Below are 72089 nucleotides of genomic sequence, written 5' to 3'. Positions count from 1 at the left end.
TAAAAAGATTTTATGTTATCGTTTAATACAAGGAAAGAAAAAAAAACTCTAAAAAATCAAAGAAAAAAAATCATAAAAACACTCTTGTCAAAAGAATAATTCATAAAAATAAGATAGATAATTTAATTTTTATACAGTGAGAATTATATTAAGAGATTGATTATCTCATACTTATATATGGATTTGAGTGATTTATTTTGTTATATTTTAAATGTCATAGTTCATTCATATAATGAGATGTGCAAAGAAGAATCAGAAAAGAAAAAAAAATCCTTGCAAGAAAAAAAATTATTCAATTTTTTGTTATATTTTAGTTCATTAGTATGTTTCTTTATTGGTTAACTAAAAACACCAACAAAATATACATATTTATTTTTAATTAGAAAATAAAAAATGTTGCTAAAATACAATCACTATGTGGTCAATTTCCACTCAAGGAAGATTCGGGGATGATAAATAAATACACATGAATAAATGGATATTATATTTTATTTTAGTTTTAATATATTTCATATTTTTAACACATTAATTACTATTTAAACTAATGTATACATGATCTTAGGTTTGAACTTTATTATTTTTATTGTAGATATAAAAAAATAAAATAAAAAACATATTGGTTATGCCTCGAAACATATTAAAATAGAGATTTTTTTTATTGAATTTTCATTATTTGGTTTATTAGGTTAACAATTATTATATTTCGATATATTTAATGTCCTTCTATAAAAAAAAATTATTGAATTTCTGATCCTGATATTCCAATATAAAAGAGACGAGTCCAAAGATAGCAGCAATATGACCTCAAAATGAATGTAAAATCATGGTTTTTTTTTTTTAATCTTTGATATTTCATTTAATATAATATTAATCATCACTTGTGTTGTGAAACAACATTTTGAGATATTTATTTCTTGTTGCGAGAAATATGTAGTTCAAACTATTTAACATAATGGACAACATTAAGCAAGAAAAAGGATGAGAAAAGTCTTACAAACTGAGTCCTTCTCTTTAACCAGCCAAGAGATCCCTTTCTCCTCTTTCGCTTCTGTTTTTTTTCTTTTCCGATCTATGTTATGAGTATTTATAGGCCCTTTTCACCACTAGGATATTCTATTTTTCTAATGGATATGGTTGCCAAGGTATTATAAAATTATAATTAAAAACTAATTTATATTTATAAAATATGATTTTTAATGATGAAACATTACTTTAACATTAATAAAAATCATTTTAGAAGTATTAAGTCGACTGAGACAAACCTTATACCTACCAAAACAAAATATTGACTTTATATTTATATATATATGCATGTTCTATTTAATTCACAGGACAGCTTGTCTTAGATGGGTTTAATCGAAGTGAACTATAATTTCAAACAGGCTGCAAGGCCAAGCTTTGATTATTGCACTGATGAATTAATTTATTTTGGTTTAAATATTGCAAAGCAGCCATTTGTTCCGCATCTGCATGCATGATGCATCACCCCAAATTCTAAAATCAAAGAAAGAACAAACAATGTTTCTGGGACTTGCATGTTACCTAGTGACTAGATTCTCCCATGTTTGAAGGCATGATGCAAACCTGCATGTGTACTATGTTTATTTCAATTCAAGGACCCTAATTCATGACTAGAATTGCGCAGCTGCTGGTGGAAACTAATAAGTAGTAATTAACTTCAGTTGTCCTTAAGATATATATGCTTAATTTCCTTGATTATGTTAGGTCGTAATAACTGCAAAGTTGTTTCGGTTTAAATTTGTTCTATATAGTGTTTGTTTAAGAACCGGTTTGCTACGTTATGAACGAGATTTCACACTTTTTCAAACACAAAATGGAGAAATAACATTGAATAATGTTAACTTTTTTCTATAAACCAAACGCACTAATACTATTATATGACTTAAGTTGTCCTATTTATATCTCTCAACTTAATTTGCTATCATTTTTCAATGCGTTCAACCAAATACTGATTTATTCATTTAGTTAGTTTACCAGCAAAAAGTTAAATAGAAACAATTGATTTCACCGGTTCAAATGGATGAAAAATTATAATCCTAAGATATACAAAATTATAATATATATTATTCAACCTATACTTATTATAAAAGAAAGAGTTAATCATCTATACATTGTCAGTGTAAAGTTTTTTTATACTGACAACCAATCAGATATACTAATAGTGCATTTTTTATTTTAATTTAATTAAATGAGCAAATGACATGACACTATTAACATATCTGATTGGTTGCTAATGTAAAAAAATTTTACACTGACAGTGTATAGGTGATTAATTCTAAAAGAAATTCTGCTTTTAATTTCTATTTTTATATGTATCGTTCTATCTCTTATTTGTTTTTAACTTTTAAACTCACCTTCTTAGCACTTCTTTATCTTTTCTGTTAATTTTTATTTATTATTCTAAAGTTACTTATGAGTATTTGCTTATAAAAATAATATCCTTTTCTTTTAATATATAATAATATTTTTAAAATCGGATCAGTCATCGAATCAATCAAGACACTCATTTAAAGTTTAATGATTTAATTATGGATGAATCAATATTAATAAAATAATAATATTTAAATAATACATAAAATAATATTACATAAATATAATATCATAATTTTATAAAATTAAAATAAAACATCATTTTATATATTTTTATTTTTTAAAATACATATAAAAGTCTAAATATAATATTTAAGTTTAAAATTTAATAAAATATATAATGATATATATATATATATATATTAACAATTGTATATTTAGAGTTGAAAAATCTTAAATTAATATAATATGAAATATAAAATATCATGATTTAAAAATTATGAATTAATATAAATGACTAAATTTTATCTTAATAAAACAAATTATTAAAAATAAAAAATAAAAACATAATTTATTTTAATTTATAATTTTTATTAAATATTTTATTTATTTATCATAAAAAAATATTTTTAAAATATTTAGAAAAAACATTTGTTAAAAAATACATGTTTAATTTGATTTTCTAGACTAATTTTTAAATTGGTTCATCTGATTTTTTTACAGATTCTTTCATACACCAATTTTATAATTCTTTCATATTAGTAAACTAACTAATTCTTGATTTAATTAGTCAAATTGATCAATTCTCGGTTCGACTAGTCAAACTGACCAATTCAATCTAATTTTAACAACACAATTTAATATAATGTAGACATGAGTGTATTTGTCCTACTAAAAAATATAAAAAGGATGAGAGAATATAATTTGTGCATCTTGTATATAAAAAAAATGGTTCATTTTATTCTTCATGCGATCCAAATAAATTATATACAAGTGTTTAGTACCGAAAAATGAATTCGGAGGCACTCGAAATATAGAGGTGCTTTAAATCCTAGGTGATCGGAAAATGGCAAAGAAGTTTATGAGGAAAGACACGAAGATACTTTTCGTGAAACTCTTGAAATCATTGTACCAGGAAGGACACGAAGACACTTTTCGAGAAACTCTCGAAATTATTGAACTAGGAAGGACGCTGCTCAAGAGAAAGGCTCACAGCCTCGCAACCTCTCAAAGTACAAGAAAAATCAGGAAACACTCGAGTATATTTTTCGTTGGTTACTCGAAATCCCAAGAATCCGGACATACACGAACACACTTCGCAACCTCTCGGAATGAAGAGCTTAAAGGAGACACGATTTAAGAGCGGTTGAAGTAAATCATGGGATAAGTGTCAAAGGCTGCAAAACGGTTTGGGGAAGTTAATGAGCAGTTCCAAGAGTTATCCAAAGACGTGCCCGGGAATAAGCCACGACGTGGAAGTTTAGAACGGTTATGCGCTTCCGGGGCACGTCAGAAACAGTTACCTTTCCCAGATTTTTGTCTATAAATTAAAACGAGCCATGCTCGTAGCACAGGTCGAAAATCTAATTCCCACAATACCTCACATGCACTCCGCAGCCTGTGCATAAGGCATACTGTGCGTACGAGACAGCTTTGGGTACGATTTCTCGACCACCTTTCTTTTTCCTTTTTTAGGAGTAGCATAGCATAGGGTAGCATAGCATAATCTAGTCTAGTGTAGTGTAGTCATTCTAAACACGTTTCGTTACCCTTACGAATTGTAATTCTGTTACCATTTAATGAAAACTCTATTTCTTACTTGTACGATTTTATTTTTTCACTGAAAGTCTTCAATTCTGTCATGTCACGAACACGCATAAATTGAAACGTGAAATTGTGCTAGTTCGAATAAAAAGGATCCATAAAACGAAATCCACCGTAAATAAATTGGCACGCACAGTGGGACCCATTTGATGAACTTCATTGAACTAATTGAACTAATTTTGTGTGTGCTTCTATTTTTATGAGACTTAGAAGTGAGAGAACTATGTCTACATCCAGCAGAAGAGATGCGCTTAATGAAGAACAGGGTAATGGAGAAAATCGGAATACAAATCAAGAAAATGTGCCAAATGAGGCCAGGGGGGCAATGTCTCCACCTCCTGTAAATATTCCGAACTCCGCGGGATTTCTGAATGCATCACAAGAAATGGTGAACGCTACCCGCGAATACCCATGGGGGATGCCTCCGAATTGGAGAAGTACCCAGCCCATGAGCGTAGAAATGCCAATACCATATTCTGGGCACAATTCTCAAATGCAAATATCATCATATGGGTATAATGCAGTCCCAAATGGGATGGGCTTTATCATGCATGATCCTCACCAGCATGTTGGCACAAGCCAAGAAGGGTCATTGGTTCGACAAAGTAATTATATACCCACGGGTATAAGCAATGAAGCCATGATAGCCCTTCGACAACAAATGGATCATAGTAACCACGATATGGTAAATTTGTTGTCTATACAAATGCACAACATACTCACACCCCTATACGAGCTGATAGCAAAATAGGAGATAAAATTAATGATAATCGACTCTCGAGAGATACGAGTGTAAATTTGAACGGCCTCGAAAATCCAACCATCAATGAGATGAATATTCGAGAAATTAGAAATCGTATCAATCTCAATCAAGGGGGACCTTTGAGAAATGTAGAGGAAAATTTGGATCATATATAGTCGAGAAGGTACTGAATAGGCACAAATTTGAAACGGGGCGAAATGAGCACCCTTACTTTGTATCTGCCTTTCCTGACTATATTACCCAATCTGAGCTACCCAGGGGGATGAAAGTCCCGAAATTCTCAAAATTCGCAGGAGAGTTAGGTGAATCCACCGTAGAACACATAGCCAGATATCTAGTCGAGTGTGGAGACCTAGTGGGTAATGAATATTTGAAAATGAAATATTTTCTGAGTTCACTAACCAAACATGCTTTTACGTGGTTTACGACTTTGCCATCTAATTCGATTATTACTTGGGCACAATTGGAAAGGAGTTTCCACGAAAACTTTTTTCGAGAGGAAATCAAGGTGAGCATAGTTGATTTGATGAACATGAAGAGGCAACATCATGAGACATTGGACGAATATTTGAATAGATTTAGGAAACTAAAGTCTCGATGTTACACGAATATTCCTGAGCATGAGTTGGTAAAAATTGCCGCCACTGGGTTAGATTTTTCGATTCGAAAGAAACTTATAAATGAACAATTGAGATATATGACTCAACTAGCAGAGAAAGTGAGACGAATTGAACGAATTCGAGCAGAGAAAGAAAGGTTGAGAAAATTGACAAGTTTGTTCGAAGAGAAAAAGTAGCATATTTAGACAATATGGACGTTAACGATGATAATTTTGAATCTCTAAATGAAGAAATGGAAGTGAACTTAGCCGAATTGCAACCTGGGCCAACCTATCAATGCCAATTATTAAAACCTGGGGAAAATGATATAGAGGTCGGATCAAATAGAAAATATAGTTTCGATATAACAAGTCGATAGAATATTCGATATTTCCCTGAAAGATAAGCAAATCATACTTCCAGAAAATCATAAAATTCCTCCTTTTTAACAAAAAAAAAATTTGTATCACAACACAACATGTATGGTCATTGGACTAACAATTGTGTACGTTTCAGGGATATGGTCGAGAAAGCGATTACTGATGGTCGCTTGGCTTTCGAGGAGAAGAAAATGAAAATTGATACTGATCCATTCGCTGCACAAGCAGGATATGTGGAACCTCTCTATGGGGATCAATGTAATGTGCTTGAAATCGATATGGATGACTTGGGTGCGAACGAAGAGGAAGTTGTCGAACCTATTACGGATGAAAAACTGGAAGAGCTCTTTCGAGGTGTCTGAAATTATGAAAAATTATAGAGTTGAGAAGGCTTGAGGAAAATCGAAAATCAACAAAACATACCTCAGGACGTTCAAGAGAAGTTGATTCACGAATTTCGATAACATCCCGAGAAAATGGAGTAGCAGGTACGAAAAGGAAAAATTCATAATTAAAAGATGTCAGGGGCATTTAATTCTCATGAAGAGTACAACGCTCTAGGGTCTTATCAGAGAAAGAGAGTTGAGGCGTTGAAAAACATTCTTTCTCAGTTACTTCAAAACAAATGTTTTCCGGGGGGCATTTGTTTAGTACCGAAAAATGAATTCGGAGGCACTCGAAATACAGAGGTGCTTTAAATCCTAGGTGATCGGAAAATGGCAAAGAAGTTTATGAGGAAAGACACGAAGATACTTTTCGTGAAACTCTCGAAATCATTGTACCAGGAAGGACACGAAGACACTTTTCGAGAAACTCTCGAAATTATTGAACTAGGAAGGACGCTGCTCAAGAGAAAGGCTCACAGCCTCGCAACCTCTCAAAGTACAAGAAAAATCAGGAAACACTCGAGTATATTTTTCGTTGGTTACTCGAAATCCCAAGAATCCGGACATACACGAACACACTTCGCAACCTCTCGGAATGAAGAGCTTAAAGGAGACACGATTTAAGAGCGGTTGAAGTAAATCATGGGATAAGTGTCAAAGGCTGCAAAACGGTTTGGGAAAGTTAATGAGCAGTTCCAAGAGTTATCCAAAGACGTGCCCGGGAATAAGCCACGACGTGGAAGTTTAGAACGGTTATGCGCTTCCGGGGCACGTCAGAAACAGTTACCTTTCCCAGATTTTTGTCTATAAATTAAAACGAGCCATGCTCGTAGCACAGGTCGAAAATCTAATTCCCACAATACCTCACATGCACTCCGCAGCCTGTGCATAAGGCATACTGTGCGTACGAGACAGCTTTGGGTACGATTTCTCGACCACCTTTCTTTTTCCTTTTTTAGGAGTAGCATAGCATAGCGTAGCATAGCATAATCTAGTCTAGTGTAGTGTAGTCATTCTAAACACGTTTCGTTACCCTTACAAATTGTAATTCTGTTACCATTTAATGAAAACTCTATTTCTTACTTGTGCGATTTTATTTTTTCACTGAAAGTCTTCAATTCTGTCATGTCACGAACACGCATAAATTGAAACGTGAAATCGTGCTAGTTCGAATAAAAAGGATCCATAAAACGAAATCTACCGTAAACAACAAGACAATTTGAATGAAAAAATACTAACCTCAATCATTGACTCAACAAACAAGGTATTAATCATTTAATGAAATAACAATTAAATAATTAATCATATGAGAGTAAAAACCTCTCTCATTAGATATTAATTGAATTAATTATGATAATGAATTAGATACCAAGAATATAATGTATAAGAAAAAAAAATATTATTAAATTAATATAAATACATTATTCCTAAAATGGTTAAAGCATCTAAAATACCATTAAAAAAATACACGACTAAAAATAATATGTTTTCAAAACTCACCTCCCAAAACATCAAAACTTAATTAACTAAATCATGAGTCGCAATATTCCAATAAATTTCAATAGTTAAATCTTTCATCAGCGGGTCAATAATATATTCTTTTAATGTCATGTTCATTTGAGTCTCAAAAATTATAAATGTCAAATAACATAATTTATATGCATCTAATATAATTCCTCATAATAGCAGTCTACTAACAAATGTTGTAATTACATATAAACTAGATCAACAAATGTTCCACATTTTTTTTACTTGTTACAATAATAGGAAGGAAAAAAAAAACAAATATTACTTATTTTCACCAAAATGGTTGTGTTTATAAGATAAATAAAAGGTAATGGTATGAAATTAACAAATTAATCAATTTTAGAAATAATATATATATATATATATATAATTGTTATATTTTATAAAATAATCCATGAACGAATAATAAGAGGAGAAAAATAACAAAAAACTGGAGATGCGGGGTATCGATCCCCGTACCTCTCGCATGCTAAGCGAGCGCTCTACCATCTGAGCTACATCCCCACTTTGAGTGGTGAACTGAAAATTATTTTAAAGCTTGTTTTATACAAAATGTAAAAGTTATTAATCGCGAGCTTTAGTAGAAAAGTTCGTGTTTGACTTTGAGTTTGTTGTTGACAATTTTATTTTAATAATAAATATTTCACTTTCACTGTGTATAGTTTTCTACCGAACCTCTAAATTAACAATACATTTTCTCTTCCCCATAAGATAACATTGTTAATGTGAGACCCCGTTCTCATTTTCTTTTTCTCAACAAAAACCTCCTATTCTCACTTTCCTTTCCCCTCTCTTTGTTCAAGTGGAGATTCTCATTTCCTTTTCTTCCTTGGCTAATAACTAGGTGGTGGTGCTGAGTAGAGGGTGATTGTTAGCCCTGAGCGCGGAGCTTTCTTTTCTTCTCTTCTTCCATTCTTCTCTTTTCGGAGTTCGGAACTTTCTCCACCGAGGTAAGGGAAGCTAGATTGTTGCTGGTTGTTTGAAATTGAGTTTAGAAACTCATGTGCTGGTTTCTTTTAGAAGATTGATGGTTTGATTGATGAAAATGTGGAGTTTTGGGCAGATTACATGTGTATGGATGGCTTGTTTTTGCAGGTTTTGGTGGAAATTTTCGAAGTTGGAGAGTTGCTGCTTGGTGTGAGACTCTACTTTCCTTTTTCATTTTTCTATCCCCGCACACCCTCTCTCACTCACTTTCATTCCCACTCTTTCACTCTCCTTGCCTCCTTACTTGATTTCTCCTTGCTGTCTCAAGGTGCTGATCCTTGAAGGGTTGATTTGCTGTGGCTGCGAACCATTCTTTCCTCCTCCTTCCCGTTCAAATTCACTTCATCTTCTTCACGTTTCTCCTTTTCCGGGAGCAAGGATTTCTTGTCTTGAGGTAAGGGAAGTTAGTCATCTTTGCTTGTTTTTGGCTGGAAAAGGGGAGTTTAGAAACTCATTTGGCTACTGGTGTTAGATTGTTCTTGGCTGAGTTGCTGAAATTGGGGTTTTGGGTTTTTGGGGTTATGAGTCAGAAATTTGGGATTTTCTTTGATTTGTTGTTGCATGCACATAAAGCTGGTACTTTCGAATTCCTTGATGAAAATGTGACACTTTGAACCGTTTGCATGTGGATTTTCTATTAAGTTTTGCAGGTTTTGGAAATTTTTCGAACTTGGGGAGCGTTACTGATGAGTTCGCGCTGGGCGCAAGACCACCAGGAGACTCTGTTTAGGCAAGCCCGCGGGGCACAAAGCTGTGTGCGCCGGACGAGCTTGCAAATGGGAGTCTCTGGTTGGCCCGCGCTGGGCGTGACTTGGGCTGCGCCGGGCGGGCGCGATATCAATGGTGACATGTTTTGGGTACTCCGGTGCCGCGATAGGCGCGCGTTTGGATTCGCTGGGCACGGAGGCTCCTTGGGAGTCTTTGCCAAGAGGCGCTGGGCGCAATGCGAATTGCGCCGGGCGCGAGACCTTGGTAGGTCTCTGCCTTCCCCACGCTGGGCGCGGGTTAGGCCACGCTGAGCGCACGAGACTCCTTAGAGTCTCTACCTGGCAGGCGCTGGGCGCAATTAGAATTGCGTCAGGCGCGTGAGGACCTTAGGCTCTCGGGTTGAGTCTCGCCGGGCGCGAGTACTCTTGCGCTGGGCGCGATGGCCCCTGGTGCTCCCGGGTTGAGCTGCGCTTGGCGCGACCTCGAGTGCGCCGGGTGCGAAAGGAGATATTGAAATATATGATGTTGGCTGTTGAATTGTGCTGAGATTGTTAATTAATGTTGTTATATGCTGAACTAAGTTGTATTTGATGAATATGTTGTGATGACTAGGTGATAATGTTGAGAAAATAATGTGAGGCTGTATTAGAGGTATATTGTTGAGCTGGAATCGATGAATTAAAATGTAAAATTTTATAGTATAGTGGAACTATAGAGGGTTGGGCTGAATTGTGAAAAATAAGTGTGTTGAATTGCTGTGCTGTGCTGTTCTGTGTTGTGCTGTGCTGAGTTGTGTGATATTATAGCCGCTAAGTCGATGCTGTTATTAGCCACATATGTGGTGCTGTTATAGCCGCTAAGTCGGTGTTGTTGTTGCCGCTTTGCGGTGCTGTTATAGCCACTTGAGTGGTGTTGTTATTGCTGTTAAGCAGTGCTGATATTGCCGCACTGCGGTGCTGATATTGTTGAGTGGTATAAGCTGTACAGGTGTGCTGATAACTGTAGCTGTTGTTTATCATATTGCCATATATCTGTATGTTGATTTTTAAATTACACTAGCTTACCCTTTGTTGTTTCCATGATGTTTGGACTGCAATGATCATACTATGTATGGGAGCAGAGCAGGGATAGGTGAGGGACTAGTGGTGAGTCTTCAACGGACCGGCAGAGCTGATTTTCTTTTGTGACTGTTTTGTTGTTGAGCTACTTGGGATAGTAGTATTGGATTGAAATTTTAGTACACTTTAACTTTGTTCAGATTTGACCATGTATATGTATATTCTAGACTCTTTATGTATACAATTGTTCTTTTCTGTGCGGTGTTTCTAGTGTGTTGTGCCATGTGTAGTTACCAGTCAGGTCGTTACACTTGGTAGGGCGCCGGGAGTAGTTCTTGACACCGGGCGGGTGACCATCAGAGGGTTTTATTGGGCAAGCCCGCCGGGCGCAAGGTTGTGCGCGTCGGACGAGCTTGAGAATGGAAGCCCCTGGATGGCTCACGCTGGGCGTGGTTGGACCGCGCTGGGCGCGATTGACCTAGCATTTTGGGGTTCTAGTATAGCGTCGGGCGCGACTATGTCTCGCCAGGCGTGGAGACTCCCTGGGAGTCTCTGCAAAGGGTGGCGCCGGCGCAATTTGGTGAATATGTCATTACTTTAGATGGGGAATATTTCTTTTTAATATTATTATTATAAAAAAAATATTATTTTTAATTAAATCATATATCTATTATATGTTATACACGTCTATAGTTTAAAATATTTTTATATTAGAACTTATATCAACAAATTATTAATTTAAATAGTAGTGAACTTGAGCCATCCAGCTTCTAGCATATTTTAGTTTGAGAATAATTCTCATCCAAAATTTATTCTTAGAGATATACATATTAAATCATTTATGAAATTCACAATTATAAAAAGAGATAATTTTTTTTAAATGAGCAATTTTTATAAAATAAGTAATTAGAAATAATCTATATATGAAAAAAAAACTATATAATTTATACTGTCTATATATCTATATTTATAAAGGGATTATCTATTTAATATATACATTTTTTAAACAATCTTATCATTAAATTTTAAAATAATAAAAATAATATTTAAAATTAATTATTTTTATAAAAATAAGACTTGAAATCAAGACATTTAGATTTAAAAATCAAATACAATATCAATTAATTTATCAAACATCAATTTTTTAAAGACGTTTATTAAATGAAATATGTGAACACAAAATATCTCGACTCTACTAATCTATTATAAAGGAAATAAGTTTTGTCAACTATCTTTTTAATTTTCACTTTTTCAATGGACACCCCCAAAATTTATACGGCACACTTTAATAATCATATTCTCTTAAAATCTCTTCGATGATAAATATATAGAAGTGCGAAGTATTTTTTTTTTTCTTCTACCAATTAATAAATAAAGGAGATACATTTACAATAACTACATTTGACCTTCATAATTATTGAACTATTATATCCTTATTAAGAAAAATAAAACAAAAAAAAAGAATTAATTTTATTTTTACTGCTATAATTAATGTTTTACATACTCCATTATCTTTTATTTTTTTAAAATAAATATTAAAAATGACAAAGTGAAGTTTGGTTGTAGTGATTCTTTTTCCTTGTGAACTTAACTTCTTTCAAATGATTCAAAGTTGATTGTACAACACATTCACCACCATCTACATACTACTATCAAGAAGATTCAAACATTTTAGGATTTGGATTGAGAGATTATATTTCAGCGTATGTATAAAGAAAGAGACTAGTATATTAGGGAGTGATCAAACCAATGATTATAAAAAAAAAAAACTATAATCATAATTAACCGGTTTAATAATAATTAATTATTTAAAAATATTATAAATATTAACTATACCTTAAATGGTTATTAATTATAACTATTTTTTTTATAATTGGTTTTAATTTATCATAACCGGTGATTTAATAAGTTATCACCAAAACTAATTTTAAAATTTTTAAATAAATTAACTTTTAAAACTAATGAACATGATAAACTTTTATTTCATGTAGTTAAAATTTTAATAAATAATTTTTAATATACAAATAATATCAATTGAAAATAATATAAATAAATATTTTTATATTATTATAGAAATTATTTTAATTATTGATAATTTATTTAAAAATATTAAAATTTAATATAGAGATAAAAAAATAAAAAATTAAAAATTTTATAGTTTTAAAAGAAAATTCTAAAAGGTCCTTATTAAAAAAATAGTTAAAAACTTTCTTGTTAACAAATAATTTTTAAAAACCCTCTCATTTAAAATAATTATTTTAATCTGCACTAATGAATAAGGACGATACATTTTTTATATACATATTTTATTTACTACTTTTATCCTTAACTTTTAAAATACTATTTTTTCTTCCATATTTTTTTTATTTCTTATTTATTTTTTTCACTTCTTCATAATTTTATTTTTTAAACATTTCACACCCTTTAAATAACCAATTAAAATCACTCACATTTTCTAATTATTCATGACTCACACATATTTAACATCAATTAATTTTATTATTTATTATACTTTTTTATATTTTACATAAATATAAAAAGATATGAAATACCATTTTACGATCATTTATATAACAAAGATTGCTAAAATATACAAAATTACTGTAAAAATGCATTCATGAGGACCCTAGTGTATAGATGGGCTAGCAAAAGAGGCTTTCTCTTTCGGTTTTTTTCTTCTTCTTCTATTCATAAAAAATATAATACGTTTTTTTTTTATCTGGACTTGTTTCAAAATGAATCAAATCAATATGTTTCGGCAACTTATATTCATTTTTTAAAATTAAAAACATTATTTGGTGATTTATATTTATTTTCGACTTAAATATGTTTTTAGTCCCTTAAATTTAAAGTAAATTTATTTTTGGTCTCTCAAATTTAAAATTATTATTTTTAGTCCCTGAAATTTTTAAAAATCTTGTTTTAGTCCCTTAAATCATTAATAACATATTTGAAAGTGACTAATTAAGATAGTTATACGATATTAACTAGATTTATTGTGATATTTTCACTAATAGAGATACCGATAAGTAGATTTTATACAATAATGTTTAATAAATTTTTTAACAAAATTTGAATATAAAGACTAAAATAAGGTTTTTTGAAATTACAATGACTAAAAATAACAATTTTAAATTTAAGAGACCAAAAATAGATTTATCCTTAAATTTAAAGGACTAAAAATATATTTAAGCTTTTATTTTCTAAAATTAAACATTATTTGAATAAACAAAATTGGAGATGCGGGGTATCGATCCCCGTACCTCTCGCATGCTAAGCGAGCGCTCTACCATCTGAGCTACATCCCCTTTTCCTTCTCTGTTTATTGAAGCTTTTATTCAAAACTATATCAATTAATACCCAAAATTCAAATAAATAAATAAAGCTATTAAAGCGAGGAGCATGAGCAGGCATGGACGCCATGTATTTGACTCAGTTTCTGGTTGCCAATTTTATTTTAATAAATATTTCAATATCTCTACTTTTCTACTTACATTAACATAACTTCTTATACCGGGCTAGATACCGGGCTAGAGGGAGGGGGGACATGGGTAGGAATGACAAATATATCTTTACTTGTAAATAGTATTCGAACCCGTCCCAACTTTGACGGAAAATACTCGATTTGATTGGCTATGGATAAAATCTGATATGTTAAATCGGGTACGGATAAAACTCGATATATTAAATCGAGTATGGGTAAGAATATATACTTATCTTGCCCGTACCTGTACCCGTTCTCATTCTTAATTAATACTCACTTTTAATTTAATTATGTTAAAGAATTTTAATATTTTATTATGTGTGATTATTTATTATAATATATGATACAGAAATAATCTAATTATAATTATAATATAATAGACAAATAATTTAAATTTTTTTTTTTTACAAAAAATTAAAAATAAAAAATTAACGGGTACGGGTATACCCGATACCCAACGGGAATGAGGATGAAAATGAAAATTACATACTTGACGAGTACGAGTACGGGACGGCTTTGACTCGGGGGACAGAGATGGGTATCATGAAACCTATACCTAACCCGCCCTGTTGCCATCCCTAGACATAGGAGATATGGTTCCGTGTTTTTTTTTATAAATATATTTAAATTATTACAAAAATATTTTTATGGTTCTCTTAAAATTTATTAAAAAAATTAAAAACTGATAAATAAAAATTATCATCTTAATTAGTCCTTAAGAAGAAAAAAAAATACAGATATGATTCATATATATATATAGTGTGATATAAAGAATAATTTTTTATATAAAGAATAATTGAAAAATTATAAACACCAATGAAATTGAGGCACTTCATAGTTTTATAATTATTTATTACCATAATTTTTATAACTCTTTGCAGTTATCTATAATCATTAACACTAGATGGAATATGGCTATTTTGACTCTTTAATTAAAATAAAATAAAATTTATCCTCTAGTAATAATAAAAAATATATATATGTAAACTAAAATCGACTATTAACTTTATTTATTGTTATAAAATAATAGAATATATATATATATATATATATATATATATATATATATATATGATAGTGAAATAAAAAAACTGTGTTACTGTGTTTAAGTTTTGTTTCGTTATTTTTTTAAAAAGAAAATTAAGGAGAGTTCTTTAAGTTAGATGTACTCATAAACGGATCATTGAATCCAATAGAAACTGAAAAGCAAATAAACAAAAAATGAACAAATTAACCGGAAATTCTGAAACATTTTATTGAACATGGATGAAATTTTGAATTTTGAAAATTGATGTAATATATAATCTAACTCAATCTAAATGGAACTTAAACGTGTATATATTTCAGTTTATAATTTTATCTTCCCCTACTCATGTTCCTATTTAACTTTTTTATTTCTTACACATTTGAAGAATTACCAATCGAATTCAGAGCTTTAAATTAAATATGAATTTTAAACAAATCAAAATGAAATAAAACAATTTATCTCTTCCCAACTGAATCTACGAACAGTCGAAGTTTGAGCGACGAAGCAAGAACTGAATTAATAAAGTGTGTGTGTGTGTGTAATAAGCAGTAAAAGGTGGATGAGATGAGAGATAATTATGTAACCTTAAAGATGGAAAAGCTGAGTAAGTTTTTGAAACGAGTAAAAGTAAGTAGAGCAAAGGGGTTACAAGAAAGAGCATGAAGCAGCAAGGAAATTATTGGGAAAGGCAAATATGTATATGTGTGATTTGAAATAGTATGATGTGGATTATGGAAACATAAAAGAAAAGTAGGATTAGGCAAACATGTCTCGGAGGGTGGGGAGCTTGATCTCACCCTTTTGAGAAAGGGGAATGGTGAAGTTGCCAATGACAGGAAGGTCGATGACGAGACCAAGATCCAATTGATAATCGATGTCCCAATCTGCACCAATGTCCTTTGCCAGACTCAGCAACACGCTGTGAGGGACCTTCACTGGAACATCCAACATGGTTGTGTCCTTTGCCTTCAACGACCCTGGGTCAGGTATTGTCCCCGATGCAATCTCCCTTTCACAACCCAACACACAAATATTATGATTATTCTGATCACATGCATTAAATTAAATTAAAATAAAAATTAAAAATAAAATGATTTTGGATTTTGATTGAATAACCTGCCAGCACTCTTGAGGGAGTATTTGATCTCGCAAATGGGGAGGGGAGTGGAGTAAGGGTTGGAAACAGAGACCTTGGCCAAGTACTGGACGCCGTCGCGCCCCACGCGCGTGAAATCCACGTCGTTCACAGTCGCCTCCGGCTTCGGCATGTTCGTGACTTTCTCCGAAACATAGTTTTTGGCTTTGTCCAACAACTGCGACATCTTAGGCGCTGCCAATATGAGACTCACACCGATGACACCCAACGATACCTTGGCACCCAAACTCAAACGCATACTTTTATAAGCGCAAAGGGCAAAAAGGCCAAACGCGGTGCCCACACGCCACGACGTGTCGTTTCACGTGGCCCCTCTCTGTTCGCGGATCTCGACTTTTGAGGCACAAAGGAATCCAATTAGATCCGATGATGATGATGATGATGATCACGACGCCCAGTATGGCCTAATGCTTCTCAATTCTCTTTTTATTATGCCGCGTCGCTCAACTCTCAACTCTGCGCACCAACCATTTCGCCATTTTTTTTTTTTACCAAAATTAAATTATTTTTTATTTTTATCAAATCAAAATATTCTTTTCTTATGATTTTATTCTTTATTTATAAAAACTCTCACATTAATTTATTTCATTTCCATAAACTCTATAAAAGTATATTTCAAAACACCTTGTAAAACGATAACCTTTTTTTTTTTTTTCATTTATTTTCTATAAATTGGTAAAACAAAACCAACACGTCCTTCCTATCAGAATTGATTTCGTCAAGTTTTGAAATTGAATTTTGTAAATAAAAAGCTATAATTAGGAAGAGAGATTCCTTTAAAGGGATTAGTCAAATTTTAGATAAAAATTAATTATCGATGAAACAGAATCTTAAAATTAAAATACAATTTTAAAGTTGTAAAGAATAGAAATGCATGAAATAAGATTTTTTTTTTCAATTTTAAATTACATATGTTTGGGTAGTATTATATATGTTCAAATCTAAAATCAAATTAATATCATCTTATTTACAATTTTAAAATTTAAATCAAACAAAAGATTTATGAGTTCTTGAAATGCACTATTTAATAGGTCAATAACTAAAATAGTCGATCAACAATCAATATAAAGAATTAAAAAATTTAACATGTGGTTAAATTTTAACTCTGCCATTAAACGTCTCTAGATTCCTAAAAGGTTTATGAAGCTATCAAGCTTCAAATAAAAATAATTAAGTATCCAATTCTCATTCCTTTTCATTGTTGTCATGTGAAAATGTTTAATCAAAGTTGATGTTTTGATTCTTGTGTTGCAGATTGAACCTCAATTTGATTATTAGGGATGTTTCATTGCAGGTTCTATCGATATTGTTGAATCAGGCAAAGAATCATTTAAATTGATCAAGAATTTCACAAAATTTGGCTAACATCAATGATGATTGTGGTTTTTCTCTAGTCGATGTTATAACGACTTGTCATGGTCTCTACACTTAGTGGAATCACACTACTACTAGTGAACTAAGAGAAATATTAAGTTGGATAACTCATACATACAAGTATAGATAAGAATAAAAATAACTAAGTTTCTTAATTACAAAATAAAACGCCATATATGTACAGTCATCCAAAAATAATATCCCTAGTGCCGGTCAAGCACAGACAAAATCGTTACCCAAAATGGTAACTCTAACACGAGGATCAAACTCTCCGTCTCGCAACGGTCACCTCAACTCCAAGCTATCCCTGACCTGCTCCCATACAAGGTATGATCATTGCAGTCCATCCACATGGAAATAGAAGGGTAAGTTAGAGTTCAAAATTCAATCATACAAGTATAGAACAATAATCTATACTACACAATCATCCAACTGTCAATTATATTCATAGAGTCACACCATACACTCTATCCAATACTACTCATGCATAAAATACAATCCATCAATCATGAAGTCAAACACCATACTTCATCATATTAATAATCATGCAATAAATGCATCTCATGACAGATATCAATACATATCAATCATCTAATGCGTCGTCACGCATACACCTAGGAGATCTCCATAACAATAGAGTTGTATAAGTGACACTCCATCCTATCGAAACCACCCCAACCGTTTTCACGCCCAATGCGCCCGCTCGGTCATAGCTAAACAGGATATAATCTTCACTCGGGTTTACTCGGATGATGTCACTTACACAATTGGAAGTCCAGATCCACCGTCAGGTATAGCACAGCTGGGTACGGGCTTACCATGACCTTGACATGCATAACCAAGTCAATCGTGGAGTTCGCCCATCGACTATCCGCAAGGATCCACGCACCTTCCCAAGTACTTGGTTAAGGGAATAACCCTCGACCTCATACCCCGCTCCAACACTAGCTAAGGACTTAGAGGAGACTCACCCAACCCAGTGGCCTACCTGAGCACCACTCTCCCAAATCCAGTGGCTTACCTAAGCACCACTCTCATATATCAGTGGCCTATCAAAGCACCACCCTCAAGAGATTTTATGTGAGCTCTTCTAGTTCGAAAATATTTTTCCTCTCCTCAAGTCCTAGGCTAGACTCATGCCATAAGGCATCACATGCAATCATGCATCATACATCATACATGGTCTGCCCACCATCATGATCAACAATCATATACATGTCATAAGATATCACATGCTATAATGCATCACACATCATACATGGTATACCCACCATTATGATCAATAATCATACACATATGAACATATACTCATGCCATATCATATTTAAACATTCATATATATCATCACTATGCATACATATGAATCACACCTCAGCATACATCATATATCATACATACATGATCCAAAACTTCAACTTAACATGCATTAGCATCATTTTATTCATAAACATGTTCACGCCCGGCGCAACCTGAGCTCGCCCATCCTAATCCCAACCTGAGAGTCCTAAAACTCATCCACACCCGGTGCGTTCAACTCACGCTTGGTGTCCTTGAGACAGAGACTCCTAAGAGTCTCCACGCCTGACGTAACCAAATCACGCCTGGCCCAACATCCAACCCGAGAGTCCTAAGCTCTTCCACGCCTGGCGCACTCAACCTGCGCCTAGCCTAAACCCAGTCAGAGAGTTTCAAAACTCTCATCCAAATCAACAAATCCAGCCACATGCAAACACAAAACACAATGCATAGGCTCCATGCAACTCAAAATAAACTTAAATCTCACATGCATCCAACCTATGCATCAAAATCATCAAACTCCTCCTTTTTTTCTCAAAACCCCAAAAATGAGATTTTCTTCAATCCATCTATGGATACTCAACATTCATGCATCAATTGAGTTTCGAAGCTCACATGCAACCTAAACAACAAACATTCTAGCTTCCTTCACCTGAAGATTGGCTCAAAATAGCCAATAACTGAGAAAAAGTAGAATTCTCTTCCGAAGCTCAACCTGGAACTTCAATCCTCCCAAAACAAGCTTCCTAATCTGAATTTCAAGAAAAGACAGAAGATATTAGTGATCTAGAGGAGAAAAGGAATCATACAGTGAAATTTGGAAGAGAAAGGAGCTCACAGACCCAGAGTTTTTCTCTCTAAAACTTCTTTCTTAAAAAACTTCACTTTCTCCTCAACCACAACCCCTATTTATAGAAGTTCTGGAGTGGCCAGAACGCCCTGTTCCGAATCCGGAACGGCCCGTTTTGCACCACTTCATCACGTACAAAAATCACATGCAGAACGGCCCGTTTTGAAATCAGAACGGCCCGTTCTGGGACTCATCCAGAACGGCCCATACTCCCTCTAGAACGACCTGTTCTCCAACCAGAACGACCCGTTCTAGAGTTTGGAACGCCCCGTTCTCAACTACATTTTATAGGTCAATTCAGTAGTTTGGAACGGCCCGTTCCAGTTTGGGAACGACCCGTTCTGGGCTACTGAATCACCCATACTAGGCTTTTGGGCCTTCTGAAACAGCTTACTACGTTACAGATGTTCATAGTGTCATCTTGAAATAGAGTAATCAACATGAAATTTATTGTGTAATGATGGTTGTATTGATAAAGTCCTTTAGGATATTATGTTATATGTAGTTACTAGAGGATTGCGATGGGTTACGAGAGATGTGTGTCATGAATATACACAAAAGGCAGTTGTTCTGTTGTTAATGGACCTTTGTTATGTTAGGTCCGCTTGCATGACAAGTCAAAAAAACATTAATAAAATTCATTTGTTTTTGTTTGGGGGAGGGATGGTTTTAGGTGTTTATTCTTTTAATTTATTTTTTCCATGATTCTCTCTCCTCCTCCTCTTGTGTTGTGTTTTCGATTACTCTTTCTCTTTCTCTTTCTTTTTTCTTTTCTCTACATTATAAATTATTTTATATTATTATACTACGTTCTACGTATAATTGGTTATTGTTTCATAAATCCAATCAATTAAACGATAAACGATTGACAACTCGATAAGATACATGGTAGTCAATACACACTTTAATTTATTTTAATTGCGTTATCTGTCTCATAATTTCATAATTTATAGTAATTAACATGATTTTTTTTTGTAGTGTCATTTTGGTAGTTAAAATAAAAGACAATCAATACAATTACAATTAATTCATTGTTACATGTATGTTCATGGTATGATTTTATGATTTCGTTTAACAAATAATGTGGTTTATATTTTTATGATTAGAAAAGAATTCAAAGTCTCTTTCAATTAAATAACTCGTTCAAAATTATAATTAAAATATAATAATTAAGTTTGCTACTAATTGAGTGGAACGACCATTACCAAATTGATAATATAAACAATGCAATAAATTATGTGTCATTGTTTTGTTCTAATTATTGAAAATAGCATGTCATGTGATTTTGTTAAAATTAATTACTCTTTTAATTTTTCCATAATAGAATATCAGACATTACTTTATTATTATGAAATATAATAACAATTGAAGAATGTTTAGGATTGACTGAATGTGTGAAAATGTTCTAAGATTTTCATCGATATGCACTCTTGATGTGAATAGTATTTTAAAGCTAATATAAAAAAAATATTTAGTGTGAAAAGCGTTTTAAGATTTTTTTTTGCGTGAACAGCGTTTTAAGGTCGACATAAGAGAAAAACTTATTGACATGAAAAACGTTTTAAGGTTGACAACTACAAATAAAAATCTTTGATATGAAGAGCGTTTTAAGATCAACGACTACAAATATGAAGTCCTTAATGTGAAAAATATTTTAAGGTCAACAATTATAAATAAAAATATCATTGGTGGGAAGAGTGTTTTAAAATCAGCAATTATAAATAAAAAAATCATTAACATGAAGAGTGTTTTAAGGACGGCTCCGAAAGTTATTCTCGACCGGCTTATCAGGTTTCGCCGCCACTTCCGCCCGGGCTTGGTTACAGAACTCGGCTAATTCTTCCATTTGCATGTATTTGTCGGCTCGCCGACGCAAGTCATCCATATCGGTGGGAGGTTTCTTACAAATGCTATTGGCAAAGGGTCCTGGTTTCAAGGCAGTGGTGAGGTGGTGCAGAGCTACAACAGGGTTCAAATCTCAGATTTCGAGTGCCGCTTTATTAAACCGGCTCACGAATGCACGAAGGGATTCCTTTTTCTCTTGACAGATACTGACTAACGCCAAAGAGGTCAACTGGTGGGGTCGGCTCGTATCAAATTGAATGGTGAATTGGGAAGCTAACATGTTGAACGAGTCGATCGAGTTAGCAGGAAGCCGAGTAAACCAGCTCAGCGCTCGTCCTTTCAAGGACGTTGGGAAGATTCGGCACAATGCGGCGTCATCAGTAGTACTCAAAGTAACCTGAGTTAAGAACACATCCACGTGCTCGTCTGGGTCAGTTGTGCCATTGTACTTGTCGAGTGGCAGGGAATTCCAATGGTCAAGAAGTGAAGACTGCATGATGTTTGGGGTGAAGGGGTGTCGGTGTGTTCCGGCCGGCACTGGGTGTATCGGCTGGCCGACCGAAGCATGGACGCCTGGGGCGGCAATAGAAGTGTGAGGGATAGAGGTGTGATGGTCGAGCGAGTGAAACGACCCCTGAGTGTGGGTCGTCTCAGAGGGTTTCCACGTGGGATCCCGGTACTGGTTTTTGAGGGCGACATTCTCTTCTCGCAACGCAGCCATCTCGTCAGTATCTTTCTCCCGTTGCTGCTTCATGGCGGCCATTTCTTCTTTCATTTTGCGTACCATATCAGTCAAGTTTGTCTCCTCTACCGTCTCGGCATTGTCTGCCCCGGACCGGTGCTCATCTTCGGACTGGTGGTCTCCAACGTTAGTTCTTCTTGTCTTTGCCATAATGATTCTTCAAAAGTTTCTTCACAGCTATCGGTTCGGCCCCACGGTGGGCGCCAAAATATACCTACCTTAGGACACACTCGTAATCTTCAGGGAGGTGAAGGGCCGAACGAGAACTCCAGATGGATACTTCAGAGGGGGGAGGTACCTGCAAAAGGCACTCCGACGCTCAAGTCAGGACAAGCACGATTTTCTAGGTAATAATTGAACAGTGACGTACCTCGATATAAGTGACCTATTTATACTACCTTTAATGGGCCCTGTCAATGGTGGGCCTTTTCTGAAGCTTACCAAATTAGGTAATACGACTCTAATCAGCTGATTACATCTTAATCGTGCATTTGTCCTTGTTAATCGTGATCATAGCCATAATCCTTGTTTTATCCCTCGACTCATTGCCGAGCCGACAGGTAAAGGCTTGGGGTGTTGGATGTCTTCGACCTTTGGCCAGGCCGACAGGTATTGTTGCTATCCTACCGGGTCAGCATTAGGCCGAGCCAATATGTAGGGCATATGGGGACATGGTACTTGTTACCGGTCTTCAACCGAACCGAGGTTGCTTGTGGATTCTTCTCGGCCCTCGGTCGTATGCCGAGCCGATGTTAGAGTTAAGGTTGATGTATGGTCGTGGTTGCCTTTAGTCCGCGTGGGTGTCTAACGGAATGACACGTGTTGGTTCACGTGACCGATAGGATCCCTCCGATACATTCTTGATTGAATGATTATAAAATCTGTGACATAAGATACAAAAGTTAATGGTATGTTCAAGTTTGATTTTCTTTTATGTTAAAATAATATTTAATTAACAAAAATCATATCTTTCCAATATAAATTAGTTATTGATTGATTGATGAATATGTTTGAAAAAAAAATATAGAAAACATGGAATAAGGAGGAATATAAGTAAGAAGGAAAAAAGTGTGTATGTGAAAGAATATTTTGGTGAGAAAAGTGACCTCCATTATTAATGATGATGTGATGACGTTAATTATTGAGTGGAAAGATGAAAGTGAATATTGTAAATGAAGGTACAATGTGAATGAAATGCGAAGCTTAACGTGCCAGTCCTTGTAATAAGGGTTACCATACTCTTTCAAATCTCTCTTTCTTTGGGAATATTAAACTCAAATTAAGGAGCTACATATGAATTAATAATAAAAAAGGCAATTTTAAAAAGATTTAATTATATTATAGGTGACTCTTCACTTTCAAGTTGAAGTGTTCCATTGGCAAAAATATATGAACTTTAAAATTCTTTTAAAACGCAGATTCTGGCTTTGTTTTCGGATAAATATGCTGTGCTGCAATAATTGATGAAAGCAGATTCTTCATTCTTTGGCATTATCTGGCTGAATAGCTTCAAAACTTGTGATCGTGTTTCAATCACTCATAGATAACATCACTATAATAATATAACTATTTAAATCATAATATGACTTTCTAGATAAAATAAATAAAATAATTTCTTTTAAGTTAAACAAGTTAATTTGGAGAAACTTTCTTTTATTAGATTTTCTAATTGTTTGAAATTTTGAATAAACTTATCGAAAAACATTTATAAAAGAAAAAACAGAGAAAAAAATTTGAAAATAAGATTTTGAAAAACTAATTAATAACAACTTTTATAAATTAATTTTTACATAAACTAATTTTAACTTATGAAAAAATTTATTTTATTTTTTCTTTACATTTTTCTCTTCTAAAAATATTTTACCTAAACAGATCATATTATTAACCAGGGACGGATTCATTCACACCACAGTGGGGGCAGTGGCCCCCACTAAAATTTTACAGTTTTTATTTATTTATATATATATATATAATATTTTAATTTATTGTAAAAAAAAATTATTAAGTAATGATTATAATGACATACATCTTATAAAGATATGATATTTATTATTAAAAACTATTTTTGTATATACTATAAATACAATATATGTTGATATATTATTAAAAGAAAGTGTAAATATAGACTAGAGTGAAACTTTCTATATGTGATTATATGTAACATTTTTTTACGATGATTGTTTTTGTATCTAATATTTTAAAATATATTAATATTTCATTTATATTTTATTCTATCGTGTAATTTTTTTTACTGACCGAAAATTTTATTACTTCTTATTCATTAAAGATGTCATAATTTAGTTTATAAATATAAGTTAGTTTTTTAATTTTTATTTTAGTTTTTAACTCTTTTAATCTTGTATATGTATATTATGTGTTAGTGGGAGAGGATCCAAATTAAGAGGAATGAGAGTAATTGTCACACAAAGTTTTTTATTTATTTTTTACTTAAACATATTTAATAAAAATAAATAAATTTACTCTTATAAAAAAAATAGGTGTTGTTCTCATAAAATATTTTTGTTTTAAATGAACGAAGAAATTTAGAAGAGATACAAAAGAAAATAAATAGTAATTATATTATCTTTATCTTAATAATTTATATCATTTTATTTCTTTAAAATTAAATAAGTCATTAAAAATTACAACATCATACTTAAATATAATATCTGACAGAAAAATAAAAAGAAGAGAAATTGTCACTTTATTTATGACAATTTTAATTTGTAAAAAATAGGTATATTAAATTTTTTATCACAAAAATATACTTTTAAAAAATTTATTATATTTTAATAAAAAATATTTTATTGCCCCACTTAACAACTTTTCTAGATCCATCACTGTTATTAACGGCGATTAATTTTATAGCTTTTGGTATATGTTTGAGTCTAAGGTTTTTATGTGGAAAAAGAAACAAATATTTTTAATTTGAAAAAAATCTGTTATATATTTGTAATATTTTTTATGCTTCTATATGTTTGTAATATATAGAATTTTTTTTACAGTATAAAAGTTTTAGAATGTAAAAAATTAGAACTACTATAAGATTCGGTGAATTCAAATCCTGGTGTCGTCTCGATGAATAAAAAGAATTTGTAATATTAAAAAGCACGAAATTTTAATAGAGTAGTGTTTTATATTAATCGGGTACAATTTTAATTAAATTTGTTGGTTGTCGGTGTGGTAATAGTAACAGTGTTTGGTCAGATAAAAGTAATTTAGTTTTAAGTTTATTCTCTAAATTTTAATTAAATTTCTAAATCTCTAAAAAAATTAAATTTCTAAATTAAAAAAAACTATAATTAAATATTTTATTATTATTTTTATTTTATAATTTTGTAATTTAATTCATGAGATTATGAAGTCATTTAAACTTTGTAAAATTTTATAAAATATTTTTTATATTATATTATGACAATCACATTATATTATCATTCTACTGGTATTCGGAACAAACCATAACTGAACAACCCAACAATGATAGTCCAATTTTCTTGCGATGGAATGGAACAAATCAAGTATCAAATCATTTTTAGAATGCAATCGGTCAGAAAATCGAAATCATTAAATCAGAAGAAAAAAACTAACAAAGAGGAAAGAAGGAAATAATAACTTTATTTATATGATCCTTATTGAACATTGAAATGATAAATTGCCGCCAAAAATAATAATGGCCAAATAATTAAGAGTGGAAAACGATGTAATTATGTGAAAAAAAAAATGAAGGTACTGCTTGGAGGAGGAAAACGAAAATTCCTCTAAATTAAAAGCTCGTTCTGGTGTAGTGTAGTGTCATTTTTGTATATGTTTCGAAAAAGATGGTGAAATTTAGAAAGAAAAAGTGATAAAAGTAGTACCAATTCACTCTTATAACTTTCTACCTCCATTTAGAAAAAATTATCTTACGAAGGCAACATCTAATTTTTTATGGGGGTAAACAAATTATTTAATATCATTAAGTAAAAAATTATTTTGGCTCACATACCACTGTACATGCATCCCAACAACAATGAGATTTTGATATTTAATAATAATAGTTGTAATAATAATATAATTATAATAATGTTGATGATAATTGTGATAATAATAATAATGGTAACAATGATAATTATATTTATAATTTTAGATAAAATATTTAATTTTAATTATTTATTTTAATTTAAGAGTTGGGATTAACTTTTTACATATAATATATTCTCTATATAAAAATATATATTTTAAGAATTTTTTATAAGAGAATAAAAATTGATCACATAAGAAGGTCATTAACTATTATATAATATATCCCCTATATAGGGACATATCTTTTATTTTTTATTTTATACGATATATATATATATGGACATATCTTGTTTGAATAACTTTCCTATATGAATAATAGAAATCAGTAATCTCACCTCTTAATTCAAATAGAAGGTTAAAATTAAATGATGGTGGTAGCCCCCTAATAATAACAATGATAATGATAACGATGATGATGTTTTAAAGTTTAAACAAATTAAGTCAAGTCAATCTTTTAAAGTTTGAATTTAACTTATGAAAAGAATTGATTGCTCAAATTAAATTCATGTATTTAATCGAGACATAATTAAAAATAGTTGTCCCCAACAATAACAATAATAATGATAATGATGATGATATTCTGAAGTTTAAACAAATTGAGTCAAAAAATCTTTTAAAGTTTGAATTTAACTTATGAAAAGAATTGATGACTCAAATTTAATTCATGTATTTAATCAAGGCACAATTAAAAATAGTTATCCCCAACAATAACAATGATAATGATAACGATAATGATGTTTTGAAGTTTAAACAAATTGAGTCAAGTCAATCCTTTAAAATTTGAATTTAACTTTTGAAAATAATTAATTGCTCAAATTTAATTCATGTATTTAATTGAGACACAATTAAAAATAGTTATCCCCAACAATAACAATGATAATGATAATGATATGATGTTTTGAAGTTTAAACAAATTGAGTCAAGTCAATATTTTAAAGTTTGAATTTAACTTATGAAAAGAATTGATGATTCAAATTTAATTCATGTATTTAATCGAGACACAATTAAAAATAGTTGTCCATAACAATATCAATGATAATGATAATGATGTTTTGAAGTTTAAACAAATTGAGTCAAGTCAATCTTTTAAAGTTTGAATTTAACTTATGAAAATAATTTATTGCTCAAATTTAATTCATGTATTTAATTAAAAATTTGAGCTTAATTCTTTTAAAAAATAAGTTTGAGTTTGACTTGTTTAACTTATTTATAACTTTATTTTTATTTTTATAATTTTTTAAAAATTATTTCTTAACTTTATTATCAATATTAGATAATTATCTACTAACATAAAAATATTCTTAACATGTGATATGTGGAATTAAACAATTCTAGACAATTAATTTTTGATAATTTAGTAAATAGAAAAGGCATAACTTATTATTGTTACAACAATGAAACTTTTAAATTAATTTAACATTTTTTAATAGGTGACAACGTTTTTATTTATTTATTTATTTTTAATTTTGGGAAGACACATTGAATTTATCAGTGCAATAAGTGAAGGAATTGATGCACCTAAGATTGAATCTGAAAGTGACGTAGAACAGCGGTCCACTTGTCCAGTAGATAGTACTCTATTGTTTTTATTATTATAAGTAACAAAAATATATACATTTTTTTAAGTATAAACAATTTTTTTTTACTATTTTTATCTCATTTAATAATATTTTTCTTAAAATAATTCTCTTTTAATGTATAACATTTTAATTGCATTATTTTTTTTAGCATTTATATTAAAGATAATTTAAGAAGAATATTATGAGATTCATAAAATTAAATATATATAATTAATTTATTTAATATATGTGAAATACTTTTTTCTTATAATATATAATATAGTGAGAGTAGAGCTTTTTAAAGTAGAATTTTAATTTGGAATAAAAGTTTTAAAAGTGGAAAACTTAATTGATTTGGGAAAGCATCCAGAATCTAATTAACAGGGATGAAAATCATGTGTCTTATTTTCTGTCCTACTAATGATATTTTGACACATCAATTAAAATGCACATGATGTTCATCCCTCTTTTGCCCCCCTCCTCCACACCACATAAATTAAACAAGGAACATGGCCAGGTCACGACATGTTCAGTGCTGCAACTCAACGCTGTCTTCCCTTCTCATTGCAAATGTGTATAATAGTCTCACTAAAGCACCGTAACACCACTCTTTTAAGTAACCACAAAATAAGCAAATGCAAAGCTTACACAATCAGGTCAAGAAATTCAAAGAAAAACTAAGGTTGAAAAGTAAAATTTATATAGACACAATCATAAACAAAATGAAGTTCACAATCAAACCAGTAATTGACTCTAATTAAGAGTATATGTAGTGCACACATATATATATATATAGCGACATTAATTAGAAATTAAGCCAAAGGAGAGCATATATATAAATAAGTTAACTTGATATATGTGTACGTGCATGCATGTAGAGTTCCAACTTCCAAGTTCGACGTTACAAGGTAGCAAGAAACTGTATTTGCTTGAGAAGAGGGGTTAGAGTTTCCATGAGCTTCTCGCATGGGTGGTTGTGAATTCCCTCGTAAGTCGTCACCACAATGCTTGTGTCTTTCGATAGCCTTTGCACTTGTTTCTTCACATTGCACGTGTGATGCGTGCACCGGTAGTAGCTTCTTTATTTATCCCCCATTTTCCCAATGCAAAATGAAAATCATCAACCACAAAATTCATTAACCATTAATTCAGTCATCTCATCACTAAAATTATCCAACATGCAGATTAATATTCAGTAATCTTAATTATATATTTTAAATTTTGTATATGGTTTCCGAAAATTAAAGCGAGACTATCATTATTTTCCTAATTGTTTCACCTTGTTTTCGCATTGTTCAAGTGGCTATGAGAAGTGAGAACCATCCTTTTGTGTGTTCGATCCCATATACAAATTATCCTTAGCCAGGCATGCATGCACATATGCAACGTAAAAGAAAACCAACTAATTTGATTGTGAGCTTATTTGGATACAGATTATTATAAGCACTTATAGGAGCTTTTTTATTAAAAATAAAGAAATACTTTAAAAACACTTCTAATCTTGTACCTAGACAGATTTCATTTGACACACATGACAACACACATACCTTGGATAAGTGCTATTCTTCACAGCTTTCTGCCCATATTTCCTCCAGCGATAACCATCATCCAAAATATCATCAGCACTTCTAGTTTGAAACGCAAACCTCGGCACTCGTGTTGTTTTCTTCATCCTCCCCACTTTCCTTTTCTCCTTATCGTTTCCCTTTTCCTTGTTTTCAGCCACCACACAAGACGAAGAACCACGTTCAATACTAGTACTGTTTTGGGCAGAGAAAATGTCACCCCAGTCAATGTCACATAGACCCTGCTCTTGAGGCTCCAAACTAGGGTTTTGAAACACCGAAGGCGTCGTGAACATGAAGGGGCTGTTGTCTTGGCTTTCCATTGAGTCTTAAGTCCGCAATGAAGAAGTGAAGAAGATCAACTGAAGAGAAAATGAGAGTGTTTTGGCGTTGAAACTTATTATAAAGTGGATGGTAGAAAATGTTTGGCAGCCATCACAAACATATACAGACACGCATGTGCATTTATAGACTCAGTGTATGCGTTGATGGTAACGAAAAATGAGTGCATGTGGAACACGTCTCATATGCATTATGGTATGAACTTAGAGGGCAGTTGAGCAGAAGTAGTTGAATTTAGTTGAGTTTAACATTGGGTGCAATGCAAGACTCATTCTCCAAAGCCTGTTGCATAATATTTGTACATCTCTAATTAAGTCTAAGGACTCATTCTCTTGAAATATTCATGTACTGTTTACCTACCGATAAAACTTGCACAAGGTAATAAAGTTAATGCTTACGTCAAGGGTACTCTTGTAATTGCCATTAATTTATCATTTTGGTAACATCAAATTTTCAAATCATTGTTATAATTTTTTTAAAAAACAAATATTATAAAAAGTGTTTATTATATAAAAAATATACACCTCGTTAATTATTTTTTAAGTGCTCTTAATAATTAAATAACCTAATATGTTTGCAAAGGTACGCATTTGCTCAATAAAATAATCCAATCTACATGCATGGTATTAGACCACCGACTTTGATATTGATTGTTTGCTTTGTTGAGGGTGTTGGGATAAAGCCAAGGATATGTACTACGAGCAAGCATAAAACTTAGATACACTTTATTAAGTATATATTAAAATTAAAATTTTATTTCAATAATTTGCATAATAAAACTTTTCACTATAGATTAACATAATTACACATCGGGGTAAAATTTTAATTTTGATTTAAAAAAAACCAAAAAGTACATATGAAACTTATTCCTAAAGTAAATGTGAAACAACCTAAAATTTTATTTTATATATTATATTATTTTGGTCTAACTCGTTTTCAATTAACGGGGGATTCTAAACTTACACTTCAGTTTCTAATATTAACTGTCTCAAACGTGAGTTATCATATTAGTACGTTCTTCTTCATGCAGAAGCCTCCTTGAGTAAAAACTGATAACTGGTTTCTTAATAGAGGCAAAGTGGTCCGCAATGTCACTGTGACTTCATACTCGACAGCTTGAGCATTAGCTCTAAAACCACTCATTGGGTCCGAAGCCCCAAAGCTGAAGGGGGTCTACATTAATGAGCTAAATAATAAACATTACTAGAAAAAATATTTTCTGTTATAACAATATGTAATTAATAATTCAAAATTTCGTCACTTTGATGATCTACCAATTGCCCTGAGAAAAGGTGAAAGGTTTTGTGTCAAGTATCGTATCATATATCTTAATTTGTATATCCACTCATTGATTTTCCATGTGGTGCTAGAGTTTTATTTAGAAGCTTTAGAGGATGAAAAATGGTATTGAGCCATGAATGAAGAGATGAGTTCATTAGAGAAGAACAAGACTTGGAAGGTTGTTGAAGGCCTAAGGATATGACAACAGTAGTTGGATGCAAATGGATTTACCCAGAAATGTTGTTAAGAGGAAGTCAAGGTGGCCATATGTGCAGAGAAACAGAGAACAGAGGAAGCAATGTCCAGAACTTCAGATTCAGGGCTATACCATGCTAGCTAGCTTGAGAAGTTCATTGCTCTAAGGTTCAGAATCTTCAAAGCAATTGCTGGTTGTGATTTTTCCACTCAGAATCTTGTTTCTTCAAGTAACTTCCTAAAAATTTATAAATTGATACACTGTTTGATAATATTGAGATTGAACTCATTTACAGTTTTCTGCATCGACCAAATAATCACTTTCCTGCGATCAGATCTGAAGTCAATCGATCATACTACAAGAGTTACAGCATGTTTGCATGCACATTGACATGGATCCAAGAAGCAACTAATAGTTGCTTTTGCGTTATTTTTTTACGTGATTTTGCTCTCAAAATGAATCCTTTGGCGAGGAAGCAAACACGCACTTAGTAATCAACATTGTCATACAAGTGAAAAAGAATAAAAAACATGGAAAAGCAGAAACATTTATTTTACATTAACAACTGCAGAAACATTTTACAGTTAAAAAATAATTATATGATAATACATTACTTATTCAAAATTACAATTACTCTCCCTCAGGCAACACAAAAAATGTAATAAGCCTACTCCGATGCCTAGCCTACACACTTTAAAAAACTCTTCCTCCCTCTACTTAAGTTGGCAAATTATAAGGCATGAACAACATCATCTCTATTTCACTGATTCTATCATTCTCTGGCTAAATCAGACTATCATCTCAATAGCAGCAGGCAGAACACTAATCTTTTTTGGAAGGAACCCCAACTGCTCCCCATCAGATTGGATGTAAATACCACCCTTGCCTGAGATGTCCTCCACCTCAATAGAAAGTACACTACAAAATAAAAAATAATCTGGATGAGTACCACAACAATCCTATGCTTCCATGAGCTGAAAAAGGTAGCACATTCGGAAAATTGTCAAGCCGCTACAAAATCCTGTTGCAACTTAATTCCACATTTCTCTGTTAGTTGCAATTCAGTACACTTGAGGAACATCCAAATACAAAGTTACATCCAACTAAAACATATAAACAACAATAAACCCAAGACAAATTTTGTCTGAAATCTAGCATTAGAGTAAAAGTAGGCTATAGAAGATAGTGAGTAGGTTTCAAGAACCAGTTATATAATTTGGATCATAGTTAACCAGGTCTGGAAAAGAAGATAATTGACCTCGCTCTAACAATATTTAATATTGATATGTCATGTTTAGATTTGACAATACCATGAAATCTAATTTCATTAGTCATTTAAACCTTATTAGTTGATATTTAACATCAAGAATTAGAAAGTAGCAACTGAAGGTAAAATGAAGAATGGGGGATTGATTACTTTGGAAAAAGATTATACCTTCTAGAAGATACATTTTTAACTGAGAGATGTGTCCCATTGTATAGCTTATGTAATTTGAGCACAAAATCGTACCACTTGAAGCTCTGAAGAGTCACAACCTGCAAAGTATATGAAAAAAACTGTACTTCAATGAAAAACGATAAGCAGGATTTAGGATGAGGTTTAGCCAGTAAATTATTGAAAATAGATGATAATCTTCATCTATGACATTTTACAAAAAGGTATTTCACCTCTAAATTTCTGTTGAAAGGATCAGCATTTGGTGTAATTTTCATGCCACCACCGAAGTATTTTGCATTTCCAATGCAAAGGGCTGTCACTTGAGGACATGTCTCCCATGGGCCATCATTGAACTGCATTTTTCATGTTATAAAACTATTGTGACACTTCTAGTGCACAAACATAAAGATCATGAAAAACAAAAATTATACAGGACCTCAAACAAACACTGACCCTGATTCTCAGATCCTGGTTTTGATGCCCAATGAAGGCTTGCAATGCACCAATGACATAACACAGGTTACCAAATCTCTTGTACCTAGAAGCATAAAAACCCGCCTTTGCACTCCTGTGAAATTTAGTCAAGCATGCTTTAGATATGATCCATGCATTACACTTATTTTGAAATTTCCAAGTTAGCCTTACAAATGAATGTCGGCAACGTTTATGAAGTAATGATGATCACAACTCTCTCCAGTGATAACACCAACATCTATCCTTGATCTCAATCCTAAAGAAGATCTAAATTAGAATGTAATAAGAGACAAACTAAAAAGCGCATGTCAAACATAAGATCTGAGGCCAGCATCAACATACTTCAGCTATCACACAGCTACAATAGAATAATAAAGCAATTATAAATTAAGAAAAAGAGAAAACCTCTAGCAACACGTTCAATGGCCTCATGGGGATCATTTTTCCTGGAAAAGACTCAACAGATGTTTCCGTTCACTTCAATTACAAAGAGCTGATAAGCTCCATTTAAATAAAAAGCACAAGGAGAATGAAGATACAAACAAAAACTAACCACCCAAATGTTCTTGCAAAATCAGAACCAGTTCCCAAGGGGATGAGCTGTATAAAGCCATAACATAGTTATATTTTTCAGTAAGCATTCGATTCAGGATATGTATTACAGATGACATAATCTAAGACCTCAGACATTGAATAAAATCTGAGAATATTGCATTATGGTGGCAAGTACTCACACCAAGAGCAGTTGAACGTGTAGACTCTTTCACTTGACTAGCAACAGGTTTTCCGGCCCAGAAAAACCCATTAACAACCTGCTTGAAGTAAACTGAGGTGCATCAGAAGATTAATTAATATACAACGTTAATATTCATTGGCAACTTTACTTGATATCAATGAATGTTTATAACAAGGAAAATGTTAGCAACACACTTTCTGACACACTCTTTATAATACTTTTCATTAACACTTTTGACTCTTTATAACACATTATGGTGGCAAGTACTCACACCAAGAGCAGTTGAAAGCATAGACTCTTTCACTTGACTAACAACATGTTTTCCATCCCAAAAATCCCAAAAAAACCCATTAACAACCTGCTTGTAGTAAATTGTGGTGCATTAGAAGAACAATTAAGATAAAACGTAGAGAATCATTGACAAATTAAGTTGATTATCAATAAATGACTTTTAAAACAAACAGGAATGTTAGCAACACACTATTTTTTTTTTAGAACTATGAGATTGGTATAAACTTCCAGAAACAATAATTAATCTCTGTCAAAAAACTATGAGGACACATAAGGTGAGTAGTTCCTTTCCAATATAGTCAATTCCATGCTCAAGTCTAGAATTCAAATCTTGGACAACTTAGTTAAATGACAAGCCGTTATCACTTGTACTAACCAATGTTGGTACAGATTAATATTATATCTTAATAATACTCTTCATAAGAAACGTATGGTTGGTTCAACCCTTTCTTATAAGGTAGAGGCTACTCAAGAATTTTCACTGGGAACTACTTTACGTAGCAGTAGAAGTAGCAATAAATGCATCAAATAACATCATCACTAAAACAATAAAAATAAAAAAAGCAGTTTTCACCTCATGAAGAGTTCCATCACCTCCAACAGCAATGACAGCATCAGCCCCCTCCCTTATAGCCTACATAGCAAGAGGACAGTAATTCAACAACTCACTGGAAGCAGTAGGGATAAAACCAGCTTATCTCAAACACTCCAAACTAACCTCTCTCGTTATGTCAATGGCATGACAAGGACCGGATGTTAGGGATTCACATATCTATCCAAAAACAAAAAACATAATGAACTTGAAAATAAACACAACACACAAAGCAAACGAATTTGCAGTGTTCATAAAAACAAACACTCATAGCACAGTAGCAACAACAAGACTCACTCACATTGCACTCTTTACCAAGGCGAGACCGTAGATACGGAACTAGCTTCCTCCACTCCTTACCCGTCCTCCCATTAGCACCTGTAACCCAAGTTTCTAGGTTCAAATTTTTGATAAATTCTGAAGTAAACACTACTTCACATAGCCCCTCATATCACCAATTAACTTGCTTAAAGTTAAACAAATCATGTTAGAAACGCAAGTCCCTCTAAAGATTTTTTATTCTCAAACTAAATGTTGAATTATTTTATCTCTAGACCACATGTATCCTTCACCTTCACCGAAAACAATCCTCTTTAAGCCGAGGATTTACCACAGTCATGTACTTAAAGACTCAAATTTCAAACCACTAGTTAAGCTGAAACAAGCTGATATCATTTGATCCACAGACACTACGTGGTAAACTAACTGTTGATTTGAGTGCCAATTATGGTCCAATTTTTCCAAAAAAATCAGACTTTATCTCCATAAAATAACGGGTAATTCTGCTTTTCTAGCTAAATAAAAAAGGAGAAAAAGGGTAGTTGTAATTCCAACACCCCACAATTTAATTCAGCTGAAAAACAATAAAAAAGTAATTTTTGTGTTTGCACCCAAATTTTATGAGCATACCTAGAGGGTTGACGACGAAAACGAGGTCCTTTTGACGAGAAGGGGAGGAAGAACCAATGCGGTCGGGTGCCATGGGTTGAAACTCTGATCTGAAAGACACGGCGTTGGCAACGTATATCACTCTTCCCAATGCCATCATATGATGATGTTGCAAATAACTGTGGCACGCGATGTTATGCTGAATTTGGAAAAAACAAAAAAGAAGAAAGGAATTGTTGGTCCTATCTGCAGAAGATATCACTCATCTTGCGACTTGTTGTCAATTGCATCGCCGTCTCTGTCTCTATGTAAAATGCTTTATCTCTTCCACACTAATCCCCACCCAACCTACTCTGCTTCTCTGTCTTCTTAAATCGCTTCGGTTAGCTCGTTCTTAACTTCTTGTGTTTATTTTAGGTAAAAATGAAGAGATTAGGTGATCACGGATACGGAATTCAATCATTTTGCTCCATATTTATTTCACATACTCAATTCAATTAATTTCGTTGATTTTTAGGTTGGATATTGAGTTTTAGTGTCGAAAATTCCACTAAATTTATTGAACAAACTTTATTTAATCCAATATATTAAGCCTAAAATACTATAAAATCACCGTAAACTAAGAATAACAATTGTTAAATAGGAGTATGTGAATAAATCATTAATATTACTTAATTTATGTATGGCAAAATTCATTTTATAACAAAATAAAAAATTTAAAACATTAAAAATTGGATTGGAGTATAATTTCTTTTTAATTAATAAAATGATAAATAATATATGATATTCTCATGACTACTCGACAAGGAGTGAATAACATGTTAGAATTCTTAGATCAACTAACATTATCTATTTAGTGATTAACTAAAGTTTAGTAATGTCTAATTTAACTCAATATTTTACTTACAGAAATTAGGGTAAGTAAAAATGTTGAATTTTGCCTAACTTTAATTTTAATAATGACATATTGTTAATATCAAATTTAGAAAAGAAGAATATCCCTTTATGTACTAATAAAGTTGTTCATATATTTCAATAAAAATTAGATTGAACAGAAGACAATATAACATAATAGTTTCTTTAACAAAAAAAAATAAAGATTCGCAAGACATCCTTGTGACAATCTAAAAGAAAATTTAGTATATGTCAAAGATTGTTGATCGGCACAAATGTCTATGTTTATCCCAAGCAAGTAAATAACTATCTCAAGTTGTTGATAAGAAACCTTCAATTGAAATAATGTTATTCAAAAAACTTGTCTTGAAAACTAGGTTTAGAAGACTTGAAGTAAAAATTTACTTAGAAAACACCTTTTTGTAAAAGCTTGACAAATATAAGAAAGTATAGTGATGTCAATATCAAGCAAAAGAACAAAGCAAGCTCAAATGGACCTATTTGATGAGTACCTATAAAAGAAAGACAATGGTTCCAATTTAAGTAAGCAAGAACAAAGAAAGAGAAAGATTTCTCAAGCTTAACAAGCTAAATCACTTGCTCCTTCATCCTCTAATGTAAAAGAGAAATCCACTTCATATATGTAATAAAAAAGAATTGAGATATCTTTCTTAATGGAAGCTCTATTGTAAGAGATTTACTTGTGATCTTTGCAATTTGCAAGAACACAAGAAACTCATTCTTGTAAACACTTCCTACCCAAAATTAAGAGTGCAATGGTGTGAGAAAGCAAAGTAAATCACAACGAGTGTTGTCTATAGTCTCATAGCAAGTGGTTGTGAGATTGTCTTTATTAATAAGTGGTTGAGTGAAGTTTCTCAACAATTGGTTATGTTCTTAGTGAAAAATCCTACAAGGTTGTGTGGAAACTAAATATAGTCTAGTTGGAGTAAACTAGAATAAATCTTATATGTACTATCTCTTTCATTATCTCCTTACTTGTTTATTTAACTTTCTACATTCATTGTCATATTAATTCATGTTATAATTCATTAACAAGTAAACTAAAAAACTATTTTCAAAAAAATACACTTAATATCAGAATTAATTCTATTGAAATGACTTATCTTTTGAGAAACAGGTTTATAAAAGAAACAAGTTTTATAAAAGAAAAACTTAAATATATTTTTAATTTTCCAAATTTAAGGTAAATAATTTTTAATCTCTCAAATTAAAAATTGATCCTTTTAGTCCCTATTATTAAAAAAAAAACTTGTTTTAATCTTTATATTCAAATTTTGTTAGATAATTTGTCAAATATTATTACTTAAAATTTATTTACTAATGTACCTATTAGTAAAAACATCACATTAAATTTTATTATACTGCATAATTACCTCAATTTCTCACTTGTAGATATGTTATAGGTGACTTGAGAGCCTAAAACAAAATTTTTAAAAATTACGGGGATTAAAAATATATTTAAACATAAAAATAATAATTCACTCCCTTTTTATATTCTGAATTCACTTCAAGAGATCCATCAAAAGAATATATATATATATATATATATATATATATATATATATATATATATATATATATATATAAAAGAGTTAAAAAAATTGCATCTTTAAAAATAAATAAAGAAGACCTAGTGAGACATGCATACTCACCTCTTAACTATACCAGCTAGTCATTCAAGATTTGAGGAGAAATAATTTTAATTCGGATAAGGTATTTTTGTAGACTAATAATTATTGCGAGACATTTAAAATTAATCTGAACCTACAAATTTTTCTTTGAATAACTGAATATCAAAAAAATAACTTATTAGTTATCGACAAGTTTTACTGAATACACCCTTTGCATATGAAATAATGTTATATCTTTTGACTATATATCAATGAAGTTATCAATATTGATTTATGGCAGTCTCATTAGTCATATATCAAATAATAAAATTATTTGAACTAGTAAACTTCTGATTTACATCGGTAATGTAAGCTTTTTTAATTTATAATGCACGTGAATTGGTGACACAATCATATAGTGTATATATATATATATATATATATATGTAAGTAAAAAACCACTGTATAATCTCCGTTGCCAAGATAATAATTTTATCAATAGTTTCAATGTGATATTTCTCCGCTTCAAGCAACATATACTTTGGAATTTAACAAATTTCTCCAACTTAATATCAATTGGAGTTTTCAAACAAGTTTCTACTATTATAATTTCATAACAAGTTTATACTATTATAAGATGCCATAAATACCATCTATTAAAAGTGATACATGAAATCAATTGTTAACATCAACAAAAGCAAAAGAAAAATAAGTATCCATGCAAAAAAATGCAAGTATTGTGGATATGAAAGTTAGTAAATGAAAAACAAAAATTAAAAAAAGACCATTTGAAAAGAAAAAAAAAAGTTTGTGAAGAATTTATTGGGAAAAAAGAAAATTAAAGATGATGGACCAGATAAAAGAAACCACAAATTTTTGAAGAACCAAAAACTTTATTAAGCCAAACCAATAAACATAAACAAGGCCAAACCTGACATTAAACACAAGCAAAACCTTGCAATTTAAATATGAATAATGGAAGATTCCACCAACATAGAAGAACATAAAACAAGTCAAAGATTCAAAGGCTAAGGAACCAAAGGCATCAAAAGTGGTGGAAGGCATAGAAGAGATGTAATGGTGATCAAAATAGAGGTTTCCTTCCATTTAGCATCCCGAACAAATGATCAATAACTTTGCTCCCATCATCACGCAAGCCAGAATGCATGAACTCGTTGGTTATCCATAGCCTAATCCCTGCTATTTGAGAAGCTGTTTCCTTTGCCAGCTTAAAACTCACGTATAAGTCTTCATAGTAAACAGCTGCAGCAACAGGTACCTGCTAGCATCGAATCAAAGTTAACAACAAAGAAGTTTATAACATATTCAATTTGTAAGGATGTATCAATCATATTTCATCTCTTGCTAGAAATTTTGTTAGTGTAAAAGATAACTGAGCCAAGTACCTTGTTGTTATTCAGAACTTGAACATCATATAGTGGGGGCCAGTCCTTCTTCTCTGCCAATATATGAGCTGCATCTTTGAATGGTTTCAATGCATGAATCTCGTCAAACATCCATGGGAATATCATCTATGAAAGCAAATGAACATTGTAAGTATCTTCTCCTTGTAATAGTAAAGTGAAGAAAATAAATAGATAAGCATACAATTTATGAATTGTTTGGATAAACTTTTTTATAAACATTTATAAAAGAAAAATAAGTTATTTTGTAAGTTAAAATTAGCTTTCGCATAAGTTAAAGAAAATAAAATAAGTTTCGTTATAAGAGTTTGTTTGAATAAACTTCTCCAAAAGTACTTCTAAAAGAGAAAAATAGGAAGAAAAAATGAAACAAATTTCTCCATAAATTAAAATTAACTTATTCATAAGCTAATTTGTAGAAGTTTTGTTCCAATAGTTTCTCTAAAATCTTATTTTTAACACATGCATAAGCTAGTTTTAGGCTTAGCTTATGGAGAAGCTTATTTTGATTTTTCTTCTTCCTTGTCTCTTCTAGAAGTGCTTCTGAAGAAGCTTATCCAAACAAATCCCAAGTTAAACTAGCTTATGCACAACAATGTTACTCTGAACTTAATAGCTTTATGCAAGGTAAAGAAAAATGATATTCTTTACACTATACCTCTCCTGTAAAAAGTACAGGGAGTCCTTCTCTGGCAGCTTTAATTGCATCAAACTTATCTTCAACTTCGGTCCTCGTACTATTAGCAGACCATTTACTAGCAGAACCCTATAGAGAGGAGGTACTAGAGTTGAATGAGAACCATAGATAATGCATAGAAAAGGAACCAAAATAAAATATACCTGACAATAGATGGATTCATGCATAATAGCATAGAGTGGATTGGTGTCAAAATTTAACCACTTCTCAAACTGCATAGAATGAAAATTGGCACTTGATATTCAGAAGGAAACATGAAATTCAGGATTCATAATCACCGAAAAACACATTTTTTCTTACAGAACTAAGGAAGTTGTAACTTATTTTCTTTGGTGCTCCCGGAACTAAAGTAGGATCCCACACTTTCTCAAACCTAGAAAGATTAATACAAAAAAGCTCAATAAATTGAATTCAAGATAGTTTTAAAACACACAAGCTAATACTAATAATGCATTACAAATAGTGCATGCTCTCGAAACCAGTTCGGGATCCTAAGCCAGATAGACCAAGAGTCTGCAGCCCTCTTGGGGTAAGGAAGCCCCCGGATGGAAGGGCCACCTACACAAAGAGAGAAGGAAATAAGGATTTGGCAGAACAAAGCTCATATTTTCGTGTTTAACAACAAGAAGAAAAATGTGAGACAAATACTCACCCCTCCTGCTTCTTGTTCAGCTAAATAATTAACAAGTTCTTGAACAATTTTAATATCTTGAGGGAATCTCTTGTAGTACTTCTCATTTTGATGTATAGCTTGCTCAAAGCCTGCTTTGTACACTGAACCTGCTGTACATCCACCTCCAATTGGAGGAATTCCTCCGGTAATAAGGACTTGCTTCAGTCCTTGTGGTGCAAAACTTAAATATGTGACTGCACAAAATCCACCATAGCTCTACCACAATTAAAAAAGAACAGAAGAGTAAGCAAGCATGAAATTCCAAGGCTATATTGATTTCAAAGGTACATAAGCATTCTAACCAAAGCTCCTAAACTGATAAAGCATTAGATGATACCTACAGCAGGACTCATAATTATCGATTTTCAAGATGGGGAAAAAAAGACAAGGAAGAAAAAGTTACAGATTGCAAAGCCAGACTGATTAGGCATCAAAATCAGCATATGAATACCTATCAAAAACAATAACTCAATACCTGTCCCAAAATTGTCCAAGGACCAGCATCTGGAACAACACGTACTCGAATAAACTCTGCATCATTTACTATGTTATCAGCTCGAAAATGTTTTAAAAAGTCGGCTAATTCATCAGCAGACTTGAATTGTGACATTGATGACACAGTCAAGGGAGTTGATAAGCCTGTTCCTCGCTGTAGAAAAGTGTGTAAGTAACAGAACATATTATACATAAAAGTTGTTACAATATCACAAAGATGATGACACAAATAACTAGCAAACCATGCCTGATCCATTAAGATGAGACGGAATTCTTCACAGACTTTGTGAACCCATCCACTAGATTCAGTTGGCTGCCGGCACTCAAACCCAGGTCCACCTTGCAAATATAATAAGTATGGCAAGCTTTGCTCTTCTTTCCCAGCTGCAACAAAATTACCGAGTTTTGAAGGAAAATATGCCAAGGTGATGAAGGGAGTGATGTACAAGACTAAGCATGAGTGCTCACTAGTCACTAGACTCGCTACACATCCATTAAACAATATATAAAATGAAAATTTATCAAAAAATAAAAATCAGGGATGAAACTGATTTTGTTGAAGAATGACTGATTAAAGCATAAAACAATATGAACAGAATAGTAAGAAATTTATGCTTCTGAACATGAGGCATGAAATGCTGCTCTAGTTGCCAACATATTCAACACCAAAGTACTTCAGTCAACACTAGAATAAAGATACACCAAGTCTCTACCAAAGCATAAAACATTCAATCATGAAATCATTGAAATGTTGATTTGCATCCTACGTGACAACCATATTCCTCATTGAAACATAACAGTTGTACCTGTAGGAACCAAATAATTAGCCAATGCCAGTACATAACGTAACATATTTTACCAATACCAGCAATTCCATGTAAAACTTTCTTCATTATCCAAATAAAACCATGCCAACTTCCTCTCCTGTTCTCTTCCCAAGCACATCATCCCAATTACATAGCAACAGGCCTTATCTCTCTTCCTTGAAAGGACCTCAATCTCTTTTGCTCCGATGATATTTCCCCATCATCCCTTGAGAAAAAGTGTTTGATCATGATTCTTGAGAATTGTAAGCAAACACAAACAGAAAAACACTTTACGGTACCCAAGTCCTTGTTTTTAATTTCAAAAGCTCAAGTAGGTTCCACACCTTCACCTTTTTAAAAATAAAACACTTAAGGGCTCCATCACCTTCCATTTTCTATTCTGTATTTTTCAATCTTAACAATGCCCCCCCTTAAACTCATTCCACTGCATCTTATTCCATCAATCCAAACAGAGCTTAAAAGACTCAAAACCATTGTGTAATCCACAAAGCCATTATTATACTCTGCCTCAGATGCCCCATTGACAAAATATTCACTACAATAATTCATAACCCTCAACCCAGTCACACTATCACAAAAACCCCATCTGGGTTTTCCTCCACTTCACACAGTGTCTCATTATCCACCATCAAAATTCCATTTTTTTTTCTCCCACAAACTAAACATTTAAAACCAAATAACAAAACTTTACGCCATAACTCTACCCCAACCAAAAAAGAAATCAAGGGCAACGAAGAGACAAAGAATGCAATCAATCAAACCAAAAAAAAAAAAAAACAAAGCGATTGAACGACATAGTTGACTTTGACTATTGTTTTACCCGCTACGACTTCACGAGCGAAAACAGTGATCTTTGGAGAAGAATTGAGTCCCAGTGAGTGATCGAGAGGGACCCTGAACCGGTGATCGCGCAACCGGAGGTCCGGCACGGAGTACCATTCGCCGGTGAAGTGCTCCGGCGAGGAGTCGCCGACGGCAAGACCTTTACCGTTCATCGGAAGGAGAGGGCTGCGGCGAGAATGCGGGGAGAAACGGTTGGCAATGGAAAAGGGTTTCGTGAAGTGAGATAGTGAGGAGAAAGCGAGAGAAGAATGATGAATAGGATGATGATAATGAAGCAATGTTTTGAGTAAAGGTGGTGGTGGCGCGTGGAGTAACAGCATGTTGTGAGGCGAGTGAGACGAGGTGAGAGTGGATAAAATTTGAACGGTTTTTCTAACTTTGACTCATTTGAGTGATTTCTATGGACGACCGCGATTTCATTTCAGAGAAACAAACTTTATCTCAGCCGTTAACAAGTGATGGAATTTTCATTTCAGTTTTTTCCATTTCAAGCAAAATTTATTTTTAATTTTGCTTTTCATATCAAAACTATAAAAAAAATTGCACTTCATATATCTATATTTTTAAATAAATTAAAGCAAATAAAAAATTAAGTAATAAATAATTACGTGAGCAGTTATTAAAAAAATAAAATTTGACAAAAAAATAATTTAAATTTTTGAGTAAAATAAAATAAGGCTTAAATATGTTTTTAATCTCTTAAATTTAAGGTATATTTGTTTTTGGTCCCTCAAATTTAAAATTGTTACTTTTAGTCCTTGTAATTTCAAAAGATCTTATTTTAGTCCTTATATTTAAATTTTGTTAAGAAATTTATCAAACATTATTACATAAAATTTACTTATTAATGTTCCTATTAGTGAAAATATCACATTAAATCCGGTTGATATTGCATAATTGTCTTAATTAGTCATTTTTAAATATGTTATTGGTGACCTAAGGGACTAAAATAAAATTTTTAAAATTACAGAAACTAAAAATAACAATTTTAAATTTAAAGGACCAAATACAAATTTGTCTTAAATTTGAGGGACAAAAATATATTTAAGTCATAAAATAATTATTATAAAAATAGAGACAAACAATTATTAAAAGAGATATATCTCTTAATGGTATAGATAGCACTTTTTTAGTCATCAATTAATGTAATATGTGTCATTGTAATATTACATCTTAAAATTACAGGGTAATAAGTTATGGAGAGCAAACTGAAAACAAATGTCATATACCAATAAGTAAAATTTTATATTTTAAATTTTGTGAAAAAAATTAGTTAATTACAAATATAGGACAAATAAAAAATATACAAAAATAGAAAGTCAAAATAGTATACACACCCTATATTCAATTTCTATTATAGTGTTGTTATTATAATTCAAATGAATGAAAAATTTATTCAACAATATTATTTTTAGTTATTTTTATTAAATCAAAATATTTCAGGAATTTTATTTTTAACTTCACATCTCTTTTAATTTATTTTCTTTAGTTTTATATTAAATTTCAATATTTTTAAAAAGTTACCAATATTAAAAATAACCTTGTATTTCAATATATATTATTTATTATAAATTTAAAATATGTTTATATGTTCTAAAATATTTATTTATTATAAATTAGGTAATGTTTCAAATGAAAAACTTTTAAAAATAAATATGAGAACTATTAATAATAGTATTTAGATTATAAACAAAATTAACTAATAGTTGACATTAAACTCAATTATAAAAGCTTATGAAATTATTATTATCACCTCATTCTACAATTATTTACTATTGTTATCTTTCCTTCCATTACTATATCATTATTAGTATCATAGTTATTAATATTATAATATTACCACCATTTTTGTCTCCAGTACTACAACCTTTGTTATTGTTGTTACATGAATTGTAATACTTGTGTGTTAGAGGAACATAAGCAACAAATGACTAAAATTTTTTGAGAATAATAAATTTTACTTTTTTAATAAGTCTTTTTTAATTTAGTAGTAAGATCTACTAAAATATACGATTTTTTATCAATAATAAAAAGTATCGGCAATAAAGCATAAGTGTCAGTGAGAGTGTGCTAATATTTCTTTTTTGAGATCATATTTTTGGATGAGTTATTATATATTATTTAAAACTGTTTTTAATATCGTTATCCAATTATTTATTAAAAGAAACTTTTATTATTTAGATATGTTTTTTTTTTCAATTAAAAGTGATTTTGACTTACACTAAATTAATTTTAATTTATTATGGGATAAATTTAATTAAATTGATAGTTCATTAGATTTTTTTAGCACAAAAATGTCTTGTAAAATTTAAAAGGCTTTGTGAGAATTTAATAACTTTTAAGATTTTTTTAAAAGACTTTGTAGAAGTGTAAAAATTTTAAAGATTTTTTTAAGTCCTTTTTAATCAGGATTTTGAAATATAAATTTTAATAGATTTATATCTAAGAATTTATAAGATTTGAAAAGATTTTATTAGCTTTTAAGGATATTATGAATTTTTAAAAATAATACAATTTCTCTATATACATAAATAATAAGATTTGAATAAATAAAATAAAATAAAATAAAATTTATCCTTTTAATAAATAATTGATTATAGTTTCATGTCCTCTTAAGTAACATTTCTCTAATTGAATTTTTTTATGTATTTTATATTTTCTCATTCATGATATTAAATTTGAATAGTATGTTCAAATTTATGATATTTATTAATCGATAGGATTGTCAAAATATATTTTTAGTATATATTTAAAAATATTATATTTTAATATTAAATTTTATTGAAAATAAATATTTGTTAAATTTTAATAATTTAAATTTTTTAATAGTATATAACATTTAATAATTCAAAAATAGTTTTAATATTTAATAATTACAAACAAATATTAATAATTTATACATCAATATTAATAAATAAAAAATGTAACAAAAAAAATATTGATAGATACAAAAAAAATAGGAGAAAAATAGAGAAAAGGAAAAGTAGAAGAAGAAACAAATGATAAAGATGAATAACAAGAGAAAGAGAGTGAGAATATGAGATAGGAAATATATAACAAGAGACAGACAAAATAAATAAATATGAGTTAGGGAAGAGAGAGAAGAAAGAAATATATGAGAGAGAGATAAAGAAAGAGAGCGAGAAAAGAAAAAGAGAGAAAAACAAAATATGTGAAAAAGAAAAAGAAAGGAAAAATATATGGAAAAAAATTATGTAAAATTTTAATGGTCTCCATGAGATTGTTGAATGAGTGAATTATATTCAAATCCTACCAAAAAGTCTTACGAAATTCATCAATTAAAATAATTCATTTAAATCTTTATGTTTTTTAATATTAATAGACTTTTTTAAGTTATTTTTTTAATTGAATACCATTATATTTAAACGTATTTTTAAAAAAATCATGTTTATCTTAATTAAATACTATTAGATTTAGCCATATTTTTAGGATAATTAGAATTTTTTTAAGAGTATGTCAAAATCTAGTAGTATTCTATTAGGATATTTAAAAATTTCCAGATTTCAATGGAGTATTTCAATAGATGGGTTTTGTGAAACTTTTTAATTAAATTTACATATAATTCAATCATCCAATAATCTTACTAAAACCATTGAGATTTAATATGATTTTATTTACTCGTTTATTTCTTCTTTTTTTTCTTCCTCACCTTTTTAGTTTTTGTCTCTTTTTCCCTCCCTCATTTTTCTTTTTTCTCTCTTTCTGTTATGTGTGTTTCATCTTCTTTTTTCCTTTCTCTTTCTCCTCCCTTTCTTTCTCTTATAAAATGTCTTCTCTAACTCATTATTTTTCTCTCTTTTTTTATCTTTTATTTATTTCTTCTTCTACTTCTCCTCTCTATTTTTTTGTCAATCTTTTTTTTTATCTATCAATATTTTTTTTATATTTTCATATATTAAAATTGATGTATCATTTATTAATATTTATTTATTAAATATTTAAAATTATTTTTACTTTATTAAATATTATATATTTTTAAAAAATTAAATTATTAAAATAATACTTCTTTTTTAATAAATTTTAATATTAAAATATTATATTTTCAAACATATATTAAAAATATATTTTGAATATCATAAATTTGAATATATTCAAATTTAATAGTATGAATGATAAAATATAAATGCATAGAAGACTTATATAAGGATGTCAATAAGACAAGTATGGGCAGTAGTCTCTCGCTGCCCTCTTTATAAATATTTATCTCGTACTCATTTTTATATTTGTCAAAAAATATATATATCTTAAAAATATTTAACAAAATATTTTAGCTATTCAATTTAGTTATTTGTATTTTTTTATTTAAAATTTATAAGAATATGCAAAATAAAATTTGCATAAAAGCTTGAAGATTATAACTAAAATTCAAATAAAATCTGCATAAAAAAGTTTGAAGATTACAAAATTAAAATTTAAATATTCTTTATAATTATACTAATAACAAAAGGCGGATTTAAAAAATGAATTTTAAACGTTCAATCACATAAGTTTAAAGTTTAAATAATAATTATTAAAATAAAATATTTTGATTATATATAAATCAAAATAAAAGATGATAAAATATAATACTTAACTATTATAAGTTCAAATAAAATTAAATTTATACAAATCCAAATAAGATTATAAAAGTTAATAAAATCATGTTCAACACAATCTTGAAAGCATATTAAGAATTAAAATTTTATAAATTTTCTACCTCTTGCGAATTTTATTCGTAGATACTATGGGTACAATTTTTTTTTTACATCCCTAGTTGTATATTGAGAAATGTTATTTAAGAGAACATGAAACCAACATAAATTGTTTATTAAGAGATTGAAAAAATTATTAATTTTATATTCTTTATTTAAACCTTGTCATTTTTGAATGTAAAGAAATTATATTATTTTTTAAAATCTATATTATCTTTTGAAATCTAATAAAATAGTTTCAAATCTTATAAATTATTAAAACACAAATCCATTAAAATTCATATTACAAAAATCTTGATTAAAAAAGTCTTTTAAAAAATCTTAAAAGTTATTATTTCTTACAAAGTTTTTTGAATTTTTTTTTAAAATTATTAAATTCTTACAAAGCTTTTCAAAATTTACAAGAATTTTTTGTGCTAAAAAAATCTTATAAAATCTCAATCCAATATAGTTCCTTTAATTGAATATTACATGACTTTTTATATTAAAAAAAATCTTGATTGAATATCAACAAAACATTTTTATAATAAAAAAATAATTTTTTTAAAATCTCAATACAATACATCCCTTTATTTTGTTTATCCTTCTTATTTCTTTATCCTATAAGTACTGATGACGTTTTTTTTCAAAGAGGACTTACTAGAATCGAAATATTTTAGGGAAATGGTAAGGGACAACAACTTGGGTCAAAATGTTAGGAAACACAAGGACAATCATTTGAGTTTAAAACTTTGTTCAGGTATATATGCAGTAGTTTTAAAATTTTCTATTTGCCTTTAAGTTGTAAGCATTTGATAGGCAGTCCGTATGTTAAATGGATGGCATAAAATTAGAAGGGGATGTTGCAGCAAAAGGTATGGTTGAAGATGGAATAGCAGTCATGGCCATAAGTCTATGAAGGTTGTGGAGAAGGCATTGCCTTTGTAAGAGGCTTGTTATAGAATGTGTTCCTGCACAGCAGCACTTCAAATTCCTACAATTGGAATTTGGGCTGGACCATTTTTAAGTGGACAGGTAAGTTGTCCATGCTGCCCTTTAGCTAGTATTATGTGCTTCAGAACTTTAGTAAAGGTGGAGTGGCCAAGACTAGCACCACTATTTTTGTGTAGTATTAGAAAACTCATGACTATGGCTTTATTTTGAGGCATTTATACTTCATCAAGTTGAAAGTAGGGAATCGTGTTTCATGATATATTGTTGTCTTAATTACATGATATTTTCATTTTGGTATGTTATTATGTATGTGTGTAGATTATATATTGAGCATTTAAATCACAAGGTGGAAGAAGAAAAAGAAAAAGAAATGAATAGAAGATCTATCATTGCAAATTACAAGTAGGGACATATCATCAACTGAGTTATTATTGAAGGAGAAGTAATTTAATAACCTTTCTTATTGTTTCACATCAAGAAATGATTTTTTATATAAATAACCAGTCTAGAAATATTTCTTGAACTAATTTCACAGAGTTAATTCTACAAGTATGAATTATATACCTCATTAATATTATGCCACGTGCTAGTTAATCATGATCTGCACTTCTATTTGTGAATGATTTTTAGTAAAGTTATAATTGATTTCTATTTTATTGCTCATGCAGGTGCTAGTTTTCCATGATCTGCTTGGTATGCTTCAACACCCTCATGCTACAGTATTTCTTGAAAATGTTACCTAATTTTTTCTCTGTACTTAACTATTGGATTCTTTGCTAAAATCAAAATGATCCATCTTTTGCAAGTTACTACAAAATTTTGAAAGCAGTATGCCTCTGTTGGAGATGTCATTAACAGTGCCTTATTAAGTATAAGGAAGATGTGAAAATGCCAAAATGGTTCATTGCCTGACTTTCTCCACAGTCCATACAAAATCTGTGAAGCAGATGCTAAGATTTTCATAAATGAGTCGTAAAGTTTAGGTTTGGACAAGACAGCATTTGAAGCAGTTCAATATATGGATACTTCCAAATCAATTGGTGAAGGAAACTCAAGAAAAGAGTAAAACAACATTTTAGTTTCTAAAAAAAATTAAGGTCAATCACATTAGTCCTGAAAGATGAAAATCATTTTTTTCATCCTTGAAAGATGAAATTATTAATACTTTAATCCTTTTCAAGGACTAAATTAATGTTAAAAAGGGATTACATTGTTTGATTTTTTCATCTTTCAGCGATAAAAATGATGATTTTTTTTTCTTCAAAGAATTAATATGATGTATCTCAAATCTTGTTTTATTTCCAACAAGTGAATAATTTAATAAAGCAACTAGTGTAGCTAACAGGCCAGTTCATCATGAAAAGTTTCTAGACACAGAGTAAATAATCTGTATTGTGTTGCTGAATTCTAATTCTGGCTTATTATCTAATGTTTCTATCAATAAAACCGTCTTACCAACTTGTGTTTTATCAATTCAACCTCTTCAAATCGTGCAAATCATATTTGTTAAGCGAGAGTGACCAGTTATTTCATGGTTAATAATTCAAGGGAAGGACCCTGTCATTTTTGCATTGTCATTAGTGAAGCAATTTTTTAGGTCCCTTAAGAGAATGATAGAGAAAAATTAGAACCATACTTGAAAACGTGTCTTAATCACATGATCAGAGAGTTTATAACTATACAATGAACATATATCTAATAAATATAACCATACAATATTAGCATGATATATTGAACCTAGACACATGTATGATGTAACCAAGCCAGACATAATGCATGTTTCAGGCAAGGTCAATTACATATTGGGCAAGTGTATAACTTTGTTATGTGTTGTGTTCATTTAAAAGCTTATCTTGATGTGCTCTTAAATGCACTTGAGTAAATGTCAACTTTTGAGGCCTTGATTCTTTATTTACCACCGATTCTTCTGGATGGTGAATTGGTGACACAATTTTGTCTAGTAAAGTTGAACTTACCCTCCACAAGATCCTTCCTAAAGTTTGTAAAGTTCTTGAGGAATGACAACATTGTGAGGTTGAACCAATGGGTGTCCTTAATTGAGTAATAAGCTTAAATAATCCACTAAGAAACCCTACCCTCATGATTTAGTTTCTTATATAGGAAAAAAGGGTTTATTTCTCTTTCTTTTTTTAATTGCAATGTATAAAGTTCATTATTTGAACTAAGGGTTCTTCTAGTACCCTTCAAATTTGGCTTTTAAACGAATCATAAGTTTCCGGCAAGTAAAAGGAATGATGATGATGATGTTCTTGGTAAATTCTTTGCCCCATTACCGACAGAGTTCCCAACATTCCATATATAACTTTGGAATTCAATATTTTAAAGTAATTCCCATTTCCCACCAAGCTTTTCAAATGGAGTGTTGGATTGAGTAGAACTTCCAAGTTGATTTCTAAAAAAGGGGGAACCAAGGGGTTCTGTTTCACATGCTTAAAAAAAACAACGAATTTATGCTATCTATTTTTTTTTCCCAAATACATTGAAGGGTTTGTATCGTTGTTCATGACGTTGTCCAACTTCGACACTTGGTTTACAATTTGTAAAATGCTTGGTGAGCAATCAACTTGTTAACATTTTCACCCTCACACGGCTTCTCAAAAAATTCTCGCATTAAGTGTATATATACATCATCAAATTCGAGCAACTCGTTTCACTTTCCTTCCAATTGCATGAAGTGAATCATTTTCTACGGTTAAAAACGGAAGATTCAAAATCCTTTAAAATATGAATCATGTGGTTTATGCTTATCAACAATGATAATATTAATCTATGAAGGACGAATATCTCTATTGTTGGAAATGTCATGATGTTGAACATGATCTCGACCTAGACACTTATCTCAAACATGTTAGCCACTGCCTAATAGGTATTGAATTAAAAATATATATTTTTAGTGATTTGACTATTTTAATTAGCATCTCCATAGGGAAAAAAAATCTTAAAATATAATATACTATGTAAAAAAAATGTCTCTAATTTTTTGTATGAATTTTGTTTTACATAGAACATGTAAAATATAGCAAGTTAGTTAGACGGATGAATATGGGATAATTTGTTTAAAATTTTAAAAAAAAAATTTAAAAAAGCGATTGTAAAAAATGAATTTTTAAGAAACAAATCTTTTAGGGAAAAAAAAGATTTCTTTAAAAATAAAAGCGATTGTAAATAAGATTTGTTTCTTCAAAAAAATAAAAAATTGAATTAAAAAAACATTTAGACAAATACAAAATATAAAATAAAAGTATTTATTTATTTAAAAACATTTTTTTAAGAAAAAAAAAACTTAAACAGGCATGCCCATATCTTTCATAAAAGATATAATTTCATCTTGTTTTGAAAAGTTTTCAAAGTGCTCATCACAAAATAATAACCTGCAATGTTCTTTTATGATGCTTGTTATTAAAAAATGAATATACAAGAATATAATATTGATTATCAATAATTAAGGCGAATTTTTGGTGCATGGATAATGTATTGATATCCTATATATCGTCCTGGTGAATCCAAACTTATAAGATTAAGCCTTAAATATGTTTTTAATCCATCAAATTTAGAGTAAATTTATTTTTGATCCCTCAAATTTAAAATTGTTGATTTTAGTCCCTGTAATTTAAAAAATCTTATTTTAGTCCTTATATTCAAATTTTGTTGAGAAATTTATCAAACATTATTTCATAAAATCTACCTATTAGTGTCCCTATTAGTGAAAATATCACATTAAATCTGGTTGATATTGCATAACTGTCTTAATTAGTCACTTTCAAATATGTTATTAGTGACTTAAGGGATTAAAACAAGATTTTTGAAAATTACAGGAACTAAAAACAACAGTTTTAAATTTGAGGGATCAAAAACAAATTTATCTTAAATTTGAGGGACAAAAACATATTTAAGCCTGTACCTGTCTGAGGGCACACTCCTGTTCTTCCTAGTGAAAGGGGACCGAATAAGAGCTCCAACGATGTCTTCAAAAGTGGGGGGAGGTACCTGCAAAAGGTACTCCGACGCTCAAGTTAGTATATGCACGAGTATCTAGGTTAAAAATGAACAGTGACATACCTTGTTACGTGAGACCTATTTATAGCATCTGACATGGGCCTGAGCGTGATGGGCCCTATCAGATGTTTACCAAATTAGGTAATACGGTACTAATTGGTCGTTTAGGCTTTAATCATGTACTTACCTTTCTTGACTGTGATTACTTGTTATGACTCGCCTAACCCTTCGGCAAGAGGCCGAGCCGTCTAATCAATACTAGTCGGAGCGGCAAATGACCGAACCGTCCAGTCCGTACACGGCAGCCTGTATACTTCCGGTATGTTATATGTCGGCGCGGCACCTGACCGAGCCGACTCGATGAATGATGATGGTCCATATTTGCATTAACCAGACTGATGTAGGTTCTCGGCCTCATGCCGAGCCGATGTTGATGATGATGCTTGTACGTGGCTATGCATGGGTGTCTGACGAAATGGCACGTGTTGGTCAACGTGACCGATAGGGACCTTCCGGTACAAAGCCTAAGATAAATTACCTAATTATGATTTTTCTTTCATTTTCCAGGTGAGGCAAGTTTGGTGAATTGACCCCTTCCACTAGGGCAAGAGATGAGATGCATTGTTATTGGAAGCCAAGCAGATGGCACAAAGCTAAATGGTGAGCCTAACATGTTAACTTAAAGCTATCGTGGCTCTCATTGGTGGTGACGTTAAATACTTTGCTTCTCAATGAATAAAACATAGAGTAGCCAGATACCACTATAAATCAAAACGCATATGCTTCATGGAATCTAATTCCTTGATTACCTTAACCCCTCGCGTCCCCATAAAAGCTTCACTACAATTGGTGTTCATGCACAGTACTGCTAGAATATATACCCTACAAGCAACACCCATGAACCCTTATGTCACACTCACACAATAATAATAATCATTACCAAGAAGAAAAAAATAAAAAGTCAACCCAAAAACACAAGTGCTTTGCCAATTTATATCACAACCAATGTTGAATAGTAATACAGTGAACTCAACCACAACTCATGGAGCATACAAAACCTGCTGATAAAACAAATTGTTTTTACATTAACATAGGTATGACATGAAACTATGAATCCCTATTAACCATTTAATTTTAACAAGAACATACAAATGCTTGATCTACCTTACTTACTAGTCACTACTCACTACTCTACAAACTATTCCTCCCCTTCACAAACCATTGTTCGTAAAGATTCCTCCAAAATGTTCCCTTTCCTCTACAAACAAAACAAAAAAGGGTCCCTATTGTCATCAATGAAAACACTTGTTGTGATGATTTTTCCCCCAAAGAATCATCTGCATCCACCAGCCACCCAAGATGGGATTGCAATAGTTGAAAAGGGGTCACTGAAGCAATCTCCAGTGACAACAGAAGGAGCAGTGAGTTGACTCAGTTCATCCAAACTTTCAAAGAAATCATCTGTCAGCACCATATCAGACAACCCTCCAAATTCATCTTCTTCCTCATCAACATCATCCTCTTTCTCTTCTCTGCTCTCTGACTTTTCCCCTTGTGGTGGAACCTCTTCCTCTGCCCCTGAGGTGGCAGGGGAAGAGGGCTTTGTTGGGGTCTTGTCAGAGTCTCCATTTGTGGCGGCTTGTGGTGCCAATGGCTTCTGGCGTGTGGAACCAGCAAGGGAGTTTCTGTGAGTAGGAGCAGGGTGGTTGTGCTCAGCAGTGTATGTCACAATAAACATTGTTGGGTCTGATCTGTTCCTCTCAACTTGTTTCCTTGCCAAACACCCCTTTGAGCTGCTACATCTATAGTAACCCCTACAAACCACAACCTCAATTAGACCTTCATAAAGTACACAACTTTACAAATTTGGATTTGATTACTTAAAGCATAAAGTGGGATGTGATAATTAATTGCAAATTTTCACTATAGACACCTTAAAACACCTTTATAATCCATGCACAAATTCTCTCACAATCTCAAATCAAGGATCATCAAATTAGAATAGCCAAATCATGAATTGTCAACTCATTTTTTGAAGATTGCAAGTGAAAATCTTGTAGGCTAACCTTGGATATGGGGACCCCTTTATGGGTTTCTGTCCATATTTCCTCCATGCCCATATATCTGAGGAGAGATTCTCCACTGGCACTTGACAAACCTTCTTAAGCTGATTCTTCCTGAAAAAAAAAAAAAAAGACCAAAACAAACATAAGCACATCTCACAAATACACCCACCAAGGTTTTAAAAAACACCAAAACCACAACATAAAGGTTTTTGGGTCACCCTATTAACATATATGTCCACAATTTCCCACGACCACAATTTAAAACCTTAAAAACATGATTTTTATGACATGGGCAAGTCCAAGATCTTTTTTTGTTATTTTTTTTTTCTCTGGGGTATCAAAAGCAAGCAAGCACAAATTTTTATACCTTCTTTTAGATCGTGGGGTGGTGACTGCGTGTGGCTGCTTGTTCCTCTGTTGGTGCTGCGTTGAAAGTGATTTGGGTGGCGCAGACGAAACAGAAGAAGAGAGTGAGGACAAGGGGGAGAGAGGCTGAGATTTGGAGAAGAAGGGCTTGCAAAGCTCATGCAACTCTTCAATGGAGCTTCTGGCCTCAAAAGGGTAAGCGGAAAGCGACAAAACGTGGCTTCCTTCTTCACCCTTGAAGATGGAAAAGGCCGAAGAGGAAGAAGAAGAAGGTTCGGCGGGGTGGTGAAGGTAACAGGAGCCTGAGCCTGAGCCGAAGCCGGAGGTGGTGGTGGTGGAGGAAGAGGAGGAGGTGACGGTGGAGCAACCTCTGACCACCGCGTGTAGATCCCAATCTTCCGCCATGACAAGCGTGGAGACAAACTCTGCAGGGTGTGTCCGCGTTGAGAGAGAGAAAAGACAAAAGAAGGCGCTGACTTTTGGGTAGAGAGAGATGATAAGGTGCACTGAGTGGGTATGGACTTGTATTTATAGAAAGAGAAAGAAGGTGTTGTGGTTGCAAAAAGTCTAGTGAGAGAACCAACACTGTTTCAAATACCTCATTTCTTAATCAACTTATTCACATTCTCAATTTTTTTAACAAGTCATTTTAAACAAAATAAGATGTGAGAGTTTTCATAAATTAATTTAATTTTAGTTATAAAAAAAAATATGTAAAAGTATTGGTAGTGTCCCATTTAATTTTTTGTATAAAAATAAAAAAGGTGTAGTGAGAGAAGGGAAAACTGAAAAAGTAAGTTTGAAGGGAGAGAGAGTGAGTGTGTGGTTGGCATTTCGGCATCTCTATGCTTATCTATTTATTTATATATTTAAATAATGATCCTTTTTTTCCAGTGGGTTGACTTTGGAAAATGTCAAAGGTGTTGATTTAATGGCGGAGGGAGAGAAAGTCGACGCGCACTTTATGAGGGGATGAGGATTTCCTTGCCGACAAGATATATAATATAATAATGACACTCATTGTTGGATCATTTATGGACGATAACCCTCTCTTTCCTCTATTTCTTCATTTTAAATTAGTATAACAAAATACACCCTTCCTACTACTTTATAACTATAAATTAACTTCACATATTCATAAATTAATTACTTACATTACTTCTTCTTCTTCTTTTTTACAAAACTTACAATATTCATAAAAGATATTCATAAATTATAAATATTTTTTAAAAAATATAAAATTAAAGACTCACATGTTAAAAGAAGTATTTTATTAAAAAAATTATCATCAAATGAGATAAAAATAATTTAAATTTACTTATATTTCAGAAAAAAAAATATTTTTTTTCTTATTATAAAAGAGAATAGAGGATATATGATTTATGTTTTGATAATGTAAAAGGAATTACATTATCATATATAATAAATTTGTTAACTTTTATATAATTATATTTTTTTAAAAATCATTGATTTTTTATTACGATGTTTTAAACTAACTGTAGATAGAAATTTAATTTATCTGAAAAATATTTTTTTGATGATTTTTATTTCATTAAATTTAAAAGAGACGAATTCACAAAAGTAAGAAGAAGAAAAATAAAAATAAAAATAAAAAATGGTATATTTATATGATTAAAAGTAGTTTCAATTTTCAAGTTTGTATTAAGATTATTTTTTGTAAAATAATCTTAACTATTATTTTTCTCATTCACAATAACTTTTTTTTTTCAATCAAAATTACAGTGACTAAATTAGTGTTCAAACTTAAAATCTTATCTACATTATTTATATCCTCTCCTACTAATTTCACAATAATGGTTTGAGTGTGTAAAATATTCAATATTAGGTAGAGATAATTAAATGAATAATTCAAAAGATAATATAATTAAATATTATATTCAATTTATAAATGTATTAAAAAAATTAAAAGTAGGCAAAAAATGGATGGATTGTGTGTAGTAGATTAATTGGTATAAATTTATTTTTTATCTAACCAATAATCTCAAACTTGAGTAAAAAGAACTCTATAATAATTTGATCAAAATTGTCTGATGAATATATAAGTTTTTTAAATATATAAAAAAAACAGCATTTTGGTCAAAATATCTCATGGAATACGATTTCCATAAATGCAATTTGGTACCCTAAAACAAATGTATCCTAATAAATAAAACAGATATTAAATAAGTTTTTAGTCCTTATATATTTTAAGAATTTAATTTTCAATCTTGTTCAAAAATTTTGCTAACTTTTGATCTTTCATTAAATTTTTGTCACATAAATTAATCTTTGAAATTAAATATCATTTGTTAAGAGATGGTATATACTAATAAATGATGATTGAGTAAACTATTAATATTCATGTTATTGTCAACTAGATGTCAAATTATAAAATATGTGTAGATATTTTTGTTTGCTTCAACAATTATTACTATTAGACAACCATTTGGGCATATAACTTGGTACCATGTGTCAAACATATGATTTGGCTAAATAGAAAAATTATAACACATCATTACTACAAGAGAATTTAATTTTAAGGGCTAATTCATGTCATAAAAATTCTTAGAAAATTAAAAGTTAGCCAAAAATTTAACAAAAATTAATTAAAAATTGAATTCTTAAAAGTTGAAAGACTAAAAAAAATAAAATTAACCCATAAAAAAATAACATCATACAACAAAATCTTGTAGGTGCTATAAATTGTCATGAGAAATAAATAATTATAAGACTAAATAAGAATACATCTAGTGAAATTAAAATACAATGCAAAAAATAAATAAATAACATATGCCTACCAAAAATATATTAAGAGGGCTGTTCAAAATAGAAATCGTTGTTTTGTAATTACCCTCCAAACTAATCCGACTATTACCCTCCAATTAATGTGTTGTTTTGTAAGAACTATCCCTTTAACTCACAACTGAGGACTCAAACCTCATACAAAAGACACCACAAACTCCTCTTTCTAGGGCATAGTCAGGTACCTTCCACGTACGCTGTGAGCATGATGAACTCCATTGTCTTGTGGAAAAAGATACAGAGAGCACAAAATTGTACAAAAAATATTCGAATATAACTTACACTAGTTGAAATAAGTTATATAGCGACCTTTTTTTTTTTTTTAATTAAGTTGTTAACCGTTTAAATTCTGAATTCAGTATGAAATAATTATATTAAAAAAAATTACATATCTTATATAGATGCTCATAGATAATTCTTAACAAAGATGAATCACCGTTTAAAGTGATACTTTATACAGCATCAGCATGATGATAAAAGAAGGGAAAAAAAAGTATGAGAATATGAAGTTGTCGCTATATTGTACATGACAGTTTACAAAATTAAACTACATGTGCTTCCCCATGCATTCCCATGTTTTTTCTAAATAATTCAATTGTAAGTTGCCTCAAATTAATATTCTGCTACGCGCCATTTATCTACAAATGTGACGTCCTTAGACTAGAGATAGGAACAAAACAAACGAAAAAAATGAACATACAAATAGTGGAAGTAAAAATGAAACAGAAACAAAACATGAAAATCCAAGCCCTAATAATACATATAAACGCTAAATGTACATCATATAATTTAACATACTTGCATCAACAAGCACATATATGTTATACGTTCTCATATTCTCACATCAATAGTTACAAATCAAGCATATATATATATATGGCAGGTGGAAGAAAATTTAAATCAAATTGAATGATCACGCGATGAGATCAATAATATATATTTTACATAATTAACAATTTTGTATTTGATGGATCAATTGATTATATCTCTTAACAAATAAAATGATATCAATAAAACACTATTAATTCAAAGGTACGTATAGGATACTTGTCAAAACCATTCAAAGATCATACACCAAATGACCAAATTAAGTCTAACTATATATGACACTCGAATACATGCTTGGATGAGAAATAACACTAATACATATTCATATTCATAATTCTTGCCCATAGGATATGTATATACTCTTGTATTTGATGAAAAAAATAAAATATGAATATTATTGGAAAAATGATCATAATATATATAAATGTTATCGTTACTTATTTGTTTGTTACGATGCGACTTTGTGAGAAGGAGAAAAAAGAATAGCACCCGGGTATGGGATATTTGGATAGTTGGTTGCAGCTTTGTAGAAGATGTGTAATAAAATAATAGTGAAAGGTTGAATCTGGACATATTCAAACAAGGAACCCAACCCACCCCCAAAAAAGTCATCCACTTGTCGTAACGTGAGCATCAAGTATTCTATTTGCTTATTTAGCTCAATCCAACACGTACATATATAGTCATAGTGCTTACTCTTCAAATGGAATATGACAAATAGTAATCGCATACAAGGCTTTTTATTTTTTATTAAATCAAATTTTGTGTGGATCAACTATGCTAGGTTCAATTCACCCCAAAAAACAATCTTGACACCACGTACCAAAAACAATCATAAGGAAGATATATATAAATTGTTCGTTGTCAACTTTCATACACATTTTATTTTCAGTGAGTTCCGTTTATGCCTTTTGTAGGGTGTTGTGTTTGAAGGTATATGTGTAGACCTTGTAAAGTAAGGAGATGCATCATGCATGTGTAATAACTTCAATGTCTCAGGATACATGTGCAATTAATTGTATTAACAAAAATTAAACTTCAAAGAATACAAATGTAATGTTTTTAAATGGAGGAAGTGCATGTGTAGTTACAGTAAATTAACTTCGGAGTTCGGAGTATATATTACTGTAATTATCTCTTGTTTTTAATTATCAGTGAAAACGTTACAACTAACACTACATAGTTGACTTAATCTATGTCTAATAGTGATATAGCAAGTGGTTTTGAAAGATTAAAATATTTTTAAATTACAATACTAAATCATAATTTGAAATTGATTAAATTATGATTAAAAATATATTTAAATTTCAAACTTTTTAAAATTATTTAATAAAAAAAAGTATTACTGACGTTGATGGTGAGGTGGCAGCTGCTTGAGACATAGTTTTGCAGTTCACACATCACATACACACACTTTTGCTTTTGCGGGGCCCACTTCTTTTGCCAAAAAGAAAGATTGCAAATCTTAACGGTTTCGATAGCATGAGAATCCTATGGTCCAACATCGGACGGTTGGAAACGCTGGTTTGACGGTCAACGGCATGGACGGTGAGCGATTGGGTCACATGGTGGCGGTGTACACATGAACACAGGCGATTGTAAACCGCGCTTGGAATCGAAAACGTGGGTGGCACGAGGCATTCAATAGCGTGTGGGTCCGTGTCATGGGTCATGGCATGAATGCATGCATCATGCATGTCGCAACCTGCTTCCGGTTCGGCTCAGTTTTCAAATTTTCAAACCGGGTTCGACGTGGGTCATGAGTCATGACGTCTTGTTGCTAAGAGGTCCATGCCATGCGTATTAAAAACAATAAATAAATAAAAAGAGAGTATAATTCTTATTCTTATCGTTTAATTAATTTGTTTTGGTAGATTATTCTGTAATAATCTATAAAAAAATGTGAAATGTAAGCCTGAGGGAAGGAATAATACTTGCATATAAATATATAAAATTCAATCAAATGAAATATTCTCAAATTCTCACAACCTAAATTCTGGAAGTGCAATTACAAGCAGTGTGATACTCAAGTTAGTGATTATAGGCGATGAATTAGTAGGTAGAGATGTTAGAAAGAGTACCTTAGACCACAATGACTTATTCATATCATTATTTTCTTATAAAATATTGTTGTATTTCTTTCGTGATGAGAAGTCAGAAATATTTGAATATTGTTAAAATTATTCTGTTCCTAGATAAAGTTCTCAAGTTAAGTTTTTGTGGCTAGACTATTGAGTTTTATAATTAATATTTTTTAGTGATATTTAATATTATTTTTAATAATAATAAAAATGGTTACAAAACATTTTATCAATATTTATACATTAGTCATTATATATAGTGTTGGTAAAATATTTATTGACAACTATTCTACATCCTAGTAAGAACTTTTATAATAGTCAAGAAAAATGTATGAATTTTTGTGATATTTTTTATTGGCATTTCTAGTGGTTGTTACTATTAGTTTTTAAATGTTTAACCTATTTATTGACTTTTTATTGTTACTATAAGTTTAAGAAATGATTCCTAATTTTTATGTTTTCTACTTATATATTTTTTAATTGTCTTATTTCTAGTCGATATGAGATTTGGGTTCTTTCCAGTACATCCCCTCTCGTCCAACACTATAAAACTTGATACATAAATAAATGATGAATGACCCTTTTTAATGATTTAGGATAGGTGAGACCTAGATTTTTTTTTCCAATACTCCCTCACACACCCAGCACTTGTTTTGTATCGACGGTGAGTAGCCCTTGAGCTTAGTGTAACACTATCAGCTCATAACCTTGATATCTGATTTGATAGTTGTTGCTGAAAACTCTATGGTAGGATTTACCTTGAGAGCGTGTTGATCTTTGGAGTGTTGGACCAGAGATAAGTGGACTCGACTTAGAAAATGCTAAAAGGAAATTTTTCAAAAAGGAAGCTCATAAGAACCCTAGAGATAAGTTAGAGAGAGAATTCCCTCTTCCTTCTATTTTCTTTCTTATTCATCTCACGAAGAACCTTCATTTCCTACAATTTTCTCAATCGACTCTTAAAGGAAGTGAAGATCCGATTTTCTGAGGTTGGAGCTCAAGCGGTCGAAGTACAAAGTCACCTTTTTTCTTCTCTTCTTTGCAAATTTCCTCTAAGATGTAAGGGAAGCTTATGTTGTCCGTGAATCTTGGGTAGATTATCCTATATGATTCATCTTATTGTTGTTGAGAAATATGAGATGATGATTTTCATTATATTGACAGTTTAAAGTTGTGGGTTGTGGCTCAAAGAGTTTTCATGGAGGTTAATGATTAATTTTGGTTTTAAAGCAGTTACATGTTGTTTTGGATGATAAAATGGTGTTGTATATGATGTAGAATTTTTGTATGTTGCATTGCATGTTTCCAGGTTGCTGATTTTTAGGTGAATTAGGTTAAAATCACGTTCTACATAAGTGTAAAACTGATATCACATCAGGATTCAGGTGCACCTTCAAGGCATCGGGTATGATTTCAAAAAGAGATCTTTGTCTCACTCACGCTGGGCATAGGATTAGTGGTGCCAAACGTGAGGAGAAAGACTTCTCTTGGGTTGGAATTATGTCGAGCGTGGGTTAAATAGTGTTGGGCATGATATGAGAGGCTGGTATTTGTCTAGGTTCACGCTAAACGTTGGTGGAATGGCATTGGGCTGGAGGAGAATTAAAGATGTTTTCAAACTAATATCCCATTATGCGGATATATGTTGCGGCGTTCCAAGAGCCTGCCGGTTGAATTCCTTTAATAGGTAAGTTGGCCTTTGATTGGGTAAGTTATTTTTTAGTTGTCTCCTCTTATGTGGTATTGTGTGTGGGAAAAGTCGAGGCACACATGTATAAAGCGGTCAATCGAATAAAGTACCGGGTTAGGGACTTAGGGGGGTGTATTGGTTTAGGATTTCGTAGGATTTTAAAAGACTTTTTTTGAGTAAAAAAGTCCATTGGTATTCAATAAGGATTTTATGTCACTTAAAAACAATCCAGTGGTATTCAATCTGGATTTTCAAGATTTTTTAAAGAGTCCATTAAAATCTACTGGTATTCGTTTGAGATTTTTTACAACTTAAAAACAATCCATTGGTATTCAAAAATATAAGGATTTTAAAGGATTATTGTGTGAGAGGGATTTTGAAGGACTTTCTAGTGTTATCTATAAATACCAGATTCATAAAACAATCCCATCCAAACCCAATAGATTTTGAAGGATTGTTTGAAGTGATTTTTCAAGTGTTACAATAATTTTCAAGTGAGTTTTTCATCTTTTTTTTTCTATGCTCCTGTCTTCTCCATTTTTCTCTACTAATAATATTATACTATTATTCATTGCTCATATATAATATTGTAGTATTGTTCTCATTCCATTCTCCTATTTTGTGAAACTCTGATATGTAAATGATAGTGTCATTGACTTGCTCTATTTTTCTGTTCGTTCTCTTTAATTGACTTGCTTTATTTTATTCTATGTAGTTGAATTTGTTCCTTTATATAACAAAAAAAATGCTTGAAATTTCAACTTTTAAGTGGTAATTTTTTTTATAACATATGTCTAAGAAGAAAAAAAAGGTGAAAGATGAAATTGATATCATAATCTCTAAATATATATATATATATATATATATATATATATATATATATAAGATGAATTTGTTAGGGTTTTTGTGAGTAGAATGAGATGAAAATGGATTTTAGTTGGGAGAAGAACCCTCTCAGCATAAAAACTGCGAACTCTCTCATTCCCTTGAATTTGTTACTCTTATCCCTCCTTTTATGACTCAACAATTATTTTATTTTTTTTTACTATGAATTTTTCTTTTTATTTTTATATTGTGAATTTAAGATTTTTTTTATATTTTTAAAAAAGAAAATTAACATAAGACATTGCAGTATCTAATTTTTTAGGGTTTAGGATTTATGTCTTCATTAGCTTATTTTTTAAAAAATAAAATATTGTTAAAATATTTGTTAGAATAATTTACATTTATAAATATCGTTAAAAATTATCATATAATATATAACTAAAATAAATATATATATATATATATATATATATATATATATATATATATTCTCTATATCTAAATACTCCCATTTATATAAAAAGATTATATATCTAAATATTTTCTCACTATCGAATATACTAATTTTTTTTATATAAAAAATTATCTTTTGTTTCTATATTTTCGTTTTTACATTTTTTTTATAATGATTGAGATATTTGATCCATTTGGATAGCCAAAATATATTCGATCTTGTATAATTAGTGTGCTTCTAAAAATAATAATATAATTTTATTGATTTTGTCTCTTATCCATAATTATTTATATAACTGATTTTCAACATATATTATTTTAGTAATTCAAATGGGAGATTCACATGGAAATAATAAAGAAAAAGGAAAAGAGAAAGAAAACTATGAAGCTTGGACCAAGGAGGATTCTGATAAATTGTTACAATTGATAGTGGATGCTATAAAAAGATGATAGAATATTATGGAGAATTATTATTATTATTTATCTAGACATTATTGTTTTTTTAATTATTTTATCTTTGACTCTTTTTAAATTTGAATGTATGATTTTTTTTTTAAATCTTATCAAATGTCAAAACTCCACAAAATCCCACAGAATCCATTAAAATCCTGATTTAAAAGTCTTGTAGAATCCATTAAAATCCTGATTTTAAATCTTGTAGAATCCTGCAAAATCTTAAAAGTCATGAAAATCCTGCAAAGTCTTTTAAAATCCGCAGGATTTTTTTTCACTAAAAAAGTCCTTTAAAATCCTAATCCAATACACCCCCCTTAGTCTCTAATATAGTATTAGAAGGTTGTGGTATTTGGATGGTAATTAGTGGGTTAATCCCATAGGTGACTTAGTGTTGCATGTTAATGTTGTGGTAGGCCCATACATCAATTATTCTACCTTGACATAATATCATACTTCCTTGTTTAAGTGGTGAAATCTGATAAATCAATTTAGTTTATGCTAGTCATTATTTCTAGCCTTGTGTTAGTTGTTGTTTCATGCCTCAACGTTTGTAATTATTTTTGGTATTATACCAATTGTTGTGATTCGGTAGAATCAAGTCACTTAAACTACTTACCTTAAGATGTAGGAGATCTCTATACACTACTACAAGATGCATATTTTACATCGGTTCTCTAAAGGCATCTACATCGGTTCTAAAACCGATGTAGAATAGAGCGACGTAGAAAATATATACATTTTTACATCGGTTCTGAAAAACCGATGTAGATTTAAGCATAAATTTACATCGGTTCTCCAGAGAACCGATGTAGATTTATTCTTAAATCTACATCGGTTCTCTGGAGAACCGATATAAAATGAATTTTTTTTATAAAAAAAAATTATGCTTATTTTTGCACCAACAGAGCCACAAAATAATTATCACTTTGATTTCAGGCATATCTGGATTTTCAAGCCTGCTTCATTGCACCTTTGACATAATCTTCAACTGGAGTTTTACTCCATAATATATTCACATGAAATGTTCGCCAAGGAATATAAAAAATTGGTACACTGTAAGGAAGCCCAAATCAGGTTGAATCAAACAAAAGTTAAAAATAAGAAACAATGCTAGATGATGAACTGAATTTACCTTCCAAAGAAATTTGAAAATTTCTGTGCATTCAGAGTTGCTGATGTGACGATCAGCTTGAAATCACGACTTTGGGCTACAACTTTTTTTAATATTCCAAAAAGAACATATGTGTTCAATGATCTTTCATGGGCTTCATCCATGACAATAATCCTGAAACAGTTTCAAACAAAATGATTGGTAACATTGTTTTTTGCAAAAAAAAAAATGGTGAAAATGTGGAGGGCAAAAGTTGCTAATACATACTTGTTAAGATCAGAGTCTTTGAGTGTTTCACGTAGAAGTACACCATTAGTCATGTACTGTAAAATTTAACCATTAAAGTTTATGATTAATGTGTCCATAATCCACATAATTATAGTATATCTCACATCATGTATGCACTTAATATAAATATATACAATGAAAATAAATCACAATTAATAGCAGACTATGCAAGTAACATGAAGCAGAATAACTGATTCTAATGCTATAAACACAAGTTAGGATCACCTTTATAATGGTATTTGGCCTAGTCACATCCTCAAAACGTATAGCATAGCCACCTTTATAAAAGAGAATAATAAAGTAAACTTATATCAATGAGCATGCATAAATGCTCTTTGAGCATGCACATGATCCTGTCCCCCAATCCATCATGTTTAGGGAACATTTCAAGTACTAGCTACTCGGTTCCAGTCCTAAAACAAAAACTAACGTCCATGCAATACATTTTTAATATTATACAAATAGAAAATTTGATTAATACAAGGAATCAATGATAGCTGAGGAGAATAAAAAAAGGACAACTTGAAAAGTAGAAAACGAAAAATATATAGCTACAACAGACTAGCAAATTATTAAACTTATTATTATGCAAGCACACAACAAGTAAAGAAATAATTAAGAAAGTCTTGCAACATAATTTAGAGTCATTATCAATGCTATATACGTGCGTGTTCAATGTCAAAAACTTAACACTAATTGGTACAACATAATAAAAGGATATACTTATTCTGATGCACATGGACATGAGATCAAACAGAGAATCCAAAGTTGATGCTGCAATAGCTATTGACCCATTCCTTACAGTGGCATTAATCTAGGCATAGATACGTACATATAGTTATTTTATAGAAGAATTATCGGCAAGTACAATAGAAAAAGAAACACTTAAGGAGCTAATTATGACTAAAACAATCAATCAAGCTTCTTCCATATGTTCATATTGACACATGTATAAATTAATTTGTAAAATTTATCTTATTTAACTTCTCTAAAAGTTGATTTTAACTTATATATAAGTTAATTTTAACTTCTCTAAAAGATAAATGTTTTGAATAGCATAGGTCTCTAACCAACAAAATTAATACATATATATAGGTCTCTGAAGATTAAAGGAGAGGGAAAGAAAGTGGACCTGTTTCAAGTTAGGAACATTGTTAATTCTAGAAGCAAGAGCTTCCAAATTCCTAGAAATGTCAGCCTTAGACATAGAGGGCCTGCTAAAAATATCATCTTGCCTTTGTCTTGTCTTGTCAGTAGTATCACTATGTTCTCCAACCATCTCCCACAAGTTTCCATCGCCAGGTGGATAATGAGCAAATAAATCGCCCAGAACCCACTTTGCCTCTCCAGAAAATGCAAAATGAGGAAGACTTCGAAACCCATTATTAGTGTCAACCTTCTTTTTGATTTTTTGCACACACACTCTCCTCTTCTTCCCAAGCCTACACAAAACACAGGCCCAATATCAATAACACAAAATGTAATCACCAAATCAATGCAAGAGTTTTTCATTACAATTGTCAATGGAAGACAAACTCGCTTTAGAACTAATATAAATTGTAACAAAAACAAGATAAGGGGAAAACAAGTGGAAAATCATATAGAGAAACATTCTCAGTCCAATATTTTAATCTAAATAATACATTAAGATTCAGAATTCCACAATTCAAAAAAGAAGAAAAAAATTTTAAATGTGGGTTATTGACAAGAGTTGAGAGAAATTACCCGAGCACAGTAACAAGCTTTATCAATGGCTCCAAATAGTGCTATTCTCGGAGAAGTTTTGCACAGCCACAAAGAGCCACCACCACCCAAAGCCATCGCGTTCTGCAACCCTTTTTCTCAACCTCCACTTTCACCATAACACTTCCCAATGTTGGTGCTTCTGAAGTTTTCATAGACCCATAAGAAAATCACTGCTCAGTGGCTAAGGAAAATAAAAACCCACCAATGGAGGCGCGAAAATAAAAACCCACCCACCCGAAACTACAAAGCTGCAACCTTTACTACCACCACAAACACAAACACAGAAACCTTACCCACCATCCCCATCACTCCAAACCCTAAACCATCATCACGCATTTGCAAAGGATGAGCGAGGCAACAACAAACAAAAGACAAAACTAAATACGCAAGTAAAAGGGTTTCACTATCTTTACCTCAAATGTTATTCGTCAGAGAGGGCTTCAACGCTGGACCGTCGTTAGTCGAAGATTAGCGAGCCTAGATTGTCATTAGTCGAAGCTGAATGATAGATCTTTAGGTCAAGATGAGTATATGTTCGCACGGGGCTGATTCAGAGATCGATCGATTTGTGTTCGTGCAAAGTGTTGAGTGGCTAAGCTTGCTAAAGGTACTGTGTGTTCGGGGAAACTGTTTATCCCTTCTACATCGGTCAATAGAAGACCCGATGTAAAATACTTTACTAATTTTATTTTTACATCGGTCACTAATATAACCGATGTAGAATGGTTCATATTTACATCGGTTTTAGGAAGAACCGATGTAAATATGATTATATTTTCTATTTATTTACAAGTTTGCCACCGCGTATATTTTTTACATCGTTTTTTGGATAACCGATGTAAATATAGCGACGTAGAATAGTAATTTTCTAGTAGTGATAGTTGATATACGTGAGAACACATTAGATGTGATATATATATATATATATATATATATATAATATATATATATATGTTGTTATGCTAAACATGCTATGAAATGTTATGTTGTTAGGATGATGATGTTATTCTATTGTAAGTTGAAGTATTTTGCTATGATGTTGTTGTTTATAAGTTGTTATGTTGAAATCTTTTCACAAGCTTACCTTGTATTTTCCTCGTGGTGAGAACTACGATGATCATAGTTGGTATACGAGTAGGACAAGATTAGCAAGATGGTGTGTGCATTTGGAGGCTAGTCACGATGGAGGTGGCTATAGTTTGTTGTTGTTGGCTACTCCTATGTAGTTCAGTTTTATATAGACGTTGACCAACATTTAGGTTTATATTGTAATTAGTACTATATTTTGCATATAGCTTGTATATATTTGATACTAAATACTAGTTGTATTATAAACTCTAGTTCTAATGTATGTTGAGTAGTCTTCCGCTATACGATAGTTGTTTAGTAGTAAGTGTAATAACCTATCGGGTCATGACACTTTTGTGGTATCAAAGCTAATCAAGTCTATTAGGGACACTCTATGGGGGTGGATATATTGTACTTTTTTTGTGCAGTTGTCTAACTTGTGAATGTTATGTTGTAAGTTGATGGTTTTTGATTGTTTGTTGCTTATTGAAGTTGTTAATTTATGTAGAAGATGTCTAGATCCAATGAGCAGATAGTTCGTGCCATGAAGATGATGGTCATGGCTATGCAACAATAGAATGCTTAGTTTGCTTAAACGAAGGCACATAGAGTTGTAGTTGAGGCAGTAAGGTCAATGGGGTCGTAAGAGAGTCAGGACTTGGTTGAGTTCCGTAAGTGTCATCCTCTTCAATTCAAGGGAGATGCAGATATGAAGGTAGCTTACCACTGGATTTGCAAGATAGAGAAGATTTTTACAGTATTAGGCTGTTCAACTAAGAGGAGATTTGCTTATGCGATTTATATGCTGGTGGGGGAGGTGGAGTATTGGTGGTGTGGTACTTAGCAAATGATGGTTGCTAGGGGGTGACAATTGATTGGGATTGCTTCAAGAGGGTATTTCTCAAAAAGTATTTTCCTAAGAGTGTGAGACAAGCTAAGGTGACCAAGTTTATGAGGTTACAGTAGGAGAGCTTATCTATATCTAAGTACACCATAAGGTTTGAACATTTGGCTCGTTTCTACACCCAAGTTATATCTAAGGCTTGGAAGTGTATGAAGTTTGTAAAAGGGTTGAGATATGACTTGAAGCGTGTGGTGGTGCCTATGACCATCATAGAGTTTTCAATCTTGGTTTAACAAAGGAGTAGTAATTAAAGAAAGTCTAATGATAGACCTCAATTTCAACAAAGGAGTTCTGTCACAAGGAAGCATGTGGATGTACCTAGAGGTGGAGCACTGGGTGTGAGGTGCTAGAGATGTGAGGGACCGCATATTGTGAGGGATTGCACGACTACCACTCTCAAAGTTTTTCCGGTGCAACAAGTTTAGATATAGTGCAACATCATTAATTAATAGTCACTATAAACATGAAGGTATTGTGATTGTAAATATTCATAACATACAAAAGCATAATTTTTTTTTTAATTAAGTATAATTAAGTTGGTATATATCTTTAAATTTGGACAATTAATTAGAATAATATATTATGTACGATTAATGATTGTTGATAACATTCATTAAAATTAAATATGAAATAAATACACATATTATACCAATCTAATAAAAATACAATTAATTATAATTAAAAGACATTAAATAAATATTTTTATATATTTAATTATAAAATTTGTATTTATAATTAATTACCATATAACTTTTATTTTTTGTAATCAATTTTTTTAATTGAGCCTAAACCCCAAATGACAATCATTGTATCTATTGTCCTTACTTTGGTGACCCAAAATTTATTACAAACTAACTTTGGAATTTTTTAAGAAAGTAGTCAGTAATAGCATGCGGAAATTTTAGAGTCTGTTTACTTTAAGAAAATGTCTTCTGCTTTCATTTCTTGCTTTTACTTTCAACTAATAAATTACCACATTTTTTTTATTCATTTTCTATTTATTCTACTTAAATATACAAAATTTGTTTGAATTTGTTAACAATAGCAAGATAAACAAATTAAAGCGATAAAAATATTATAATCTACCATGAATTTCAAATGATATTTTAATATAATACTTTAAAAAAAAATAAAACAAAATTAACATATATAAAATTTGTTAACATGTCACTGATTATTTGTTAGTGCATATAATTTTTCGCATATTAAATATGATTTTTAGGTTAAATAGCATAATTATATAATTTAACTAACTGAAATTTAATTATAGAGTTTTCATTTGTAATTAATTATTATTAAGTGTGAACTTAATATTAGTTATAATATAATTGTTATTCTTGTAATCAATTTTATTGAATTAATTAAATGTAATTGATTGTACTTAATTATGTAAAATTAGTTTGAATTTGTTACGAATATGTTAGATAAAAAATTAAAGCAATAAAAATTATTATAATTTTCCCATGAATTTCAAATGATAAGTTTTAATACATAATACTTTGAAAAACAAAAAGAAAATACATAATTCAAATATAAAAAAATATAAATAAATTGTTTATATATCATTAATTACTTTTACAATATAGTAGATAAATATGAGTGTTAAACAATGATTCTTTCTTCCCTCTTCAACTTTTAAATCATTTTAAGCCTACAATTTTGATGATAGTTGTGACAACAAATAAGAATAGAAAATCAGATAATTAATATAAAAAAAGGAGAAAGAGTATCATTTTTGACAATTTAAATTTTTGAAATAATAAAAAAAGTAAAAATCACCTTTAATTTTTGATGAGAATTATGAAGATGATAACTCTAATTTAAATTATTTACAAGAGAAGGAAAACTATTACTATCTAACTACGAAGAAGATTAATATTTTGATAATAAATGAGAATTGTAATTCAAAGCATTCATGAAAATGGAGAATGGGTATCATCTTTGACAATTTATTTTTTTTGAAATAATAAAAATAATATAAATTACCTATAGTTTCTGATGAAAATCGCAATATAAGATGAGAATTATAGTTTCGAGTTAAAAATAAAGAAAAATGAAAAATTAGATAAAAGCAATAACACTTGTTGTCCCTTCAATTTTCTCTCTTTTATTAGTTGATATTTTGAGATTTTTAGACTAAGATTGTATAATACATTCATGATAATTTCTTTGACTTCTTTACTTCTATGACAATTTCTTTGACTTTTTCGATAAATTTTCTTCCTTCTATGCAAATAAAATGACAAAAGGAAATGGACAAATAAATAGATAGAGAAGGAAAATTATGTACAAGAGTAAAAAGAAGTTAAATATATAGAGGTGATTATGGAGTAAGAGTGAGATGCCCATTAGTTTTGAAGTTTACACAAAAATGTGAAGGGATAAGGAAGAGTTGACACACATAATTTCGTTAATGTGACAACATGTAAAATTAGTTTTATAGTGAAGTATTAACATAATAACTTGTAGTTCAAGTTTTATATTATAAATAGATA

At 30.9% G+C, this 72089-nt stretch overlaps 5 protein-coding genes and 2 non-coding genes across 8 annotated transcripts; all 7 read right to left on the bottom strand.

Annotated features, from left to right (window-relative positions):
• Nucleotides 1-8241: 8241 nt before the first annotated feature.
• Nucleotides 8242-8314, bottom strand: TRNAA-AGC (transfer RNA alanine (anticodon AGC)). The gene has a single exon. It is a non-coding gene; the product is annotated as a tRNA-Ala (tRNA).
• Nucleotides 8315-13798: 5484 nt separating this feature from the next.
• Nucleotides 13799-13871, bottom strand: TRNAA-AGC (transfer RNA alanine (anticodon AGC)). Its single transcript has one exon. It is a non-coding gene; the product is annotated as a tRNA-Ala (tRNA).
• A 1768-nt stretch (nt 13872-15639) lies between these two features.
• On the bottom strand, nt 15640-16619 carry LOC109814712 (desiccation protectant protein Lea14 homolog). The gene is made up of 2 exons (XM_020379210.3): nt 16191-16619; nt 15640-16083 (listed from the first exon to the last, which is right to left on the bottom strand). Exons 1-2 carry the CDS (start codon nt 16466-16468, stop codon nt 15831-15833), a joined length of 531 nt encoding a protein of 176 aa, XP_020234799.1. The 5' UTR covers nt 16469-16619; the 3' UTR covers nt 15640-15830.
• A 12004-nt stretch (nt 16620-28623) lies between these two features.
• WRKY43 (WRKY DNA-binding protein 43) lies at nt 28624-29972 on the bottom strand. 2 transcript variants are annotated; one of them, XM_029274641.2, is made up of 2 exons: nt 29506-29972; nt 28624-29034 (listed from the first exon to the last, which is right to left on the bottom strand). In XM_029274641.2, the coding sequence occupies exons 1-2, from the start codon at nt 29844-29846 to the stop codon at nt 28860-28862; spliced, it is 516 nt and encodes a 171-aa protein (XP_029130474.1). In that variant the 5' UTR covers nt 29847-29972; the 3' UTR covers nt 28624-28859. The 2 variants fall into 2 exon arrangements, with proteins under 2 accessions (XP_029130474.1, XP_020234806.1); XM_020379217.3 differs by having other exon boundaries at nt 28624-29037; nt 29506-29970.
• A 1903-nt stretch (nt 29973-31875) lies between these two features.
• LCBK2 (Diacylglycerol kinase family protein) lies at nt 31876-36219 on the bottom strand. The gene is made up of 12 exons (XM_020379171.3): nt 35783-36219; nt 35175-35251; nt 35000-35053; nt 34856-34915; nt 33989-34066; nt 33808-33854; nt 33660-33700; nt 33426-33510; nt 33234-33348; nt 33011-33133; nt 32778-32878; nt 31876-32260 (listed from the first exon to the last, which is right to left on the bottom strand). The coding sequence occupies exons 1-12, from the start codon at nt 35919-35921 to the stop codon at nt 32131-32133; spliced, it is 1050 nt and encodes a 349-aa protein (XP_020234760.2). The 5' UTR covers nt 35922-36219; the 3' UTR covers nt 31876-32130.
• Nucleotides 36220-39162: 2943 nt separating this feature from the next.
• On the bottom strand, nt 39163-43602 carry LOC109814705 (alpha/beta-Hydrolases superfamily protein). The gene is made up of 10 exons (XM_020379197.3): nt 43226-43602; nt 41826-41962; nt 41559-41732; nt 41063-41299; nt 40868-40968; nt 40711-40783; nt 40554-40622; nt 40372-40479; nt 39696-39821; nt 39163-39568 (listed from the first exon to the last, which is right to left on the bottom strand). The coding sequence occupies exons 1-10, from the start codon at nt 43566-43568 to the stop codon at nt 39374-39376; spliced, it is 1563 nt and encodes a 520-aa protein (XP_020234786.1). The 5' UTR covers nt 43569-43602; the 3' UTR covers nt 39163-39373.
• Nucleotides 43603-53871: 10269 nt separating this feature from the next.
• On the bottom strand, nt 53872-55864 carry LOC109814719 (WRKY transcription factor 22). The gene is made up of 3 exons (XM_020379216.3): nt 55344-55864; nt 54977-55087; nt 53872-54724 (listed from the first exon to the last, which is right to left on the bottom strand). Exons 1-3 carry the CDS (start codon nt 55745-55747, stop codon nt 54244-54246), a joined length of 996 nt encoding a protein of 331 aa, XP_020234805.2. The 5' UTR covers nt 55748-55864; the 3' UTR covers nt 53872-54243.
• Between the last annotated feature and the right edge of the window lie 16225 nt (nt 55865-72089).

Source organism: Cajanus cajan, chromosome 4 (genome assembly GCF_000230855.2).
Source record: "Cajanus cajan strain Asha chromosome 4, NIPB_CcT2T_4, whole genome shotgun sequence".
In the NCBI taxonomy this organism is placed as follows: Eukaryota; Viridiplantae; Streptophyta; class Magnoliopsida; order Fabales; family Fabaceae; genus Cajanus; species Cajanus cajan.
The sequence above is the reverse complement of the archived record's forward strand: the minus strand, read 5'-3'. Positions and strand labels throughout refer to the sequence as shown.

Coding starts and splice junctions, on each gene's coding strand:
- LOC109814712 (XM_020379210.3), bottom strand. CDS start 16,468: ATGCGTTTGAGTTTGGGTGCCAAGGTATCGTTGGGTGTCATCGGTGTG. Junction 16,084..16,190: donor TCCCTCAAGAGTGCTGGCAG/GTTATTCAATCA, acceptor GGGTTGTGAAAG/GGAGATTGCATCGGGGACAA.
- WRKY43 (XM_020379217.3), bottom strand. CDS start 29,846: ATGGAAAGCCAAGACAACAGCCCCTTCATGTTCACGACGCCTTCGGTG. Junction 29,038..29,505: donor AAGAATAGCACTTATCCAAG/GTATGTGTGTTG, acceptor GGATAAATAAAG/AAGCTACTACCGGTGCACGC.
- LCBK2 (XM_020379171.3), bottom strand. CDS start 35,921: ATGATGGCATTGGGAAGAGTGATATACGTTGCCAACGCCGTGTCTTTC. Junction 35,054..35,174: donor GCCTTGGTAAAGAGTGCAAT/GTGAGTGAGTCT, acceptor GTTTTTGGATAG/ATATGTGAATCCCTAACATC. Junction 34,067..34,855: donor GTGATGGAACTCTTCATGAG/GTGAAAACTGCT, acceptor TACTTCAAGCAG/GTTGTTAATGGGTTTTTCTG.
- LOC109814705 (XM_020379197.3), bottom strand. CDS start 43,568: ATGCTGTTACTCCACGCGCCACCACCACCTTTACTCAAAACATTGCTT. Junction 41,733..41,825: donor GTCTCATCTTAATGGATCAG/GCATGGTTTGCT, acceptor ACTTTTCTACAG/CGAGGAACAGGCTTATCAAC. Junction 40,969..41,062: donor CTGAACAAGAAGCAGGAGGG/GTGAGTATTTGT, acceptor CTCTTTGTGTAG/GTGGCCCTTCCATCCGGGGG.
- LOC109814719 (XM_020379216.3), bottom strand. CDS start 55,747: ATGGCGGAAGATTGGGATCTACACGCGGTGGTCAGAGGTTGCTCCACC. Junction 55,088..55,343: donor ACCCCACGATCTAAAAGAAG/GTATAAAAATTT, acceptor TTTTTTTTTCAG/GAAGAATCAGCTTAAGAAGG. Junction 54,725..54,976: donor AAGGGGTCCCCATATCCAAG/GTTAGCCTACAA, acceptor TGTGGTTTGTAG/GGGTTACTATAGATGTAGCA.